This window comes from Schistocerca gregaria, chromosome X (assembly GCF_023897955.1).
Source record: "Schistocerca gregaria isolate iqSchGreg1 chromosome X, iqSchGreg1.2, whole genome shotgun sequence".
Lineage (NCBI taxonomy): Eukaryota > Metazoa > Arthropoda > Insecta > Orthoptera > Acrididae > Schistocerca > Schistocerca gregaria.
The window spans coordinates 60035714-60107802 of NC_064931.1; positions in this window are offsets into that span (position 1 = coordinate 60035714).

Genomic DNA, 72089 nt, shown 5'->3' on the forward strand with positions numbered 1-72089 from the left:
TGGTACGGTTCTCTTCACTTCTTGCACGTTTCAGCGTTGTTACATCTGTTCACTTTGCGTTGTTGTCAAGTGTACATGGCTGTGCCACTCCCCAATTGTGTCAAAAATGAACTTCGTTCTGTAATCATTTTTTACTGGTTTCAAAGTTTAAAAGGAGCTGAAATCTGTTCAAGACTTTCGGTAACATTATATTACGGCGAAGATGTTACATGTGTATTGAACAATACATAGGCAACCACACAAACGTGAAGATAAGAAAACAGCAGGACGTCCAGTCGTATCCGGACCTGATGCCAGTGCTGAGAAAGTCTTTTAACAACGTAAATGTTGTTACAACGTAAATAAGTATCAATATTTATATTGTTGAAGGCACAGTCTTCGAATAAATAGCTATATCTAGTGGCAAAAGAATAATAGTACACCACAAGAAAGAAGGAGAAAAATCATGAACATTGTGAAAAAGTTCGGAATACAAAATTATGCTCATGTTTCAGAAATAAAGGGATACTGCGTCCTTCAGATTAGATGAGAAGAAACTCAGATCACACTAAACTATCCGATTGAAGATGCTTTAGAATAAAAAAAGGAAAACGCGTCTGGGAAAAATAAATTAAGTTGCAGCAAGAAATGGCGGTTTTATTTACAAAAGAATTATTTCTGTGCTTGGTGCGGAGGATGGCCACGCAAACAAACTTGTAAGACGTCTACGAAACTAACTTTCCTATGAAAATAATTACGCAAACGTCACACTGCAGGCGTACAAGTTCTCCCTTTGGCAGGGTTTCTACACTGCCAACATAAACGGAAATCAGTGGAACTGCGCAGTTGTTTGCAACCTAAAAAGGAGTATGGTAAACTGATCTAACTATAGAATCATACGTTTAGTGTCCCTTCTGAAACAAAAATGTGTTTTCATAGTGAAAATATTGGTAAAATAAATGAGATATTTGTTTCTCTGCTCACGTATGATGAACACTTTCTTCAGTAGTATTACTTAAAAGCGGAGATTTTTTCCTTTCTTTTTTCTTTATTTCTACACTTCAGATTCTTACTGTTCGCCTTCCTAGCGCCCATAATGTTTTTCATAAAAATCTATCGTAATGTTGTTATAAATTGAATGTTTCTGCCGGGTTCAATGTTTTGAAGCATAATAATTGAATACTAAGCATAAAGACACATCGCATACAACAAACATTTATACCAGGCATCCTGCACTGATACGTAGATGTTGATGTGTCTGAGAACTTTGAAGTTCCTGACCCGACCATCGTGCTACTTTTCATACTTTAAAAGCAGCTGTTCCCCGTTTTAAGCGAAGACGTCAACCTAAAACTTTAATTTTTCAAACAAACAAAAAAGTAGCTATTGCACATTGTCAGTGTGTTTACTCTTAGATCCCAAAACGGTCTGGTTGATTTGTATTTCAAGTGCGTCTAAGAAATGTTTGAAATTCTTACTGCGTGCGGGGGATGTGGCACACCGTACGATGCAAAAGATAATTTTTATTTGTACCTCCGTCAGACAGAACCATATTTACTCCGATTTTGCCATAAATTCAAACTAGGAAAAAATTCAAATTGCTCTGAGCACTATGGGACTTAACATGTGAGGTCATCAATCCCCTAGAACTTAGAACTATTTAAATCTAACTAACCTTAGGACATCACACACATCCATCCCCGAGGCAGGATTCGAACCTGCGACAGTAGCAGTCGCGCGGTTCTAGATTGAAGCGCCTAGAACCGCTCGGCCACAATGGCCGGCTCAAACTAGGAAAAACCAGTCTTAAGGTCACCAGAAAAACTGAAGTGAAATAGTTGACAACCAGTCATTGGAAATCAATTACTTTGTCTGTTGAACGTGAAAATATAAGTATAGGGATTACACTGAAGTCCTGTTCAGTACAGTCAACAAGCTGCAAGGAAATAGGCTTGGCTTACAATCAGATTTCGTACCACTGCACCTCCTCAAGGAAACCGTGATTAGATTTTTATTCAGAAAATTCAAAAAAAGTCTCCTTTGATCTTGAAATGAGAAGAAGCCTCATAAAAGCACGAAGGGAAAACGTTACGGTGCCGGGGAATTTTAATGGGTATGTGTCTTGTAGCAACATTCATTTCTTTTAGAAAGGTTAAAATCTATTTTACCGTAAGTTTGTTTTTCCTAAGCTGAATGCCAACGTTTTTATCATAATCACTAGCCAACCTAAATGAAATTTTTGCAGAAAGTGGTCTTGATGCGTTTACATACTTACAAGCATTAATATTATCGAAAATATTATTTTTTTATCATCACATTTATGTATTGATAATGAAAGAAAATTTAGGGCTGAAATTTGAAATAAACACTGAAAACAAATTGTTAATATTTCTCGTGAAATGAATGCTCAGAACCATTGAATGTGAAAATTGTGGTAAGAGTACAAAACATGGGTTTTCAAGAATACCATTAAAATCATGTTAAAAGTTCAAAACCAGAAAATCAGTGAAGCTATGGACTCCAAAGATTGGTATTGCTACATTTTTCCATAATAGACATGGTTCTAAAATTTTGTGGCTGTCGGCAAAGTAGAAGAAAAGTTAAATTCTTGGATGAAGCCAACCCTTAAGCTCCGCGCTGCATAAACTGTATGTTCGTATCAAAGTAGTACATTGTTCGCACTTGTCCTGCATTACCAGTTGGCCGTGCTGCGCTAAGTAACGACGTCTGAATGTCCCATTTTACAACGAACGCTGTTAACCCAGGCGGCGTACGAGCGTGAATGCTTTTGCTCGTCAAGCCGCATCCTCAACAGGCCTGCTGTAGTTGCGAGGTGCCGGGGCTAGCAGTGTGTTTAGCACTAAATACAGCTTGAATATGCATATACAAATGGTCCCCTAAGCCACTTCTCCTAACACTGAATTTGGTTGTTGAACATGGATTAAAAAAGAAACGCGAACTGATTGTAATCGACTCTGCAAGTGGAGTAGAGAAGAGTTTAGCACCCGCAATAATTTAATTTGAGAAAAATTAATTTGACAGTGGGAAGTTAAATCAATGTCGTGACAGAAGAAATGGTTGCTCTACCTAACTACAGAATGAAAGTTCTGTTCAAGATAACAATTGGATTTATTCTGAGTAAATTCAAAATGAAAAACTCATGAAACATTCACAATACGTCACTTTGATACACAGATAATTGCTGCGAAAGTGAAGTTGTCCATAAAACAGCTTGTGACATTTATGACCAAGTGGTATGTGGAGCCAATTACTTGCAACTCATATCTTAAGAAAACACCCAGCAAACTCGACATTAACTGCGCTGCAACAGTAGTGAGAACTCAGACAATAAAAACCCACGAAAGACCCAAGATAGAAAGAACGGAAACAGGCGCACTCTGCTGAGCTATGACTATCCCATACCAAAATTCCCTAATCTGCCGGTGCTGTGGAGATACATTACCAGGCTGTCTTCTTTACCGCAAGAACACGATCAGGCGTACCGGCGGCGATGGCTGGTTCCGTCGACGTTCCGTCGTAGTGATGATAATGTAGCGAGTATAGCCAGATACTAATTATCCTGGCCTGGTTGTTCCAGACTAAAGACTTCCTAGGAGTTCAAATGCTCCTCTGAGGGAGATGGGGAAAGCTCGCCACACAAGCACTGACGGAACAGTGATTGATTGTAACAAGCGAAGTCACACAATAACTCCGGTACAGTCAACTTTAGTCAAAACTGCTCAAGACGGACGACATAGGAAGTTTGTACGCAGAACGCTCAATTGCCAACTATATTCAGAAAGCTACCTTGAAGCCGAAACTTCAATAACTTCGTCAAACAGGTACTATTAAACCAAGTATATTAGACAGCCAACGGAAGGTAGCCTGTCTAGAGTAGCGAGTGCTCAGTCTTGTAACCCACTCACACCGAAGACGAGACTAGACTCCCACACAGAGCACCCATACAAGCCGAACCCAGTACATTTCCACCCCCACCACAGTGGCCGTGGTTAAACGTACCAATCAGCAGCTTGATAACCAAGGGATAATTCCACCCTATTGCCGAAGCACTTCTACTACACCAATGGAGATACTTGGAGCGCCAATTTTGCTACGTCACGGAGCTTTTCCCTGAGCAAGCCAATCATAGGTAAACTTTTACAGAAAACGCCAGAATTTACCTGCGAGAACTGCCTGGGAACTCATGTCGTTCCCATGCCTCACTCGTAGCTCACCAGAAGTTGTGTTTACGAATTTCCGCAAAGAAATCGAATATCTCTCCCTCAGAACCCACCGTGGGCGTGTCGTCCCGCTCCTTGGACAATGTCAGCGTCGAGGCAGCATCCACCCCATTCAGGCAGTCCCTCACACCAGCCGGCATAGCCCTTTCCTGACCAACAGAACCCTCCTGTCTTTCCGGACCACTCAGGCGACGAGAGATGCCACATGGGAAGGAATAGCAACTCTTCACCGCATGCAATTAGAGAGGAAAACTTTCATATCTTCCAAGTTCTGAATACTAGCATTGTAATGACCATTCTTGGGTAAACCTCCCCGAATCGAATTACTGAAAGATGATTGCTGTAAACATGATAGGGGGCAGGCCGCTGTGTGCATCAGAAACGCATGCCACTTCTCATAGCCCCTACGCCATTTCAGATTGTAATTGGTAAGTGTTTGGCTCACTTAAGAGCAATGTAGCGAGTCAGTCGCCCAAGAACCATCTTCCAAACTGACCCCACATGCCGCACACTATAAAAATTACTGCAACAGATGATGCAGCTCATAGTGCCAGGACTGATTATGAAGTAGCCAACTTCACCTTCTTATTTTGGAAATGGAACATTCACATCACCGATTCACATACACATTCATTCACACTCTAAATTTGGCCTGGTCATGTGAGCCAAATATGGAGTAGTTTTTCTTTTTTTTTTTGTTTTGTTTTTAACAGTCAGTGTTGAATTGCTCTGCAATTAAATGCCAAAGATGTTACAACAATCTCAATGATCAAACTAACCTAAACTTATTCACACATCATAATATTCAAGTTAATAATCTCTTTGTGAACATTCAGAATATAATTACAACCCCTGATTCATTCTGCCCCCCTGCAGCCCCCATTACAACATGTTACCTAAACTGATGGTCCATTCACATTGATTGTGGTGGTATCTGATTCACTTTATGGGGACTTCAGGCACACTGTTTGCATACACCCAGAGAATGATAGTGTAGCTGTACATCGATATTAGTGTCACATATGTGTAAACAAGAAATGCAGAATTAAAAAACATGGTATAAGGAACAATGTCAAATAAGAGTCATATTTAACAAAGTGATCCCAAGTACACTGTTTATGTTCATGGGTAGCATACTGTCATGTATAATAAACATACATAGATGAAAGATAAATTTATGTATTGCACGGATAAGTACACATCCGATGTCAATATGTAGTTGACCTCTGTGTAACACAATTGTTTGTTAATATTCCATGAGTGATCTTAGTATTTTGTGTGCTCTAGTCTAAAAATTACATAAGAATTACAATGAAAAACACAAAGACATACAAGGTATAACATACATTACAAAAAAAAAAAAAAAAACACTAGAGAAAGAAATTTAAGAAAGATGTTCATGGGGTATCAAGTTGTGCTTGCACACAGCACATTGTTCACAACTGTGGTGAGAATGAGACATTTAATCACATTGTTAGAAATAGACGAAGCACGTTACACTTCACAATTTCACTGGTTTCTCTGAAGGGGTTGGTCTATTGTGTCATATGAATTGATGCTCGTGGTTCCATGTCTTATGCATCAGAGGGAGGCTTTTGGGATGGGGCCACTGTATTGATGTCACACAGTGTTAAGTGTCTGGTGTTGTTCCTACGTTGTTGCCACAGCAATAGGGTTTGCTGTAGCATCTGCAGTACACTGTTGAGATTGCAGCAAGACCCACACATATGATAATGGCAGTACAGTAGGAAGGCATAGTGATAGGTTTTCCTCAGGTCGATTAATTGTCTCTGAGGTCTATCAGTTTGAATGAAACACTAAGCAGGATCTCAGCTGTCCATGGACAGTACTTTACGTTTTCAAATATTGAAGTTCGACAAGGCATCATGGCATGGAGAGTGATTCCACAAGTGTTTGAGGTCATCCATACAGGATCGATCTACGAACAACAGATCGGTCCATTTGTGGACGATTGCTACGACTGCTCTCTCAGTGATAGGAGAAGATAGAAATGTGACAAATCATTTATTAGAGTTTGTGCCACGATATTGCTTTGTGTATGCAGGTCGGCCAAAGCAGGTGAGTTGTAAAAACTCAAACAGGCAAGCATATTGTGTCCCTTCCTGTCCTGAAGCACATGAGGAGCAGGTTTTGTCACCGTGCGTGATCTCTTCATGTACCCACGATAACGTGGTCTGCTTCAGGAATTCCCTTCAGACGGCTGCGGCGTCCAAAGAGCTCGCTGGATGTTGTGTGCTGGTCGCGTGTCAGCGTCAACTGCCTGCCTCACTTTCGCTTGTGGCCCCGCGAGGGTTGATCAGCACCTAATCCTTCAGGTATAAGGCCCGGTGGCTAACAGTTCGCAGCACCGGACACTCACTCCCTCGTCTGCAGGCGCGCTACACCTTCTTACAGGCAGCCAATGAGCTTTTCTTTTTGCTCCCTTTGGCCTCTGCGTCCCCACGACACCCGTCATCTGCACATTTCTAACCAAAGAATCTAATGCCTAACTTTCTCCCATAACCTTCTGTGTTACAATAAATTTACATAACGAAACAATGACGGTCTGTTATTTCAGATACTCTTATTTTAATTTTAGGTATAAGTCTATGGCCATTATTATAACAAAAATATGGGTGTATCTAATCTAGACTTGAAAGTAGTGTATTTATCCTATTATTTGTGTGGACCTGCACTAACATTTTATTACTTACATGGATTGACAGCAGACATGCTCAAGAATTAACTAGCCTTTGCTACCGATTTAGAACCTAAGTCTTTTAATAGATTTCGTAATTATGCAGGTTGAAGTTCACTGAGCTATACAGAACATGCAACTATTCTACGCTCGCCAGTCGTCCTCCATCTTGGTTCTGTGGCTTGGTGACCTGAAAAATACAATTCCAATTGGCGTGCCCCATACATTACTGCTTGTGGTAGTAAACTCACACACTGTTAAGTGTCTGGTTATTGCTTAATCCTAAAGTTAAGCTTATCCTGGTACATGGTACATTTATTACTACATACAGCTCCCTTTACTCAATTCCTGTTACGCTGAGATGTCTCGCTGCTCGCCGCTATTGACGACGACAGTAATGCCAATTTCAATGTTTTCCATTCAGATTCTACCGCCTCATCCCACTCCCAAGGAATCTACTTGCCTGTAACCTGGTGCAACTTAGGACTGCTCCGAGTTTTGACATGTATGAAGCGGTTGTAAAAATTTATGATCTCTAAAAAGCCCTTAACTGTTTCTTTGTCGTATGAATGGGAAACTTTTAAATCGCTTCGATCTTTTGGGGATTTGGTGCAGTGCCGTCATACATGATTATATGTCCCAGGAATTTGACAGAGGACGTCCCAGAATACGATTTTTTTGATATCGATAGTCACTCCGTATTTCTTGAATGTCGCTAGGAGTTCACCGAGGACCGCGTTGTGTTCTCCCCAAGATTCCTCCGCTATCAGCAAATCGTCCACGTAGCTGGTGACATGACGTTTCAAATTATCGCTTAGTATGCTGTCCAGATCTCGAAAGAATGCGGAAGACAAAATGGTCAAACTAAATTTTAAACGACAAAACCGATAACATCTTCCAAGAGCTAAAGAGGCTGTGCAGTGTCTCCAATTTGTGTGGAGCTCAACTTGTCAGAAACTCTATTTTAGATTCACTGCTGAGAAGATTGATATTCCATGGAAGTTTTGTAAGAATTCCTCTAATCTTTCCGGTCTGTCTGTTACGGGTTCTATTATGGTATTAATCTGTCGCGAGTCCAAGACTAAACGAATATCTGAATGGTCAGCATGACGGATTGTCAATCCTCTGGACCCGGGTTCGATTCGCGGCTGGGTCGGGGAATTTTCTCCTCCCAGGTACTGGGTGTTGGGCTGTCCTCATCATCATCCTATCATCCTCATCGACTGCGGGTCGCCGAAGTGGCGTCAACTTGAAAGACCGCACTCGGCGAACAGCCTGCCCGACGGGGGCCCTAGCCATACGATCAAATACATAAAACGGTTTAATATAGGCTGAGACTGTAGGCTCTGTTATTCCTTCACTCAGCATTCGCGTAATTTCAGCTTCTACTTTGTGTCGATATGCCATGGGGATTGGGTAGGAAGGCACACGAAACTGGTAGTGCGGACGTACACGGAATTCATATTCAAATTTCTTTATTGATCCTGTCTTGGGAATGAAGACTTCCGCATGTTCTACTAGTAATTCATGAAATTCTTTGTTAGGGTCGGACGTTATATTCATCATTGCTTCAACGTTTACTCATATTTTCTCCTTTATTTCTCCCATTAAGATTTCATTCTCATCCGTGTCCTCTCCCCTACCCGCAGTGTCGACTTCTCCTTCCTTCTTGTCGTTCTGACATCCATAGTTTATCCATACACAGTTAGACGGTAGTTGAGCTGGTATCAGCTGGTCGTTGAACTTGATGTGGACAGTATTCCCTTTCCTCAAAACCACTTCACCTCGTCCTAGATCAACTATCGCTTCTTGCTCATTTAGGAAGTCCGTTCCTATTATCATGTTGATCGCCAGATTTGGCACGATCCAGAAGTTAGTTGTGTCCTTGGCAGGAGAATTCCAGTCTTGTTTGTTGGGTGACCTCTGTACACTTACCTGCTAATGCCCCTTTTATTTTGGTTTTCTTAATTGATACAACAGGCCAGTCCACTGAGACCACCTCATGTACGGCGCCTCAGATATTGCCGTTACGTGGCTGACGATGCCTCTGAGCCGGATGCAGTCGTCCATTCTGTTCCAAAGGAAGCTTCTCGGCCCGCAAGGTCTGGGCATTCACAGAGGATGTGTTTGGTGGTAGTTGGGAGCTCCAATGTTAGGGGCGTGGTGTGGCCCCTTAGCGACATGGCTGCCAAGGAGGGGAAGGAAGCCAGTGTGCACTTCGTGTGCATTCGGGAGGAATCATTCCGGATGTGGAAAGGGTGCCATGAAGAGTACAGGGTGCAGCCAACTGCAGGTGGTAGCTCATGTCGGTACCAATGACGTGTGTCGCTTCGGATCGGAGCAGATTCTGTCTGGTTTCGGGTGGCTAGAGGAAATGGTAAAGACTGCCAGTCTTGCTTCCAAGATTAAGGCGGAGCTCACCATATGCAGCATCGTCGATAGAAATGATTGTGGTCCTTTGGTGCAGAGCCGAGTGGACGGTCTGAATCAGAGGCTCAGGCGGTTCTGTGACCGTGTAGGCTGCAGATTCCTTGACTTGCGCCATCGGGTGGTGGATTTCCGGGTTCCACATAATAGGTCAGGAGTCCACTACACACGGGAGCCGGCTACACGCGTAGCGGGGGCTGTGTGGAAGGGACTGGGCGTTTTTTTTAGGTTAGAGGGTCTCAGAGAACCACAGAAGGGACGTCGATCTAAAAGTGGGCAGGTAAAACACAGGAAGGTTATTGTAGAATGGATTGGTATTGTAGTTGTAAATTGTCGTAGCTGTGTTGTGAAAGAACCAGAGCTCCAAAGCCTAATAGAAAGCACTGAAGCTCAAATAATTGTAGATACAGAGAGCTGTCTAAAGCCGGAAATAAGTTCAGGCGAAATTTTTTCAAACGATCTAACAGTGTTCAGAAAGGATAGATTAAATACAGTTGGTGGTGGAGTATTTATTGCTGTCAGAGATTGTTTGCCTTGTAGCAACACTGAAGTAGATAGTTCGTGAGAAATAGTATGGGTAGAGGTTATTATCTGACAATCGGAGTAAACTATTAATTGGATCGTTTTACCGACCCCCTGACTCAGAAGATATAGTTGCTGAACAGTTCAAAGAAAACATGAGTCTCACTTAAAATAAGTACCCCGCTCATACAATTATAGTCGGTGGTGACTTTAATCTACCCTCGATATGCTGGAAAAATTATACGTTTAAAGCCGGCGGCAGGCTTAAAACGACGTCCGAAATTGTACTGAATGCTTTCTCAGAAAGTTGTTTTGAACAATTAGTTCATGAGCCCACTCGAAGCGTAAATGGTTTCGAAAGCATATTTGACCTTTTAGCAACAAATAATCCTGGACAAATAGTGAGTATTGTTACGAATACAGGGATAAGCTACCACAAGGCAGTTGCTGCTTGGCTGAATACCGTAACACCTACAACCATCAAAAAGAAACGCAAAGTACATCTATTTAAAAAAAGCTGATAAAAATGCTCTTAACGCCTTTTTAAGAGACAGTCTTCACTCCTTCTGAACTGATCACGTAAGTGTAGAAAAGTTGTGGAATGCTTTCAAAGAGGTAGTACCGACAGCAATTTAGAGATATACACGACATAAATTAATAAGTGATGGTAATGATCCCCCATGGTACACAAAACGGGTCACATCGTTGTTGCAGAAGCAATGAAAAAGCATGCCAAATTTAAAAGAACGCAAAATCCCGAAGATTGACAAAGTTTTACAGAAGTTCAAAATATGAAGCCTACTTCAATGCGAGATCCGTACCTAAAGACTGAAAAATTGCACAAGACACACCAATACCCAGAAAGGGAAGTAGGAGTAATCCTATGAATTACAGGCATATATCACTAACATCGATTTGCAGTACGGTTTTGGAACATATACTGCATTCGAAAATTATGAAGTACCTAGAAGAAAATGATTTATTGACACATAGGCAGCACGGTTTCAGAAAATATCGTTCTTGTGAAACACAAGTAGCTCCTTATACTCATGAAGTAATAAATTCTATCGACAGGAGATGTCATTCTGATTCCATATTTTTAGATTTCCAGAAGGCTTTCGACACCGTTCCTCACAAGTGTCTTCTAACCAAATTGCGTGCCTACGGAATACAGCCTCAGTTGTGCGACTGGATTCGTGATTTCCTGTCAGAAGGTCACAGTTCGTAGTAATAAACAGAAAGTAATCCAATATAACAGAAGTAATATCCGGCGTTTCCGAAGGAAGTGTTATAGTCCCTCTATCGTTCCTGATCTATATGAACGACAAAGGAGACAATCTGAGTAGCCGTCTTAGATTGTTTGCACATGATGCTGTCATTTGCCGTCTTGTAAAGTCATCCGACGATCAAAACGACTTGCAAAATGATTTAGATAAAATATCTGTATGGAACGAAAAGTAGCAATTGACCCTGAAGAAGATAAAGTGTGATGTTATTCACATGATTACTAAAAGAAATCAGCTAAATTTCGATTACATGATAAGTCACACAAATCTGAAAGCTGTAAATTGAACTAAATACTTAGGGATTACAGTTACAAATAACCTAAATTGGAACGATCACATATATAATATTGTGGGTAGAGCAAACCAGAGACTGCAATTCATTGGCAGAACACTTAGGAGGTGCAACAGGTCTACTAAACAGATTGTAAATAGGCTGTTTAGGTTTTTTTAATGGTAACGCCGCCGCCACGTAGCGCTCTGAAAATCACTGGCTGTGCCGTGTGCAGTCTGTGGCTGGTTGGCACTGTTGTAATACTCGCCATTGTAGCGTTGGGCAGTTGGCTGTTAGCAGCGCGTAACGTTGCGCAGTTGGAGGTGAGCTGCCAGCAGTGGTGGATTTGGGGAGAGAGATGGCGGAATTTTGAAATTTGTAAGAATGGATGTCATGAACTGATATATATATTATGACTATTAAGGTAAATACATTGTTTGTTCTCTAAAAAAAAAAAAAAAAAAACAGGGGGGTACACGCTTACTTTGTGTACCATGTGTATGGCGAGCACAAGGAGCCCTAGCTAATATGGTATTTGCTTACACAGCTTTACACATCGGTACCATATTTCTCTAACACAGAATTACAGAGCTATCTGATCATTTAACTGAGAGACAAACATTTTTTTACTACATCAGTGACAGATGTTTACGTAATTACACCGTTGGATTACTTCACACTTATGAAATTGTATTTTGTCTGTACTTTGCGAAATGTTCTTATTTTTTCGGAACCATTATGATACTTTGAGAGTTTTGAATGATGTATTTGGCATGGGATCATGATTTTTAAAGTACGTTTGATGTTGATGAAGCTTTTGACATGAGCAGAGAATTTTTTTTAGCTTTTGAAATTATTGGAGGAAGCTACGACGATTTTGAGAATTGACTGAGGTGTTATGATGTTATTATTACCGTGACAATGTGTATTATGCTGTTGAGGTATGTTTATCATCAATAAGCTGATGGTATATGAGGAAATTGATTATGCTACATATTTATACTGATGAAATATTGAAGAAGTGTCGACGAATATATATATGTGTAATAAGGTAAGGAATAATGAGTAGTGGTTAGGGACTCTGGTTTGTGAAAAAGGATGTTGGAAACCGAGAATCGTACTTTAAGATTTATGAAATGTATGGAAATGCGTGAATGTATTACAATGCCGACGAAAATTTTTTGGACACTATTATATTTATAGGACTTTGTTTCTACAGATTTGTAACGCAAATTCTTGACCTGTGAAATTTTTTGCATAAGAATGCCACTGTAGCGGAAACTAGTGTCGTACATATTTCGGTAAGAAAGTTAAGTGACCACCTGCACGTAATGCGTCGTGGGCACAAAGCTGCGCGACAGCCACCTGGAAACAAGCCATTAATGTGTGCCTTTCTGAGGCACAAGAAAAAAAAAGTGCCATTATCCTCGCTATTGACATTTCTTTGTAGAAAGCGTCGCAAATACGACACGCTCAAACTTGAAAACATATGATTACGCTTTGGAGTTCTTAATTTATGATATTTACTGAAATTAAATGATGAGAAACATTTTATATCTATTGTCTTTCTAGCTGAGAGATTGCTCATTTTGTTTAATATCCAGTTTCTATCTGCACTGCAGCATTGGTTAAAATAAAATTTAATAGATGTACTAATATCACTATTTTCTGTCTACAGACCCAGTAAAGAATCATTTTATGATGTACTTTCTTGGAAAAGAGAGCACAAATACACATTTCCCTTCACAGGAATTGCAAAAATAATTTTTTTACGATTTGGTAACTTATCTGCTAGCGTATGTTCTCGTGATGCATTACTCTAGTGTTAAGATGTGACATAGGTATTAAACATTTTTACTGTAATATTTTTTTCTGCTTCAGCTTTGTCATGTTTAGGTATAAGTTATTACATTTATTGCGGCTTGCTTTGCTTACTTGCACTTTTTTGTCATTGCTGTTTGTGTTAATTGTTTTGTGCTGCTGCATTGCCTCGTCCCTTTGGTTTAGCATCTGAGCTCAGTAGTAAGTTAGCTTAAGAGGGGGTAGACTATATAAGAAACTAACTATGAGGAATTGGAAGAAATGCATTGAGAAGTTATAAGAAAATGATTTGGCCAAAAAAGTAGTGTACAGTGGAGCAAAACTATTTTTGAAAGAGGATGTGAACAAAATACAGAAAGCACGCTTGGATAGGATATTTTTGGTGGAAACAAATGTTGAGATAAGACGAAAGATCTACAGAATGACGTTTTGGGTTGGACTGCAGTACCAAATATCACACTGAAAACAAACCCTGTCCTGTATTTTGTGTTATTACGCTATGTGAATCTGTGTTTGTCCTGTCTTTATGTGTTTAGGTAATAAGATTTCCGTTGTAGAATTTTTCTGATTATATGTTATTTTCTTTGTAAAGATGTTTAGAAATTATTTATTCTGTTCTGTTTTAATGCTCATGTGTGAAGTTTACGTATCAAAAGTTATTCTGATCTTTACGTATGTACTTATGTCATAATTTTTGTAACACTGATGTATTTGTTATTTCGATTCTTTTGTAAAGCCCGTTTTACTACAAATGTTATCTGTATTGTTATGTTCTTTAATGATGTATTTTGTACCTTTGTTATTGTATTCTTATGTTAAAAAATTGTAATTGACACCAGTTGATGAAATTAAGTAATTTGTAAGTTACATTTTACTACACACGTTTCTGTTGGTCATAGTATATGGACAATATGTGAGAAGTAGGGACTGTTAGTGTTTGCACATGTGTTGAATATTTCAGTAAGGGACTGGTTAACAGCATTGCTCATTCTAAGGACATTTCTAAAACAATTTTGGTGAGTGCACAAGTGGTGGTTATGAACTTGCTATATTATCCGCAAGACTCTTCAATGGTGATCGTGCGCCTGCACCGTCGCAACAGTTGGCTGCTAGCCATCTCTAAAAGGACTGAAGTGGGTCTGCACCTTCGATGGCCCACCAATACCATTATTTCTACATGGAATGCAGTGGGTCTGTACCTCTGGTGGCCCACCAATACCATAATCTCTACCAGGACTACAATGGGTCTACTCTGTGACGACCTACCTACCAATATTCTTTAAAACTTCGACTGACTCCGCTGTGGGTTTTACTCTGTTGTGGCCCATTACCTGTCAGCATGTCAAGAGTCAGCACTGTCTTTCCGTTGGAAGGACAACACTACTTCTTCAAGACTGCATGGAAATCCACTACTTCTGTGTGCATTTTCTTTTACTACTCAGACTTTGAGAAAAACACTGCAATTTTACTGTGATGAACGATCAGGACTGTCTTTATGGACTGTGAGAAAATTTTTGCTTTTGACCAACATTGTATCGATAAGTGTGTGCATTTCATTTCTTTGTTATTGTAAGTATGAAAAAAATTTCAAATCTGTATTGGCCACTGCCCAAAACAATTTGTAAATTTTTTTGTGATGAGCATGGGGGCTATGTAAATAGGCTGTTTAGTTTTTTTTATTGGTAACGCCGCCGCCACGTAACGCTCTGTATGAAAATCACTGGCTGTGCCGTGTGCAGTCTGTGGCTGGTTGACATTGTTGTAATACTCGCCATTGTAGCGTTGGGCAGTTGGCTGTTAGCAGCGCATAGCGTTGTGCAGTTGGAGGTGAGCCGCCAGCAGTGGTGGACGTGGGGAGAGAGATGGCGCAGTTTTGAAATTTGTAAGACTGGATGTCATGAACTGCTATATATATATATATATATATATATATATATATATATATATATATATATATATATATATATATATATATATATATTAAGGTAAATACATTGTTCTCTATTAAAATCTTTCATTTGCTAACTATGCCTATCAGTAGTTAGTGCCTTCCGTAGTTTGAATCTTTTATTTAGCTGGCAGTAGTGGTGCTCGCTGTATTGCAGTAGTTCGAGTAACCAAGGTTTTTGTGAGGTAAGTGATTTGTGAAACGTATAGGTTAATGTAAGTCAGGGTCATTCTTTTTTAGGGATTACTGAAAGTCAGATTGTGTTGCGCTAAAATTATTGTGTGTTAGTTTAAGCACAGACTTGTACAATTTTTCTAAGGGGACGTTTCAAGATTGCTTACACCACGCTTGCCCGCCCTATTCTGGAGTATTGCTGTGCATTGTGGGATCCACATCAGGTGGGACTGTCAGATGACATCGAAAAAGCACAAAGAAGGGCAGCTCGTTTTGTATTATCGCGAAATAGGGTAGATAGTGTCATAGACATGATACATGAATTGGAGTGGCAATCATTAAAACAAATGCGATTTTCGTTGCGACGGGATCTTGTCATGAAATTTCAATCACCAGTTTTCTCCTCTGATTGCGAAACATTCTGTTGGCGCCCACCTACATAGGGAGAAATGATCATCATGATAAAATAAGAGAAATCAGGAACCGCAAAGAACAATTTAAGTGCTCGTTTTCCCGTGTGTCCTTCGAGAGTGGAATGGTAGAGAGACAACTTGAAGGTGGTTCATTGAACCCTCTGCCAGGCACTTTATTGTGAATAGCAGAGTAATCACATAGCTGTAGATGCAGATACGTAGCTTCCACTATCTATAATCGCATTCATACTCTTTTCAGCTATTGATACTGTGATCATAGGCTGCTGATCCTGTCGAGGAGTTTTTTTATGTTCTTCGAGCAGGATTTCTGATAAATCTTCATAATTTATCATCCCTAGTTGGCCAAGTCCGAGATTACGGCTTCAATCCCTTGTTACACTCCCCCTCCTCAGACGTGCATTAGGACTTGCAGGTCTAATTTTAATCCCCTGGCTTCCCTGTTGTCCTTGGTTTCTCTCTCTTCAATTACGGTCGATTTGTCGTTTATCCGGCTCTTCGGATGCATCGACCCTCCATTGTCTTTGAACTTCTGGAATTTTAGTATCGACAGGAAGTGATTGTGACCAAAATCCTGTCATATCCTCGCACTGGTGTTGTCACTCGTTTCCGATTCTCGTACGTCTGCTGAGTGTACTGATCTATCTTTCTGATAACTGTGATGTGCTACCTCGGTATCACAGTGCAAGTGGCATTCAGCATTCACTCTCCTAAGTGGGCTGCAATTATTGGAATTATTACTCGCTGTTTCTGCGTATGTGTTGTTCGTTCTACACTCTGTCACTGGGCTAGAGCACGGCGGGTTTTCCCTCCGGGACACAATTCTATGTACTCCACAATTTGTATCCGAATGCGCAGTGCTCGTGTGCCTGTTTCGCTCTAGTTTTGCTATCCGACTCTCTACTTCTTCCATCCGTTACGTGGTGTTCGTAAGCGCGATATTACCTTGAGTTTTTAAGAACACTAGGGATTTTGAGTGGGCTTGTGTTGTACGTCGCATTTTCATTGCCCCTATTGTGGCCGTTTTGGTTAGGCCTGCTACATTTTTTTTGCAACCATAGACATTTCTTTTATTTCTCCACATTTTCTCTTTATTGTTAGTAATTTCTCGCGAATTTCCTCTATGTGCGAAATTACTGCCTGAGTGTTTCTCTGCACCCCTTCTTTGATTAATGAAGCTAGGTCTTCGTTATTCTTCTTATGCTGTTTGCAGCCTTCTTCCTATCCTTCTTATGCTGTCTGTCATCTTCTTCCTTCTCTTTCTTACGCTGTTCGCCAGCTTCTTCTTTCATTTAGTAGGAAGCTCAATATTTTGTTACTGTAATCTTTTTAATCCTGGTCACCAATGGGTGATGTAACTCTGGACACATGGACGCTAGAGCTCTGACGTGGCCGAGCTGGCCTCTGTCTGCTCTCGTTTGTTAGACTATAAACTTCTGCTACCGTCTCGATCTGTGTGCCTGTCTCTTTCTCATCCTCTACCTCACTATCATCATCACGGCCACGACGTTGCTCTAAGATCGCGCCCAAATCGCATACTTCATCAACGATTCTACCGCCCTGTTATGCTGGACATGTGCCCATCACATCTACGAACCTATCGCCGTTATTAACCAGCCCCTTATCGATTATGCATCCTCTTTTGATTTATCTTTGCTCCTAATAGTCATGCCATTCTTTTTGTGATCATTCATGAAAACAAATTTATCAAAAATAAAGGCAACTATTCTGCAGTATCCTCATACCTACTACTACTAATGATGTCTAATAAGCATAATAAGAAAAATCTACTCCCTATATGTATGCTTGACATGTAGACATAAAACTTCAGCAACGCTGTTCCAACACTGTAATCACATGCATGGTATATTGTGGTACAGAAACCTCACACAAAGCTGACAAAGTGTGATATGGTACAGAAACCACATCATAGAAGCATAAATAACAATGAACAGACAAAAAAATATATACACTGAAAACAAAACAGTAATCATGTGCCGCTACTTGAAACTAATCGCGGAACTACCAACAAAAGAACTTGGGTATTACTCATTAAAAAAATTAAGTAGAAAAAATTTTCATTGTTCCTACTGAGAATACAGCTTGCTTATCAGCAATTCACAGGAAAGATCCTAGCTGGGTCGCCATTTTATGCGAGGTGCTGGGGATAGCAGTGCGTTTAGCACTAAATTCAGCTACAATTTGCATATGAAAATGATATCCCTAATACACACTTTCCTATCTCTGACTTTTTGCTGTTACACATGGAATAAAAAAGAAACGCAAACTGATTGTACTCAATCCTGCAAGTGGAATAGAGAAGAATTTGCCATCAGCAATAATTTAATTTGATAAAAATTAATTGGACAGTGAGAAGTTTAATTACTGTTGTGACAGATGAAAGGGTTGCTCCACCTAACTACAGAATGAAAGTTATGTTCAAGATAACAATTGAATTTATTCTGAAAAAATTCAAAATGAAAAACTCATGAAATATTTACAATATGTCAATTCGATAAACAGATAATTGCTGTGAAGGTGAAGTTGTCCAAAGAAAGTAGCTTGTGACATTTATGACCAAGTGGTATGTGGAGCCAATTACTTGCAACTCATATCTTTAGGAAAACACCCAGCAAACCCGACATTAATTGCGCTGCAACAATAGTGAGATCTCAGACAATGAAAACCCAAGACAGAAGGAGTGGAAAATGGCGCACTCTGCTAAACTATGACTATCACGCAGCAAAATTACCTAATCTGCCGGTGCTGTGGACATGCATTACCAGGTTGTCTTCTTTACTGCAAGAACATGATCAGGTGTATTGGCAGCGATGGCTGGTTGCTTCGACATCCCGTCGCGGTGATGATAATGTCGCGAGTGTAGCCAGACACTAATTATCCTGGCATGGTTGTTCCAGACTAAAGACTTCCTAGCAATTCCAATTCGCTTCTGAGGGAAATGGAAAAAGGTCGCCACACAATCATTGACGGTAGTGTGATTGAGTTTAACAAGTAAAGTCACACAGTAACTCTGATACAGTCAACTTAAGCCAAAAATGCTCAAGACGGACTACATAGTCCGTTTGTACGCATAATGCTCAATTGCAAACTATATTCAGAGAGCTACGCTGAAGCCGAAAATTCAACAACTTCGTCAAACAGGTACTATTATACAAAAGTATATTTGACAGCCAATGGAAGGCAGACTGTCAAGAGCAGCGAATATTCAGTCTTGTAACCTACTCAGACTGAATATGAGACTAGACTCCCTAACAGAGCACCTATAAAAGCCGTACCCATTACATTACCACCCCCACCACAGTGGCCGTGTTTAAACGTGACAATCAGCAACTTGATAACCAATAGAAAATTCCACTCTATAGCCGAAGCACTTCTACTACAGCAATGGAGATACTTGGTGGCAATTTATGCCCCGATTTTGCTCTGTCACGGAACTTTTCCCTGAGCAGAAAACACCTGGGAACTCATGTCGTTCCCACGCCTCACTCGTAGCGCTCCAGAAGGTGTGTTTATCGAATTTCCGCAAAGAAACAGAATACCTCACTCCTTGCGCTCCCTTAGAACCCACCGCTCTTAGGACAATGTCGGCGTCGAGGCAGCATCCACCCTATTCAGGCAGTCTCTCACACCAGTCGGCATAACCCTTTCTTGACTAGCAGAACCTTACTGTCTTTCCAGACCACCCAGGCGACGAGAGATGCCACGTGGGAAGGAATAGCAACTCTTCACCGCATGCAATTAGAGAGGACAACATTCGTATCTTCCGAATTCTCAATACTAGCATTGTAATGACCATTCTTGGCTATACCTCCCCGAATCGAATTACTGAGAGTAAGATGATTGCTGTAAACGTGAGAGGGGGCAGGCCGCTGTGTGCACCGGATAGTCATGCCACCTCTCATAGTCATGCGTTACTACAAACTATTTTTAACATACGTTCAAAGGTTGCAAAACTGCGACCAATCACTTTTTATGATAATTTATTCAGTCTTTACCCGTTTAATTGCTTGTCAATTGCTGGGGTTTCTGCTGCAAAGATTTTGTATTCAGTGTCCGTTCATACAGAGTTTGATTCTGAGAACCTCTCAAGGCGAATGCTGCGATTATTCCCTATAAAAGTCTTGGCCTTCGAGATAGTCTTATCAGTCTTCATTAGAGAATATATTACCAATTTCAAAAGACACTCAGCCTTTTTGTGCGGTTTCCAGGGAACACTACGGGAAGGTTGTCTATTTCCGTCCCCCTTTAAATTTCTTTGCAATATTTACATGATTCCCAGTGCTTACATTAAACTACCTTTCAATACTCACAAATTTTGCAATGATGCTTACGTTTTAGTCGTTATTGTAACTTCTGTGCGTCGGCCACACAACTTAGAAATGATTTTAAGTTCCCATTCATTTGGAGTTTCTTTCAAGCCTTTTCAATCGTTTCGTCAGTCTTTATTACTGACTTTTTGCTTCTTTTCCCATCAAAGTTAAAAACTGGTCGGTCAAACTAGTGTCTGTGTTACTCTGCATATTCTCAAGGACTTTTCACTAATGAGTAAGCATTTGGATGAACGTTTGGTATTAATGTGTTTATTCTTCGGTTCCATCCTTTTGAGATGTTATTAGCACGATGGCACTTTCCACTGCAACTTCAAATCTCTCTTGGCATGTGTTCGTTATCGAGTCACTTGCCCACTAAATAGTCGCAGAAGCCCTGAAGTTTTTGGATTTCAGGCGTGCTCTCCTGACTACACAGTCAACCATCATCCAACAGTACCAGGGGAAGACGTACTACAGCAGAACACATTGTTATGTGACAGCGTACTTGATCGTTTTCGTTATAGACTGAAACGAGACCGCAACACTGATCTAGTTTCCAGAAACATTGATTAAAATGATAACTGCAAACAAGTAACATCTTTTGCAGGAAACAAACTGTCAGCTGCTTGGACGATGGCAGTTTCGAAGTCCATGATCAGAGGTACAGGGTTCCACCCTGGCACGTTAGTTTTAACTAAAAAAAAAGAAAGTTCATATGTTCCTTACCTTTTATTTGGTAGCAAAATGTAAACAAAAGGAATGGTTTTTGTTTCCTCCCAAGAACTAATAAGGTCGGCGTGGAGAATAAACAGCTGTCCCAACTGAAACACATTTTTCCCACTTCGCTGGCAAACACCAGTATTCCGTCATTCGGTCCCCTGGTATCAACTGCAAGCAAAAAATTACTCTCATGATTCATTAGCAAATTATTTTCTTGAAAGAATATTCCTCCAGGATAGTTCCTGTATATTTTCGTCTAATGCGATGAAACGATTGTTTCGCGCTGGTTGGTAATGATGTTACTAAGCTGTAGCCCCGATTGAAGAGCTGCCCTACTTCTTCAACGTAAACTGATGAAACTGTAGCGTCTGTCTTTTTCCATTTTTGAGCTTGTTTCCACTGCCAACATTTTTTCGCACTTTATTTGCTGCTTCATTTGGAATACAAACGTGGATACCTTCCCCCAAAACTGTGTTCTTTCTGTGGATAATCTTCCTTTGTATTTATTGTTTTGAAAGTTTACACTTCTTGTTTGTTTGTATAGCTCACTATATACCAATGATCGCTGTAAATCAGTAAAGGCTTTCCTTTGGTGGTCTCAGTGAACTCCATTATCTCAACATTGCAACACGGAACAGTACTTGCTAGTCAAGGGTTAGCTGCAGCACTAGACTCTGGCACACTAAGAACTGGTGTGGGAATAGGGAACTTTGTACTTTGTGGAGAAAACAGGCTTTGGCCTTCCCCAGAATAGGTCCCAGACAGTGATGGATAGGCTGGCGAATCCTACTTTTAGAACACCCTGTCCAGTACCTACAGTGTCCGCAGCTCCCTGCAAATGTCAACACATCCCTGTCTGTACAAGTGTCACTCTGTGTATGTGTTTGTTAAAAACTCTGTAAAGCATGTGCAGGATCGGTCCCTAGACACAAGTGCAATATTGCGAGCGCATGTCAGCTACTGCTGGACCGACATGCTAATGAAGAAGATGAAACCTATCTGAACGACAGAATAAAGCGTATACAGTGGAAACATAATGAATTTCCAGGCGAAAGAAAAGATGCTCGCAGCTTCTTGGGACGCACATAGGCTAAATCCAGAGCCTTACCTGAGAAGGGTTTCAACAATAAGCAGTCAACGTTGGAGTGATATGATCTTTAACGAGTTGAAGCTTGCAATTCGATACAAACGCCGAAGTCTATTGGCAAATTGCGCTCGCTTTTTAAAGGACGACGCTTGTCCACATATCGCCTCTCATTCCGTACAAACGCTCCTCTAAATGCATGTAGAGTGTCTGAACATCCTACATACTGTCCCGATCTTGCTTGTCGGATTTCTATTTGTCTCGTCGAATTAAAGGTTGTTTAAGAGCTCGTCGATCAATCTCCGATGAAGAACTGAAAGAAGCCGTGCACACGTGGATTTCTGCTCAACTGAAAAACTTTTTCTTACTGGTATTGCTTGGGCAACGATCGTCCAAGTGCATTCAAAATCAGTCCGCAGCTCGTAGTCTAGTGGCTAGCGTTCCTGCCTCTGGATCAAGGGGTTCTGAGACCGATTCCCGGCCGGGTTGCGGAATTTCTCTGCCAGGAGACTGGGTGTTTGTCTTGTTTTCATCGTTTCATCACCATCATCATTCGTGACAGTGGCTACATTGGACTGTGTAAAAAAATGGGACTTCGTACAAATTGCGACTTTTTATGGGCGCTGATGACCACGCAGTTGAGCGCCCAACATCCAAACATCATCATCACCATCGTCAAAAATCAGGGAGATTGATAAATGATGTCATTCCAAATTGTGTACTGTTATGACAACTAGAAGTATGTTCAAATACTTTTTGACGTCCATTGCTTGGCATCCTAGAGAAATCTTGTTCGTCGATTTTACGGAACGTGGAAGGACAACCAGTCTTGAAGACCACTGCAAGACAGTTTCATTGCCACAGCAATCGAATCTCTCCATGCCATGAGTGCCTTTGATTGTCATATCAGTTCAGCATTGTAGAGGACTACTGCAGAAGTTTTGAGACACGCTATTTTGTAGCACTTAGCTGTAATGGGATCCATTTTATTACAGTACTGCTGCTGGACTCTTGCCAATCTTGTCATTTGTTATGAACGCAACAGACTGAATTTCTATCAACACTCCATGAACTGGTTGTCTGCACCGCCACCAGAACTAAGCCAACCTTTTGATTTTCTGTAAAACCACCACATGGTTATTCAATGTACAGTGTACTGTATCGTTGTCAGTTCGATGTAAGTACTTTCGGTAAAATTTAACTGTACTCTGCAGTTTGTGATAAATCCAGCAGTTTACGTTTCAGTGTACAGCTTATCATTTTTGTCAATTCAACAAAAATGGTTCAAATGGCTCTGAGCACTATGAGACTTTCCATCTGAGGTCAGTCCTCTAGAACTTACAACTACTTAAACCTAACTAACCTAAGGACACAACACACATCCATGCCCGAGGCAGGATTCGAACCTGCGACCGTAGCGTTCGCGCGGTTCCAGACTGTAGCGCCTAGAACCGCTCGGCCACACCAGCCGGCTGCCAAGTCAACATATTGGCACACTCTAACAGACTGAAATAAACAGAGTAGATATTCTAAGTAATACTAAAATCATCCCACTCGAGTCCAAAATCAGGAATGCTAAAATAAAAAAGGTCTCATACATAGTGGAAAAAGGGTCATTCAAAACAAGTGATGTGATCCCTTGAATAACGGTGGATCTTCCTTTTACGACAATATTCTAGCATACTTTGCTCAGAAAACACAAGAATTATTGCCTTAGTTAAAATCGGACGTTTTGGACATCCTTCCCAGAACTGGCACATCTTGATGTACATAAAAAAGTGACTCTGCAACCAGCTCACTGCCTTCGACCAGGAACTTCATGATGCTGCCACGGGCAGGGTACTACCTCAGGCGGTAAAAAGTCATTCAGAGGGAATGTGTCATCACGTTAGCATACACAATAAATGGTTAAATTTGGATTTTGATTATGTAGAAGAGTAATACGAAGATTTAGTTTTAAGATTTTTTAATGAATTTCCTTTTAACAATTTCAGTACTTTCTTATCGGGTAGCAGGTCACTTTCTAGATAACCTTCAAACCAGTATCAGGATGTTTAATTAATGATCGCTCCAGTAGTTTCACAATGCTCTTATACAATTAAGTTCTTACGATGTGCGTTATTTGTTCTCATATCAGTTGATGTTCACACAAACCAACATCATTTTGAAATCCATTTAAGAGAGGGCGCAGTGTTTCTAGGAGCGACATTTTAGCAATCGGGTTTTATTATTTCTCTCTGTCAGCTAGTTTAACAGTTTAATCCGTTTGTTCTTAATTGATAGTAGCAATTATTGCTCACGATCAAAGCAAATATTAAGCTTAGTTGTTTCAGATTGTCGGCTGCAATTAAACTTTTTTTAATGTCAGCATGTGTTGCCTAGTGTCGAAATCAAACTGATTTCCGTCACAAATTTCAAAGGCTGCCAATCAATGCCCTGACGTTTGCAGCTTTCACATTTCTTTTTGGAATTTGAGGACGATTTTTGTGTGGAGATTTAGCAACGAGTGGAAATAACTGTACTGTTCCGGTGATAAAATTTTCATCCTTCAGGAAATTGTTCGCTGTTATGAAACTTCTACAATACGCTTTTGACCGTCTGGTGTATTATCTCTCTTTCTGCAGTTGGTGTCCCCGTATTGCTTACCTCAAGATCTTAGCCATTCAGCGAATGCGACTTCCACATCATACTCATTCTGTAGTCTTACCTTTACAGAGTCGGAGAAACCTTCGAAACGAAGCGTCTCATTGTTGCAATGGGCAATCAAAGGAAAACGGACAGATGGAGAAAAGTAAGTTAACTGGTTTTATTTCAAAAGTAATCGCTTTATTTGTTACATTAATCTCACTCTGAGACAAGCCGGTACATGCCTCCGTTAAAAAATGTTTGCGGTTGCCTACGCAACCATGGCTGTACCCATGCATGCACAACTTTGTCCGAAGCAAATCGATGGCCACGAATGTCTTTTTTTAGGGCCCCAAAAATATAGATAACCCACGACCATAGATCTGGGGCTACTGGAGGATGTGTGAGGGCTTCGCATCGAAAGTTTAGCAAACGTACTCGAAACAACCTTGACAAACGTGTAGGCGGGAAATATGTCTATGTTGTTTCGATAATGCTGCTGAACTTTCGCTGGGAAACCCTCACACACCCTCCAAGCAGTCCTTTTCTCTCCCAGTAGAAGTTACTCATTTCTGAAACCACGAAAAAAGAAATTCGTGGTCGTTGATTTGCTTCAGACGAATAGGTGCACGCATGAGTACAATCACGTTTACGTAGGCAACCGCGAACACTTTTCCCTGTAGGCTTTGACGTCTTACCTCACATGGGATAAATCTATTAACAGCTATGGCGATTAATTTTGCAATGATAAACAGTATACTTAGTTTTTTCCATCTGTCTCGTTTTTGTGTGATTACCCCTTATAGGCTTACATGCAGGGATCCCTTATCTTCTGCGAAAAGTGTGTCGAACGGAACACGTGCATTCTGTCATTTTAAATTAACAGAAGACGAAGAGCTATCACTCTGATTCAGGCGTACTGGACATTTCGTAACGTTCACACGGCAGGTGACAAGGCGGTATGGACAAGGTCGTAGGTGCGTTACCGCCACCACACGATGTCAGTTTGAAAGACGCAAAGTTCTTGTTAGCTTGTGCTCTTCCTTTTTTTCCGTTTTTATAACTCACCCGAAATGTCGCAGGGGGAGCGGGCCGATTGAGATCATGAAAATAACCTGTGATCGGTTACTGAAGCTCTAACTTTATTTGCTCCGATGAAATTGGGTGTGGGCTCTCGTCTCGATTCTGTTTTTTTTTTTTTCTGCTGAATCTTTGTGGCCGCTCTCTCAGAGCACCGCGTGTTCCCAGAAGGCGGCCGGTCGGTGACAAAAGCGGGGTGCCGATAGCGGCGACCACTGGCGAACGGTCGGCGGTATGCCTTTGTAGCAGCCAGTGGCCCGGCTGAAGTCTGGAGCGAATGGCTGGTGCCTTGCAAAATAGTTTTGCTGCTGACAAGGGAAACTCCCCGTCGCACCACCCTCAGATTTAGTGGTACGAGGGCCCAGAGGACAGTCCGTCAAAAACTGAACACGTTAAGCATCAAAACAGGCAGAAGGTGTTCTGAAGTGTGAAAAAAAAAGCAAAATACGTGTAGAATCAGTGAACGGCCCAGGCACAAGGAGCGTAACATAGAGGAGTGTGTCAGAGCTACGGCGTCGTCGTTAATTGGTCACAGTGTTGCACTGCTTGGTTGGGCGGCCGAGTTCAAAGCTCCCTCTTGCCAATATCTATATTCAGATTTGTGTCTGTGTCGTGGTGTAACGTCCGTTTGCAACAGCGAGGTGTAAGGAAGTACCCTATAATGAGAGCTAATTTTGCACAACCACTCTATTAGCAGCTGAAAGGAAGTGGCTTTCGAATGGGAACCGCAACCGGTTGATGACAAGGTTGCAAGTAAACCGAATCATCCACCGGAAAGCACGTCAGGTGTGTCATACACGGCATTAATGACAGTACGTGTTTCATAAGATGGAAATATCTTACCGACGCACCTAATTTGTATCTCTGGTGAGTGAGTTAGACATGCCTCCTTGCCCGGTTTAGGTGTACGTATGAATGTGAATGTGATCACTCCAAAGGAAAAAATGAAAATATTAAAGTTTTCAACATAAGCTGCAACAAATGAACGCATCAACTTCATATACAGTTTCTCTGCGCTCTGTTAAAACACGCGTTTTTAACATTTTTTAAGTTGCGTTCCGTTCAGGTAGTTTTGACTCTTGAATTCCTTTGTTCTAACATAGTTTACACCCGATCTTTTTTCTGTTGTTTTCATTTCTGTGAGACGTCTATGTGGTATCTCGCCTGCTCTCACTAGTTTCACATTTACTTCCGACGGTAATCTATTCTTACAGCATGAGTCATATTGTATAACCAATGTATAATATGACAAGTACGAAGACTACTACATTTTAGTGACCGGGTGGACAGTTCACAGTGTTATGGAAAAAATAAAAGTAAAGGGCCTAAGGAAGTTTTGAACACGGTTCATCGGCTTTGCAGTTCAGCACCGTGACAAATTAACCTGTTTATTTTGTTCGGTATTGTTAGTAGCATTTGGTCTGGGCGGACGTCACAAGACATCAGTTCAAGTTGATCGTTGATTCCTTTACTCAGTTTTTTTATTACAGAGGGCAAGCAGCCCTCTGACCAAACACGCTGAACTACCGTGCCGGCAAACCATTAAGCGGTGGCTGTTACACTTCGCTGGATGATGCACTTTTTAACCTTGGACCGTGCACAGTTTTTATTTTGATTTTTTTTTCGCAGTTCAGTACACCTTCTTCCTGTTTTCATGCTCGATATGTGTTCTGTGCCGCGCGGGATTAGCCGAGCGGCCTCAGGCGTTGCAGTCATGGACTGTGCGGCTAGTCCTGGCGGAGGTTCGCGTCCTCCCACGGACATGGATGTGTGTGTTTGTCCTTAGGATAATTTAGGTTAAGTAGTATGTACGCTTAGGGACTGATGACCTTAGCAGTTAAGTCCCGTAAGATTTCACACTCATTTGAACATATGTGTTCTGTTTTTGACGGGCTGTCCACTGGGCCATCGTGCCACTAAATCTGAGGGGGGGTTTTCCTTGTGAGTACGGTGTACTGGTCGCCGTCACGGTGCAAAGCTTGTGCATTGTGAGGCTGGCGTTCACAGACACTGTGGGGTGTCCGACAGATAGGCGAAACATGCAGATGCTATTTCGTAGTTCTCAGGTGCAGTTTCTCATATCTCTGTCATCCCTAGGGTGGCTAAGAAGGAGCGAGATTATTGGAGGATTGGAGATGGTTAATGCTGTCGACATAGAGTGCATCTCAAATTTGGGAACAAGTGGCTACGTTGGAGCTGGATTTTGCGTGGTGGTTTTGGAGGGGTTGTACACGGCGTACAGTATGGAAACGACTGGCGTACGATCCCGCGCATAGCCACGATTGGAAGTGCAGGAAACGGGGCCGGAGCGAACTAATTTTCCGACGTTAGTGCGCTGAGCATAGTTTTGGAGGAGTTTCATCTGGTCCGCCAGGGAGAGTGTTTCATTGTGGAGTAGAAGACCAAATTCTAGGTCGACATAGGAGTGATTACTGTCACGGTAGACCAGTCAGAGTTCCGCAAATCCCATTCGTAATCGTTGGTCGGAATAAGTTATCTTCCGAATCCGTGAGTTGTCGAGAAATTGTCCTCTACTGCAGCTCGCAACATAGGTCGGAAATCCTGTTTGCAGTCTGCAGAGCAACCCAGTGCTGATAGTTGTCTGCCTACGATTAGACTTCACAGTTCGGTCAAGCATTGGCAGCAATAGAAAAGCTGGGACTTGTTTGTTCATGCTGACGCTCTCAGCTACGTGCGCGATGTAATTGTGGCCACACCAGGAATTTTTGCATGTGTGAAGCTCTAGATTAGTAATCTTGCTAGATCACTGTTCCACAGCGAAGCAGAATTTTTAGTCTTTTAGTCTATGTGAAATTTCAGTCTCTAGGAAGCTTTAGAGGCTCTTGCAGAATAATAGATGCCGACAGGATAGGCTGATATCCAAGAGCTTGTATAGAGAATGCCGAATAGAATTTAGAATATGATGAAAGTTACAGAAGGAATATGCACGTTAAGCCACAAAAAGAAAAAGAAAAAAAAAAACACGCAACACGAAGAAAGTATCCGAATGGAGTGAAAATCGGTATATGTGGTGGACATGTACAGACAAAGAAATGAATACAATTGCAGAAAAAGAGAATGGTTTAACAAGTGAAAGAGCTTCACAAATTGAGCAAGTCAGTAACGTGTTGGTCGACCTACGTCATTTATGCAAGCAGTTATTCGACTTGGAGTTGGTTGATGGAGTTGTTGGATGTCCTCTTCAGAGATAGCGCGCCAAATTGCGTCCAACTGGCGCGTCATATCGCCAAAATCCCGAGCTCGTTGGCGAGCCCTGCCCACAATGATCCAAACAATCTGATCTGGCGACCTTGCTGGCCACGGTAGGGTTTGGCAAGCACGAAGACAAACAGTAGAAACTCTCACCGTGTGGGGGCAGCCATTGTTTTGCTGAAATGTAAGCCCAGGATGGCTTGCCATGGGAAACAAAACGGAGCGTAGAACATCGTCGACGTCCCGTAGTGCTGTAAAGGTGCCGCGGATAACAACCAGAGGAGTCCTTCAATCAAAACAAATGGCATCCCAAACCATCGCTCCTGGTTGTCAGACCGTATGGCGGGTGACATTCAAGTGGCTTTACCGCCGCTGTCTGGGGCGTCTCCAGACATGTCTTGGCTCTGGAATCACATAGAATGGAGTATAGTTGTTTTCAGTGAAGAGTCCCGTTTCGATATGAGCCCCGATGTCCAGCCAACACGGGTCTGGAGTAGTCATAGAAATATGGCCTGACAACCAGAAGTCATGGTCTGTGGGTGCCATTTCTTTTCATAGTAGGATGCCTTTGTTTGTCATCCGTGGCACCCCTACAGCACAGAGGTAAATCGAAGATAATCTATGCCCCATTTCGTTTTCGTGCTTGCCAAGCCCTACCTTGCCCAGCAAGGCGCCAGGTGAGAAAGGTTTGGAGCATTAAGTGCAGGGCTCTCCAACCAGCTCAGGATTTTGACGATGTAAGACAGAATTTGGCACGATAGCCCTCAGGAGGACATCTGACAACTCTGTCAATCCTTGAGAAGCCGAACAACTGCCCACATATGGACCTGAGGTGGACCACTTGCTCAATTTGTAAAGCTCTTTCTCTTGAATAAATCACCCAATATTTTTGAAAATGTAATCATTTGCTTCTACATGTACATTACATCTATCGATTTCTGGCCCATTTGGATAATTCCTTCGTGGTGCATAGTTTTTTTATACATACATGCTGTAGTCCTTGATATCTGATGGAAACCATCCTGGATGACTAAGTCTTCCCACGCTCTTTTTACCACTGTTTCGACAATTCGGTTCCTGTTGAGGAAACGAGGAGCATATAATGATGTTTTTATGTGTACATTGTTTGTTGTTGGTTATGAGGAACAGCGTACTTACAAGAACATTCTATAGATTCACTTGAACACTGGACATTTTATCAGTTGATTGCCCAAGGCGAAGGTCTGTGAGAAGATAACGACCTAATTTGTAGCGGCGACACGAGTCTCCTACCGGACGTCCCCTAGCTTCGTTAGACGAGCCGTCTAATTAATATCTAGGCGGCTAACGAGCGCGCTATCACGCGCGCAGGCTTCTAGGTCGACAGTTACATCCGCAGACCTGCAGCATGTAGGTGTCCTTTTGTTCGCCGCCTACACGTAGCAGAGGTGTTCTCTAATTGGTCACCAGTTAATGAGCTCTTCCACGTCCGTCCTCCACTAATACCGAGAACTGTCTGAAATCCGATATCAGGAATGGCGGAACGGGATTCGTTAGGCGATTCTAGGAAATGTCAGATAGTGATCTAATATTTCGGGGAGCCGGTACTTTCCCCTACCCTCCTTACAACTCTCGAGATACTTACATGTTATCATGGGTGCTGCTCTGGTGCATGGCCGTTTTCTTTCTCTTCCTCCTAGACGGTAAGGAAAGGTAATTTTTTTCATATCGTCGTATCTGACAATGCGCCCATATAATCTAATTACTAACCACTAATGCCTGTTCTCTCAGTTTATTCATATTCACCGTTAATCCTATTTGTTCCCATACACAATAATTTTTAACAACGCTTAGCCTTGTGACACAAACGGACCAGTGGATCTTTTTCATCTCCGTTTGATATAGAATTTTTTTCCATGTTTTTAGCTGCAGTGTATTTTGCGCATTCATGGCCTACTGCTGTAATGATGAATTTACAAATTTTGCCCTTGAGGTGGTTGAGTGCTCGTGCGACATTAATGACGTCACTACAACTATGCAACATTAACACTTGCTCAAGCATATTGGAGCGTCTCGACAGATTTTTCGATTTTTATGATCGTTGAGAGATCAGGAAGCGATAAAATCATCATTGTCATATACTTACTTTACCTTCCGTATCCGAGTTGCTGCACAACGTCGGACAAAACGAGGTCCAGCACAATATTAGATGGTATTCTATGACTTTTTTCACCTCAGTGTAACTGCTGCACTTGTATGATTTCCTCTGTGGTGTGCAAGTTAAAATTTTGCACAGAGTCCAATCATAAAGATGCGCGCTGGGCCTCAGGTCGGCTTCCTAGCGGTACTGTTCATTTGATGAAGCTGTTCCTTGACTGAGACGACTTGGAACTCTTTGCTGTTTATACAGGGGGTTATAATTAATCTTTCGTTGCCTGAATCATTGTAGACGATAAACTATTCACCATATTGGTCTCAAACACTTTAGGGACGACGCTGAGACTATGGGTAAGTAAGCAGTTCTTAATGGGCCACTTTGATTGACGGGTGCCTCCTACCTCATTAACGCCTCCAAGGTCAAAGTGAAGGTCAACCCCCACCCATTCCACCTTCTCAAATCTCGCCCCAATCATCACCTCCTGCTCTGACCCCAGTTTACCCCATCCCCACCCCAAGCCCCCACTTGTGTTGACCAAAAGTGTGGCTTAAAACTAGTAGGTGTTGCCTTGTTGATTGTCGGATCAACACCACCACTTGCTCTAGGCCTACTATTGGTGAGGTAAGGGAATTACTCTCTGCACACTGGTCGAGCACACTGAGCCTCACTCATGTTCTGTACGTCGTTGTGAGAGTACGAACTGCAACTGCTTACAAAAATTGAACTAAAATTATACTGATTCTATGATTAATGGCGGTAAAGCTGGCCTCAACACATGACTTTTGACTTCACATAAGATGATATATTATATAGCTAGCAAGCATGTATTACATTAAAAACACTGCCACAAGGTCAGAATAGTTATTCCCTATGATAAAACAAGCTATCCAGGAAGAATAATAAGAAAAAGATGAGATGAGACGTTCTTACTGACGCAGTTAAACTAGGTCAACTGGTATATCACAGTCCAAAAATGGAAGATACGCATAGTGGGGAGGTACAAACAGAATAATAAGGCGTTATTATCACCTAATCACTATGGCTAATAATTATAGATGATCTCCATGTTCAATAATTACGAAATATGACATATAAAAGAACCACGAATTTACACAGTTAACTGAAAAGAAATGCCTGCCACAGAACACAGATCCCAAAATGGAACATTGCTGTACTGCTAGAAATTGTAGCAAATGCTTCAATGTGCATACATAAGAAGTGTGACTGGCACAGGCTGGTCGCGCACCACATGCCTGGAATCATGACACAAGTATCCCAGCGGCTGCTGCGAGGGTCCAAATACACACGTCTGCAGCGAGAAGCCAAATGCAGTCTTTCCGTCAGCTGTGAATGCACTGTGCCCCCACAACGAACCTCTGGGACCCACCCTCCCGCACACTCTGATTCTCATGCAAAGACTTGACAGATGTAACTACACCATAGTCTCCATGTGATAAAAAAGAAACCCCTAAGATGTCACGTAAAATATCTGCCGTAGGAATGCAATACTGATAGCATAAAAAGCACGTACATATGATCTTCAACATAATTTAACGTCACCAAAAGTCAAAATCTCCACTACTTTTCTGTAACGTTATCTCCCACAGATCTGTAAGTGTCTGCATTACTCCATCACGAAGCCACTGATGTCACCGGACACCATCCAATGGTCGTAGGCAATATACCGACAAACACCTGCTGCACTGCTACGGCCCAGAGCATGCCGCCCCATCTCACCACTGCCTCATATCAGTTCTCCTTCTGCTGGTAGCCAGCATTCCTCGCACTGACCCATTCGATAAGCGATAAGTGTGGACTCGTCTGCCACCCCCCGCGTAAATATATCTCATACAGATCGCTCACCTCCCATTAAAGACTCAGTTACCATATATATAAGACAGGATGAATCAGACGTCACTCAACTGTGCAACCCAACAACGGATCCTAATTAGAGCTCTACAGTAGCTAATAGCCACTGGTTACATGTTACTGGCGTCGTTCATCAAGTCGCTCTGCATTGTCAGATATCAAATGAAGGACGGAAGGATAAAATCATTGATGATGCGTTTAACAATAATAAATACAGCAACTGATGTTTGCAACTAATGCTGGCCTATGGGGACAGAGACCGGGTGTGAGCATCTGGAGCACACTGCACGTGTCTCTGCTGTGAGACGCCGAATGCGGCATGGTCGCGCAGGTTCTTCGGACTGCAGAGATACCGTTCCGTTACCCACTCCTCCACAATTGCACACAGTGTCCAGCATCCCTAACAGCGGCTGTGATTTCTACACTAAGGTTTTCTGCAAAAGCTGCCAACCCACTGTTAGAATGCCATGACATATGTGACACTGAAATCCAATACTGTCAGCATAGCTCATCAACACAATACGACTATGTAGAGCTTGAAAGGTAACCCTGTGGAGACTATGTAAATAATTGAGAATGAAGTAAAATGTACTATCAACATTTATTTTAATAAACCAAACATAAATTATGCTAAACAAGTTATCGTTGGAATACCGTAAACAACTACCAGGTGGTTGAAGAGTACAATAGGCAAGGATACTGGGTGGCAGAAGTAGAGTCAAGTACTCTGGCCCTAAAACTGTGGATAACGCAATGTGAATTGATATGACGCTGAGCAGACTTTGATTGAAAAAATCTTCTGTAGTTTCACTACAGAGGCGCAGCTGGGAGCAAATGGCAATTGAGATCTGTACGTCCTGACAATTCTGGAGTGGCAGTACGTTACCCTGTTGGCTTCGTGCGGCGATGTAACTTGCAGCTGACGAGATGGGTGCGGCGGAGACGGCACCTGTGAATCGATCGCTGCCATAAAAAAATGCAAAAATGTTACGGTCTAGCGATCAGGCAGACGAATCGCAATATACTCTCTACCAGAGCCCTGAAATCACGGAAGATTTCAGTGTGTGACATACCCGTTAGCTGGTCGTACTAAGGACCAATTTAGCTCACTTAAACGACAGAGCAGACAAGGATACCAAACGTCAAGACCAATAAACCAGAAACGAGTAAGTGCGCCCTTGGCAAACGAGTAGTCTGAGACTTAGAAGTCACATTGTCGGTACTGTAAGAACATCACCACGGGCTCCCAGTCTTAACTACTCACAAGTGAAGTCAGTCTCGGCCAAGAACCGAACGCAGATGCCAGATCTCGATCAGAACTGCCCTTACCAGACCAAAGTCCAGCACCTGAGTGCTTCACACCTCTTCAGAAAAAAAATCCGTTATCCCGCAAAGTGCAAGAACGACACTGCCTACACGCCATCTTGAGTCAATCACAGGGGTGTAGAGGCGCTAAATCTCCCCTCCCACACGACAGCACGAACTCATGTCGAACGAGGGCAAGAGTAACGAAATCTACGTCTCTAAAAAAAAAAAAAGTTTTCGCTGGGGGGGGGGGGGGGGGGGAGAAGATGATTATCTCCGACGTCGTGTCGCTTCCCATGGCAACAAGTGTACAGATACAATATTAAAGGCTCAAATGGCTCTGAGCACTATGGGACTCAACATCTTAGGTCATAAGTCCCCTAGAACTTAGAACTACTTAAACCTAACCAACCTAAGGACATCATACACACCCATGCCCGAAGCAGGATTCGAACCTGTGACCGTAGCAGCCCCGCGGTTCCGGACTGCAGCGCCAGAACCGCACGGCCACCGTGGCCGGCCAATATTAAAGATTAAAGATCTTTATCTAAATTGCCTGAGCCTGGGAGCTTGTTAGTCGTAGCTATGAGGTGTAATGAAGATCCTATCACTGAACGTTTCGCAGACGCCGGATTTCTCTTATACAAACATCAAGAAAAGTTTTGCAGCACCTCGGTTCCGAGAGCTCCGGAACCTGTACAGAAAATTGGAACAGAGATCAACATAAACATCATTTCCGCCCTTTTTATTGCTCATGAAAACCACACATTGCATGTTGTACCACCATATAGCGTGACCTTCACAGGTGGTAGTCCCAGTAGCACGTCCTCTTGCATTGACGCATGCCTGTATTCGTCGTGGCATACTATCCACAAGTTCATCAACGCACTGTTGGTCCACATTGTCACACTCCTCAACGGCGATTCAGAGTTCTTGATCGGTACGTTGTCCGTAAACAACCCTTTTTAAATGCGTGTTTGATAGGGTTAATGTCTAGAGAACATGCTGTCCACTCTAGTCGAGCGATGTCGTTATCCTGAAGGGAATCAGTCACAAGATGTATACGATGGGGGCGTGAATTGTCGTCCATGAAGACTAATGCCCGCCAAAATACTGCCGATATATTTGCACTATCGGTCGGCGGATGGCATTCACGTATCGCACAGCCGTTACGGTGCCTTCCATGGCTTACATCGGCCCCACATAATGCCACCCCAAAACAGCAGGGAAACTCCACCTTGCTGCACTCGCTGGACAGTGTGTCAAAGGTGTTCAGCCTGACTGGGCTGCCTCCAAACACATCTCCTACCGATAAAGTAATTGTGAAAATGATCTACGGAACATGACATAACTAAACTATTAACTTCTATGTCCTTGGGATGTTTAACCATAGCCTTCCATCTTTCCTTCCTTAAAATAAATTCATCGTATTTGAGCTTGTCGTGTGATCACTAAAGCATGGTATACCATGAGATTACGACTCACGGAACGATACCAAGAGGAGTGTGTGTAATTTTCCGTGTGCCTCTGGAATACATTTTGCAGTTAAATATATTATGTGACCTATAAAGTGCGGTTCAGTTTCACTCCTTGTCACAGCATTAAGCTTTAAGTGTAGCACTCTGCCATCATAATACAGTTGGTAACTTTTTTGCACTGTAGAATTTACAGTGTGTTCTAAAAAACATCCAGAGTCAATCGCATGCTTCTGATGCAAAATGGAAAAATTTAACTTAGAGAACACAACCACTGCAAGGGATGCCAGAAGCTGGGTGCAGCAACAGATTGGTGTTGGGGATGGGGTGAGGATAAGGTGCACTCACGGTTCAACAAAGGCATATTGCTATGCAGCATTCGGCACCTCACATCAGACGCATATGCAGCACGTTCCAGGTGCTTGCAAGTGGTTGCTGTCCCCATCGGCTAGCAGCAGTTGTGATCAACAGTCGTTGTATATGATGTTACTAGAGTAATCGTCACTGATCCTATCCTTCCTTCCTTCATACAATATCAGACGGTGCAGAACAAGAAATACCAGCAACATGTAACCAACGACTGTGAGCGATGTGTCGTTTTCTCTGTTTATGTGTTCCTTGACAAACATACGTCTTGCACTGAGTGCCTATAATTGGGAGACAGTGTTGCCTTTCATAATTGAGTGCTGTTGTATTCCTTCTATCTAATATATCTGACAGAGTCTGTAGTGGGAGGTGGGTGACATATATAAAAAAATTATTTAATTTGGCGATCTGTATGAGTTATATTTACGTGCTGGGGCAGCAAACGACCCCTCACCTGCCAAAGGGGCCCGTGAAGAATGCCAGCTGTGGTGGGGTGGTTGGCTGTCAACAGAAGATGGACTGATATAAGGATGATGGTGGGGTAGTGCGGTGCACTCTGGGCCATAGCAGTGCAGCCGGTCTTTGTCAGCGTACTGCCAATGACTATTGAGCGGTGCCCAGAGACAGCAGTGCCTTGGTGATGGAGTAATGCAGACACCTACAGATCCGTAATTAGTGCGAGGGTGTAAACTTCATGGAAAAATCGTTAAAGTTGAGATTTTGACCTTCATGGAAAGTAAATTATGGTGATGATCATATAGAACCTGAGAACTCTGTACATATATTATTGGGTGTTTTCTTTATGCTGCATTTCAACGACATACAATTAGTGTGAGAGCTTGAGGGGTCGCTATTTTGTCACATGGAAGATGCACTGGAGTTACATCTGTCAGGATTTGCCTGCAGTATCTCAGCATCTGCGAGGGTTTGGGCAAGAGGTCGGTGGTGGGGAACTACGCGCCTCCCAGCAGATGGCAATACCACAGATGTCATCTCACATTCTTGCTGGAGACATTTGTCTACCGACACTTGCAGTAGCCACTCAATGGTTCCTGGCGCGCTGCTGTCATGATTCCAGTCAGCCTGTGACAGTCACATTTCCTATGGATGCACAGCAACCATGCTTCCTCCTTGCTAACAGCAGCGATGCTTGCTCCTTGCTAAATAAAGATGCTTTTGCTACAACTGCTAGTGGCACAGCGATGTGTCGTTTTGCGATGTGTGTTCTGAATCAAGCATTTCTTTTCAGTTAACTGTTTATGTATGTCATTTTTAATGTATCATATTTCATTAATTGTTGCATATGGAGATCAGCAGTAATTATTTGCCATAGTGATTAGGTGGTGGTAATGCTGTTAAGAATGTACCTTCCCACTAAGGCAAACTCCCATTTTTTGGACTGTGGTATACCAACTGGCCTAATTAATTGCACCAGTAACAACGTCTCAGTTCACATTTCTCTTATTATGCCGTCTGGATGGCATGTCTGATTGCATGGAATACCTGTTCTCAGCTTGTGGCAGTGTACTTAATGTCACACATGCTTGTTGATGATTGTTTTACTATGTCCATAGTGTGATATGTTATTTCAGTCACAAGTCGTGTGTCAAGCCCAGCTTTCCCACCATTAACCACAGAACCAGTTAATTTTGGACCAGTTTGTGTATGTGTTGGCTGCTAGTCCTCTCACTACAGTAGACAGAACAGGAATGATGCTTAGTCTGTCCAGCATCATGCAAAGTGTGATGACTTTCCTAACGAATAGAAAGCCTAGAGGAAATAGTGACAGAGGTCTGACGATCGACAAGGCCCTAGAATTGGCCAGAAGAAGTAAGTGTTGGAGTAAGGATAAGGTAAGGAGGGGTCAAAGTAGAGGATGGAGGAAGGAGGGGAGGTGGGGAGAAGGAGAAATAGAACAGTAGGTTTCCTTGACTTTGATCTTGACTATGGGGGATGGCAGAGATGGGGTGACCCTGTCGTTGACATTAGAAAGGTGTGTCAACTCGTCCAGGAAGAAGTTTGGCCCAATACTTTGGAAAGCTACAGTCTTTGCGATAGCATGAGCTTGTGAGGTGACGGCCTAATTGGCTTTCCTCTAACATTCGGTTCCTCAGAGTTGTTAATTGCATTCGAGTTTATGAGATTTTGTTTCCATATTACCTCCAATTTTGTTTTCAATCAATAAGTGAGAGACTACGATGTTCAGAGGCAATGTTTCTTCAGTAGTTTATTTTCATAACTTTTTCTTACATTTAAGATACTTACAGTAAATGTGTACCACGTGTAAGCTTCCTGGACAAGCATATTGGTTCCCTAGACTCTGTTGTGTATCACGAATTAGAAAAAGTTCCTATGTCCAGTAGGAGGCTGTCAAAGCGACATCACCAAGCTATGCAACTGAGCACCGTGCAGTCGCTTTCAGATGCTGTGTGAGTGACCACCAAAGGTTGTTGGAGACAGGAGGAGGTCTTTGTTCTGTATGGACAGTGCCACACAGGCAGTCCAGCACTTCTCAGAGACAGAAGAGCGAATAATACTAAGGAGCGGATATACAACACTAACATTAGCTACATTTTCGGTAGTCGAACAAAGAGGGACGAGCTAATGCTTGTTTTGGAGTCTGGCACATGACTGAAGAATATGAGCATCTGAATTTTCAGGGCCGAACAGCATTTTCGCAGGACTCAGGAGATCAGATAAGCGACAGAAAATGATATACTTGGTGTTTGTCTATATTTTTGTGGGAGAATAAGTTTCATACTGGCGTGTCACTAAAAGCGTAGTTCTGGGCACCCTCCTACCTTCAAGAGCCAATGGCCTTGTCACAGTGTTAACACTGGTTCCCATCAGATCATCAAAAGTAAGCTCTGTCGGGCTAGGCTAGCACTTGGATGGGTCGCTGTCCGGGTCTGCCAAGTGCTGTTGGAAGGCGGGATGCACTCAGCCCTTGTGAGGCAAATTGAGGAGCTACTTGACTAAGAAGTAACGGCACCGGTCACGTAGACAGAACAGCCGGGAGAGAGGTGTACTGACCACATGCCCTCCGTATCTGCATCCAGTGACGCCTAAGGGCTGAAGATGACACGGCTGCCGATCGGTACCGTTGGCCCTTCGAGGCCTGCTCGGACAGTCTTTGTGTTTTTTGTTCTGCCTTAGGTGGAAGCAAATCTGACAAACTTTTCCCTCCTCGACTCACGGACGGTAGGCTATATTTTTCTGATTGTAAGCTGTGAGCTCCTACCTCTCCCCCCTCCCCCCCCCCCCCCCCCCCCCCCCCGCCAAGCTGCCCCTTCACGTGATATGCATGAGGCGTTGGCATGTGCTGCATCAGTGCTGAGTAGTGCGTACAGATGGGTGTAGCTAGAAGTCTGCAATTATGTATCAAGCTACTGAAGATATGGACTGAACACATTGAATATTGTATAAGCCTAGTATTTGTTACTTTTAATCGTCTCATGTAGCACATACCAACCAGTAAAATCATTTTCACGAGTATGATGAAGTTCGAAAGTCAAAGAGTAAATAGCTTTTTCAAAGAGCGAATATTTTTTCCTGATTCTTCCAATATAGTTCGAATAAATAAGTACCTTGTACTACTCACTTTCAAAAATAGCCTATGTTCTCTTGGATATTTGGGAATCCAGCCGGATGTTCGGGTCGTTCTCGCACGACATTTCAACAACGTGCCTCGCTGTCTTCTTCAGGTGCTACCTGAAACTGGTCCTTGGGTCGATCGAGTCTAGTATTTAAGCCTGGGAGGAGCTAGGCGTTCCCTAATCGGTCCGCGCCGAGTCGAGTGTTCCATCTGTGGTCCGCACCAGCCAGACTCGGCTTCAACGGACCCCTCCAGTCGCCCACCGCTCCAGGGGAAGAGGGTGTATCTGAAGAAGATGCTCGAATGACCAGTCGCGGATGTTCCGACTGCCGTCGGCGCCCGTTTTGAACACTGCCGCGCAGCGTCACCACCCGCTGGCCACAGCTGCTCGCTACTTCCACTTCTGAAGGCTGATGACAGCTATTTACGAAGGATTTACCGGTGGGCATTGCCTTCATCTTAAGGTTTGGGTGGAAATTTGTTGTCTTTATTTTTGTGTGGTGTGCGGGAAGGGCGTGGGCGGTTTTAGGATCTTAATTTATTTTGTTTTCTCCTACTTCATTGCATTATTTTCCTGAGGTTGCAGTGCCTCATCTATCTAGCATTGCAACTGGTCGTCGATGTCGTTCTCGGGGGCGAGGTGGTGCTCCCAGGTCTCTGATGAGGTGATTGATGGACGTCTGCGTCTTCTCGTAGAACCATCGTGCAATCGTCTTGTTCGTTGTAGAACGTCCAGTTCGTCGGCAGCGTCGTGTAGGTACTGATGCGGAAACTGGCTGTGTACATGGTATACTCGTCTTAGGATTTTATTTTGGAGTGACTGCAGGCGTTGAATGTGGGTTTTCGCGGCGATTCCCCAGACTTCGCATGCGTAGTCGAATAGAGGGCGAAGATACATTCTGTATATTAGGAGGCCATTTGAAATGGAAAGTTCCGATTTTTCATTGAGTATAGGATACAAAGCTCCTAGTCGCTGGTGGATTTTCTTGCGTAGGTCGACGATGTGTTGATGCCAGGTGAGCTTCTTATCCACGATAACGCCGAGGTATTTCACAGATGACATCCAAGGGAGTTGCGTTCCATAGAGTCTCAGCTGTCTTTGTGGCATGGTCCTCTTCCACGTGAATATGATGGTCTGCATCTTAGTTGGGTTGAAGCCTATTCTCCAGCGAGCAGCCCAGTCTTCTAATCGGTTTAGTGCACTCTGTAGTCGTGGGACGAGTACTTCCCGCCATCGGCTGCTGGTATACAGCATCGTGTCATCAGCGTAAATTGCCTTCTCTACTCTGGGCACCGTAGGCATGTCCGATGTGTATAAAATGTAGAGAACCGGTCCAAGGACCGATCCCTGAGGAACTCCTGCATTGATGTTCCGAGCTCGAGAGATGGTGTTGTCTAGTCGCACCACAAACGTTCTATCCTTGAGGTAGGAGGCGGCTAGTCTCACAAACGCTCTGGGGAGTCCAAAGGTGTGTAGTTTCCAGAGAAGGCCACTGTGCCAAACACTGTCGAAGGCCTTAGTAACGTCGAGCAGGACTGCGCCACAGAATTCGCGTCTGTTGAATGAGTCTTTAATGTATTCTACTGCTCGAAGAATCTGCTGAGTCGTAGAATGCCCACTTCGAAATCCAAATTGCTCCGGAGGCAGGAGGTCAAGCTGCGTAATCAGTCGGTGGAGGCGTTGAAGAAGAAAGCGTTCAAACAGCTTGCTTACATGAGGAAGCAGGCTGATCGGTCTATAATTCGTAGGGTGTTTTCTGTTCTTCCCTGGTTTTGGCACTGCAACGATGATTGAGTGTTTCCAAGCGGCAGGAAAGGTGGCTGACGTGAGAATCCAGTTGAATAAGGCTGCGAGATGATCAATCACGGACCATGGAAGCTGTTTCAGGACTCTGCCAGTGATGTCGTCTGACCCAGGTGCTTTGTTATTTGGTAGCGTCCGGATGCCAGCTTGAACTTCTTCAGGGGTGACTGGAGTGATGGGCTCTTCTTCTTCAACATCTTCCTGTAGAATGGTGACAACATCTCTTTCAATGGCGGCAGTGCGTTGCAGGTCGACTCGGTCTTGTAGTGGCTGGAAGTTGGTCTCAAAGATGTTCGCCAACATGTCGGCTTTCTCTTCCGGGCGATAGGCAGTCCGATTGTCAGTCGTCAGAGGTGGCGTTCTCGTCTTCCGGTTAGTGAAATAACTGACAGTTTGCCATCCAAGAGGATCAGGTGTGAAGCTGCGAAGTCTGTCTGCCCACCGCTGGTTGCGATGTGCTGCAATACCAGCTTGAATTTCTCGCCGAAGCTGGTTAATGCGGCGTTTGAGGGCTGCATTGCGCGTAAGACGCCACTCGCGGCAGAGTCGGTTCCTTGTCCTGATGGAGTCGAGTATGTCGTGAGGTAAGCTGACCGTCACATGATGAGGTGTCCGTGGTAGTGGTGTAGCTTCATGAAGTGCGTCAGTGATGATGTCGGTGAATCGGTCGAATGATGCTTCGTTGATGACTTCGTCCTCGTCGATGACTGTGATTGCGAAGTCCACATGGCCGCGAAAACGTTCCCAGTCGGTGCGGCGCAGATTAAGACGTCCAGGCAGATGGTCCGCCGCCACTCTGAGACAGAAGAGGACGGGAAGATGGTCGGAATTAAGTGCATGAATCACCTCAGCGTCCATGAACTGAGGTATCCCCTTTGTGATGGCAATGTCGATGACATCAGGCGTGCCTCTCGATGGATAGCAGGTGGGTTCTTCAGGGCCACACGCATGGGCATTGGCTTCTTCTAGCGCCTGAAGAAGAATCCGGCCGCTCCAGTTGGTGACAGTCGAGTTCCAGGCAGCGTGCTTACAGTTCAGGTCGCCGGCGATGAACAGCTTCCCCGGAACGTGTAGAAGCGAGCGCGCATCTTCAAGGCTGAGTATCCGCCGCGGGCTGCGATAAACAGCAATGAAGGTGACAGGTCCCGTCTGTGTCTCGATGAGTACTGCTGTCGTCTCGATGTGATGGGTGACTGGTGATTGAACTTCATGATGGCGGATGGTGTTTCGGATGAAAATGGCGGTGCCCCCTCCATGAGTCTGTCGGTCCGTCCTATAGCAGCGATAGTTTGCGATGTTGCTGCGAATGCCTGTCTTCAGAAATGTCTCGTTGACGAGGCAGATGTCGATGTTTTGGTCGTAGAGAAACTGCTGTAGCTCAGCGACGTCTTGTGTAAGATTGTTGGCATTGTAGGCAACAATGCGTAGCTCGTCCAATCGAGGTGCACTAGCCATGGTGTGGTGTGGCAGTAGCTTCGATGGCTGCCCTGACGGCTCTTGTGACCGCCGAGTCGACTGCGGCGGCGATGGTTGCGGGCAGCTGCGTCAGCTGCTTTGTGACGTCAGCTAGGGTGGTGACGATGGTGGTGAGTAATTTGATGAGGTCGGCGTCGTTCTGCGGAGCCGTGTGGGGCTGCTGTCGAGGTCTCTGGGATGCAGGTTGTCTTGGTTGGCCGGCAGGGTGAGCTGTCGGTGCAGCAGGGGCAGCTTCCGACTGTCGCGAGGAGGTTGCTGCAGCGTAGCCCATTGTGATTCGCGCCTGGGCCATGTTACGGGCGCCTAACGAAGGCCAGGTGCGTCCGTCTGCTGGAGGTGGCGGTGATGGCTGCGGTGGTGGTGGACGTCGATTCGGTACCGCGGAAGCGGCCCGAAGCGGCGGAAGTCCTCGTCGTTTCCGGCTGTCCTCCTTGTGCTTGGGACAGGACCGGAAGTTGGCCGTGTGAGGGCCCCCACAGAGCCCACAAGTAGGTGATTTTCCTTCTTCGAGCGTGCATGTGCGGCTGTCATGTGCGCCCCCACATTTCACGCACACTGGTGGCATTGTGCATAAACGAGCGACATGACCGAAGCCCTGACAACGGAAGCACTGGATGGTGCCACGTGTTTTACGTAGTTTCTCAATTGTCACTGTGAGGTGGTAAAATCTTGTAACATTGAAGATCTCACGATGTTGTGGATTGTCCTGTAAGATGACGACCCGGTGGCCTGTAAGTTGGTTTGTTCTAGGCATATGGTAGTAGTCAACCTTGGTTGCAACGTACCCCATTTCCTCAAGTTCTTCTTTTACATCGTCGTGAGATAGCCTTTTAGGTATACCCTTTATAAGAGCCTTGATGGTTGGCGGCCTATCCGCCTGGAAGGTATAATTCGGGATGCCTTGTTTGCCTAGTGTATCCATAACCATAATGTAATCCTCTGTGGATGAAAAGTTGAGCTTTAGGAGGTCTTCCCCGATCTGCTTTACTGCAAAGGACTGTTTGCAGTTTTCTCTGAGCCAGTTTCTCAGTTTCTTGTAGTCCTGTTTAAATTGCAGGACGATCGGCGGCACTTTTTTGGATGCTGCAGTAGGCTGCGGTTGGGCTGCTGTGATTTGTTCATCAGCGATGTCTTCATGGTGTTGCTCCAACTCTTGGAGACGCTGCTGTTCAGCGCGGTCGTGCTGGCAACCCGCCAGGGAAGCGATAGCCTCATTTAGTGTTGCACCCTTTCCTTGCATGGTTGATAGCGGTTCGAGACTTCGAGCTCACGGGCAACAATGAGTGGCTTAGGCCTCGCTTGTTTCTTAGCAGGAGGCTGCGTGAATCCGTCAGTGCGTGGTTCGTCCCTGGCAAACAGCTTCTCAGAAGGGCGTCCACGAGATCTTCTGTCCCGCTCCTCTTCGCGATGACGCGCAATACGCTCGTCCACGGCGTTGTCTGCGTCGATGTCATATCCAAAATCCATAGCGGCATCCTGAGTCTGCTCCGCAGTAAGGGTACTATTACTTCCCCCCACTGCGGGTCTAGTCGTCATAAGTGCATCGGCTGATGGCGGGGCGGCCGCCGGGGCAAGCCCCGTCGGTCCGCGGCCGGCCGACGCATGCGCAGTCGCTTCGCACGAGCGCGTAGCCCCTCCGTCCATCACGGGCGACATCTCAGTCGCGACTACACCTGCTCGCTGCATAGCTAGCACTGCAGAACTGTGCTGAGGAGACACCCAAGAATACAATCTACATGTGAAGACGCATTGCATCGGCGTGCATGGGAGGCAAAGCAATAACTGCTGCGTACATCGGAGGACAAGTTATCTCCGTGCAGATCCACGCTCGGGCGCGGACCTCAGACGGAACACACGACGTGGCGCGGACCGATTAGGGAACGCCCAGCTCCTCCCAGGCACAAATACTGGACTAGATCGAACCAAGGACCAGTCTCAGGTAGCACCTGAAAAAGACAGCGAGGCACGCTGTTGAAATATCGTGGGAGAACGACGCGAACATCCGGCTGGATTCACGAATATCCAAGATGTCAACAGATCGCCGGGAAAGCATGAAGAATTACAGCCTATGTTCTATCTCAGGTTTCATGCTATCTACAGACCAAATTCCATCGAAATTGATACTTGCGTGCATCTTTCACCTATCTCTCTAGCAAATTTCGCCATGTAATTTCGTTCACGCTTCTCAGTGTTTATGACGTCATTGGCAAGTACATTCCATCGTATATGTGAACTCTGTCTGCAAAATGTGTCGCAAATACATTCAATAGCAAAGAGGAAATAAATTAAAACTTCATGCCTGATGCAACAGTTTTACTGCATGAACAGCGAAAATGCAGTAAGTGATGAACTTCTTTTGTTTCGTCATTTTTTACCGGTTTTAAGCAAGACAAAGTTTTGCAAAGGTCTGAAATTAGATGTAAAGTTTGTTGCAAGCCACTACGTCCTCTCACTCTCAAACACTGGGTGAATAAGGTCTGGGTATTCGCGGGTCGTGGCCTACACTTCTTCACCTCCACTCCTTTGATAGGTAGGTCGTACTTACCCTCACAGTTATTCTTTCCAGACAGTAAGTGATATGTGTAATACGTTTGCTACAAATCGGTCCATTGGTTTCAGAGGAGATGTGGAATTACACACTTGCGTCAATTTTTATAATATGTGTTATTCCTGATCCGATTTGGTTGAAATAAAGCCTATACGGTGTTCCCTGCTACGTTCAAATTACCTCTCAAAACACCGTGAACATTCAACTACATTATTATATTTTGAATGTTAGCGTGTTCAAAGAGACACATACGGTGGTTTTAGATAACACTTTTGATTACAATATCTTTGTCTCCGCAATCTGATTTTGATAAAATAATGTCTATACGGTATCCCAAGCCATGCTCAAGTTCCTGCGAAAACTTCAAGAAAATTCGTGCGGTAGTTTTGAAGAGAGAAAGAAAACTGGCGTTCTACGGATCTGAGCGTGGAATGTCAGATCCCTTAATCGGGCAGGTAGATTAGAAAATTTAAAAAGGGAAATGGATAGGTTAAAGTTAGATATAGTGGGAATTAGCGAAGTTCGGTGGCTGGAGGAACAAGACTTCTGGTTAGGTGACTACAGGGTTATAAACACAAAATCAAATAGGGGTAATGCTGGAGTAGGTTTAATAATGAATAGGAAAATAGGAATGCTGGTAGGCTACTACAAACAGCATAGTGAACGCATTATTGTGGCCGAGATAGATACAAAGCCCACACCTACTACAGTAGTACAAGTTTATATGCCAACTAGCTCTGCAGATGACGAAGAAAGTGAAGAAATGTATGATCAAATAAAAGAAATTATTCAGATAGTGAAGGGAGATGAAAATTTAATAATCATGGGTAACTGGAATTCGGTAGTAGGAAAAGGGAGAGAAGGAAACATAGAGGTGAATATGGACTGGGGCAAAGAAATGAAAGAGGAAGCTGCCTGGTAGAATTTTGCACAGAGCACAACTTAATCATAGGTAACACTTGGTTCAAGACTCATAAAAGAAGGCTGTATACATGGAAGATGCCTGGAGATACTAAAAGATATCAGACAGATTATATAATGGTAAGACAGAGATTTAGGAACCAGGTTTTAAATTGTAAGACATTTCCAGGGGCAGGTTGGACTCTGACCACAATCTATTGGTTATGACCTGTAGATTAAAACTGAAGAAACTGCAAAAAGGTGGGAATTTTAAGGAGATGGGACATGGATAAACTAAAAGAACCAGAGGCTGTACAGAGTTTCAGGGAGAGCATAAGGGAGCAATTGACAGGAATGGGGGAAAGAAATACAGCAGAAGAAGAATGGGTAGCTTTGAGGGATGAAGTAGTGAAGGCAGCAGAGGATAAAATAGGTAAAAAGACGAAGACTAGTAGAAACCCTTGGGTGACAGAAGAAATATTGAATTTGATTGATGAAAGGAGAAAATATAAAAATGCAGCAAATGAAGCAGGCAAAAAGGAATACAGACGTCTCAAAAATGAGATCGACAGGAAGTGCAAAATGGCTAAGCAGGGATGGCTAGAGGACAAATGTAAGGATGTAGAGGCTTATCTCACTAGGGGTAAGGTAGATACTGCCTACAGGAAAATTAAAGAGATCTTTGGAGATAAGAGAACCACTTGTATGTGCATCAAGAACTCAGATGGAAACCCAGTTCTAAGCAAAGAAGGGAAAGCAGAAAGGTGGAAGGAGTATATAGGGGGTCTATACAAGGGCGATGTACTTGAGGACAATATTATGGAAATGGAAGAGGATGTAGATGAAGACGAAATGGGAGATACGATACTGCATGTAGAGTTTGACAGAGCACTGAAAGACCTGAATCGAAACAAGGCCCCCGGAGTAGACAACATTCAATTGTAACTACTGACGGCCATGGGAGAGCCAGTCCTGACAAAACTCTACCATCTGGTGAGCAAGATGTATGAGACAGGCGAAATACCCTCAGACTTCAAGAAGAATATAATAATTCCAAGAAAGCAGGTGTTGACAGATGTGAAAATTACCGAACTATCAGTTTAATAAGTCACAGCTGCAAAATACTAACACGAATTCTTTACAGACGAAGGGAAAAACTAGTAGAAGCTGACCTCGGGGGAGATCAGTTTGGATTCCGTAGAAATGTTGGAACACGTGAGGCAATACTGACCCTACAACTTATCTTAGAAGCTAGATTAAGGAAGGGCAAACCTACGTTTCTAGCATTTGTAGACTTAGAGAAAGCTTTTGACAATGTTGACTGGAATACTCTCTTTCAAATTCTGAAGGTGGCACGGGTAAAATATAGGGAGTGCAAGGCTATTTACAATTTCTACAGAAACCAGATGCCAGTTATAAGAGTCGAGGGACATGAAAGGGAAGCAAAGGTTGGGAAGGGAGTGAGACAGGGTTGTAGTCTATCCCCAATGTTACTCAATGTGTATATTGAACAAGCAGTAAAGGAAACAAAAGAAAAATTTGGAGGTATTAAACTCCATGGAGAAGAAACAAAAACTTCGAGGTTCGCCGATGACATTGTAATTCTGTCAGAGACAGCAAAGGACTGGGAAGAGCAGTTGAACGGAATGGACAGTGTCTTGAAAGGAGGGTATAAGATGAACATCAACAAAAGCAAAACGAGAATAATGGAATGTAGTCGAATTAAGTCGGGTGATGCTGAGGGAATTAGATTAGGAAGTGAGACACTTAAAGTAGTAAAGGAGTTTTGCTATTTGAGGAGCAAAATAACTGATGATGGTCTAAATAGAGAGGATATAAAATGTAGACTGGCAATGGCAAGGAAAGCGTTTCTGAAGAAGAGCAATTTGTTAACATCGAGTATAGATTTAAGTGTCAGGAAGTCATTTCTGAAAGTATTTGTATAGAGTGTAGCTATGTATGGAAGTGAAACATGGACGATAAGTAGTTTGGACAAGAAGAGAATAGAGGCTTTCAAAATTTGGTGCTACAGAAGAATGCTGAAGATTAGATGGGTAGATCACATAACTAATGAGGAAGTATTAGCCGGCCGCGGTGGCCGTGTGGTTCTGGCGCTGCAGTCCGGAACCGCGAAGCTGCTACGGTAGCAGGTTCGAATCCTGCCTCGGGCATGGGTGTGTATGATGTCCTTAGGTTAGTTAGGTTTAAGTAGTTCTAAGTTCTAGGGGACTTATGACCTATGATGTTGAGTCCCATAGTGCTCAGAGCCATTTGAACCATTTTTTTTTTTTTTTTTTTTTTTTTTTTTTTTTTTTTTTTTTGGAGGAAGTATTGAATAGGATTGGGGAGAAGAGAAGTTTGTGGCACAACTTGACCAGAAGAAGGGATTGGTTGGTAGGACATGTTCTGAGGCATCAAGGGATCACCAATTTAGTATTGGAGGGCAGCGTGGAGGGTAAAAATCGTAGAGGGAGACCAATAGATGACTACACTAAGCAGATTCAGAAGGATGTGGGTTGCAGTGGGTTCTGGGAGGTGAAGAAGCTTGCACAGGATAGTGGTGGCATGGAGAGCTGCATCAAACCAATCTCAGGACTGAAGACCACAACAACAACAGTTTTGAGGAAACGTATTGAGACAGACTAACAGACAGACACGACAGTTTTTAGTTATTAGTACACGTGTATTTTCCGCACGTCCTTACAAATGTTTCCACGAAGTTCCATTGTCCTACGATCACTCGTTTTTCGTGGCGGCCCTCTCAAGTAGCGAAAATGTAATTATAATCACCCTGGGCATAAGAACCGCGCGCTGTTTGCTTTTTTTACTTCTCTGTTTTATCGGCTGCATTGCGTACGACATCTAGAGGTACTACGGGTGCAAGTGGATTTATTTTGTTGACTGGTGTATGCCTAAAACATCCTGTGACAATCCTGGCAGTCTCATTTAAGCAACGTCTAGTCGTTTAGGGTACAAGGTGCCTGCCATACCTGGTGCTGCATATTACCCTCCTCCATAATAGAATCCACTGCTCATGATCGAAGAACTTTTGGCTGTGCTCGCTAGGTTGATCCAGTAAGTTTACATATAATATTGTTTCTAGCACATAATTTTCCTTTAAAATCAGTTCAGTAATTTTTAAATGGCATCGTACAGTCTAGGCTGGCTCCTAAGTATTTTCTGAGTTGGTGCAATGGTCTAGTCTAACACCTCTACATACAATTTACAGTTGAACTGTCTTCTGGTTTCCTCCATAATTTGGGAATTAGGAATGTTTCAAACAAAGTGTTTATCATCCTCACTAGCCATTCATTATTTTTTGGACCAAACAGCTTTATTTGTTCAGCTCGTTTCTTGTCAGGGCCTGCTGCATTGTTTTCTTCCGCTTATCACATTGGTCTTCGAACCCCTTTAGGTGACAATGATGTTTCTAGAGACCCATCCCCTCCTCCTATGCTTCGCTTGAGATTCAGTCTAATCGGCTTCTGTCTTGCCTAGTAGTTTGATTCGGAGTAACGATTGTGCCCAACGGCGGATTCGTAGTATCTTTGTTACGATTTTTCACCAGTTTCCACGCTCTCTCACTGTTCTGTTTCATAACCAGATGGGGCAGGGGTGCTCAGCCTTTTTGGCTTCAAATCTACTACATGCATTATAATTCATTTAGACATCTATTTACTTAAAAATTGATAAAATTCCGTTACATTGTGGGGTAGCGCCCAGCCTACACATTCTTTACAAACATAGCATGCAGTTTCTGAGATTTTCACAGGGAGACAGCAAACGCCAATGTTACAGGTTTCCGGATTGGTCCCCTTAAACAAAACGTCATTCTCCCGTTTTAGAAGAGCAATGCTGATTGGCAGACGATATTCCTGACGCCTTGAGCTGAAGGAGTAATGTAAGAGACTGAAAGATATATCCCTTCATGTGCCAGCCGGAGTGGCCATGCGGTTCTAGGCGCTACAGTATGGAACTGAGCGACCGCTACGGTACCAGGTTCGAATCCTGCCTCGGGCATGGATGTGTGTGACGTCCTTAGGTTAGTTAGGTTTATGTAGTTCTAAGTTTAGGGGACTGATGACCTCAGAAGTTAACTCACATAGTGCTCAGAGCCATTTTCATCGCTTCATGTCTGGCGTGGAAAAGGTCGTTCCGTTGTCACTCTTGGAGCAGGAACACGTAACGAGAGTGTGTGCGCCCATACGTATACTCAAAGAGCGAGGAACAAGTCTCTCCTCAGTACTTCACTGGGAGACCACCTCTGTCAGGAGCGAATCGGAGTGACTCTATATTGAGTCCTTGTGCGGTGTGAACGGACAGAGTTATAGTTAAACGCCAGCGAGCGAATTTTTCAGTGGCATCACGGTGGACTGGTTATGTGACCGGTGTACCACGCCTATAGTTAGACTAGGGGCGAGTAGGAGTCCTTGACTTCATCGAGGTGTATGGAGAGTTTGGTTAGCGGAGGTCAATCCAGATAGAACGAGAGTTATCTTATTTGTCAGCAGCGAGCTGCGCAGACAGCAGCCATCGCAAAACTCTTGCGAGCCCCATATTTCCTCCACAACAGTACACTTCACTGCATTTCACACGCGACAGCCTCAACTGTACCTAGCAACATCCTAACGGATAATTATTCAAGTTGAGTAGGCGTGGCTCTCAGCCACTCTGCCAAGTCAATAACAATCTTAAACTTTGTATAGAAATTTCATTAACAAATCCTTCACATTTCGAAAAGAACCCAGAAATAACTTGTTCAGTTCATAACTAATAGTGCCATTGTGATTCCTCAGAATTTTTTTTTAAAAAAATAATAGTTTTCGTTAGTTTCATGTTATTCTTACACTAACTAGTACTACTCCAGTACCCAAGTATCCCACTAGTTACGTAAGAAATTTTGTGAATTTTTGTGTCATTTCCTTACAGCGAACGATTCCAGAAGATATTTATTGCTGAAAGTTTTTCAGGCTTTTCTCTTCAGAACGTTAGGAGCGTATGTCTGACTTTTGTAGTAGTGTGGGTGTGGAAATTGCATCTTGCAGGAGCCACAGGGTAAAGGGTACATCTCAGGTTAATCCGTTGCGCAGAATGACAGAATAGCAAGCACACGTCACTCACAGAACACAAATGAAAATAGACACCATCATAAATGTTGAAACATACTTGGCTTTGTGTGTCATTGGTGAGTTTATTATAATCTGGTAAATAATTTGTCTGAGCCAACCTTACATTATCTGAGAGATGAAGGTCAGTCAGTTTACTTCTGCACTTAAATTTCACTATTTTCATCTCTGCAGACCTTGCATGAAACAGAGAAGTTGTTCCAAAGAACGTTAAAGCATTCGACACCGCTTTCATAATCTTAGGGTAGGTTTTTAAATTCACTATTCCATAAGATTTCATCATTGATTCTGACTTTAAGGAAATATTGTTTTGAAATCTAATTACTTTCTCTTCAAGTTCAGTTGCACTACAAGAGTATAGAACACCCATTCTACTTGAAATATCTTCCACATCCACTTTTTGGAAAGTTTGAGCTATGAAAACCAGAACAAGTTCCATTGCCGTGAAGTCTGTATTTGCCGGCCGCTGTGGCCGGTCTAGGCGTTTCAGTCCGGAACCACACTGCTGCTACGGTCGCAGTTTCGAATCCTGCCTCGGGCAGGGATGTGTGTGATGTTCTCAGGTTAGTTAGGTTTAAGTAGTTCTAAGTCTACGGGACTAACGACCTCAGATGTTAAGTCCCATAGTGCTTAGAGCCATTTGAACCATTTGAAGTTTGTATTTCTGTCTTCAAACTCCGTCTTCAGTGCTGTCATTTTTGCCGTATACATTTTTGCAGCTTCATGTTCCAGTGATGGTTTATTGATCTGACAGGTCTGACTATATTTGAAGAAAATGTTTCACATTTAATTTCTCCAGATGTGCTATGCAAAGGTAAAGTTTTTGCATGGAGAACCTTACAGAAGACATAAGAGTTATAACAGTTTGGTTTTTTTCTTGAAGTTCTTTCTGTAACGCATTTAGTTTAGCTGTCATATTAGTTACAAATGCCAGACCCAACAGCAAGCTCAAATCATAAAATTGTGAGTACTCTTCCCCTCTACCAGACACAAAAGATCTTATCGCTGGTAGGAAGTTCCCTAAATCTATTATGAACCATACCTCTCTCCAGTCGTCTAACTTCAGTGTGCAATAGCAGGTGTCCATACCAGCCATCCAGTTCTTCTAATAGCATTCTAAGTTATCTGATATGTCGTCAGTGTGAGAGAACTAAATTCATGATTTTTGTGACAATACTCATAACATGTTCCATTTTCAAAATACGTCTTAAAAGGACTTGATGATGCACGATACTGTGATACTTAGAGAAAGGCGGGATATATTCGTCGTTCACGCACAATGTAGTAAATCCCTTGTGTTTGCCCACCACGCAAGACGCTGCATCAGTCGAGTTTCACAATTGGAGAATCATATTCATAAATGAAGGACTTAAATGCAATGTAAAAATCTGCTACTCGTGCAGTGTCTTTCAACGTCAAAATTGCAAGTAAGTCTTCATTTACACTGAAATCCGAAATTATAAGCATAAAAAAATCAAGACTTAAGGTCAATCGACTCCATCAACTGACTCCACTAACTGCAATGAGATACACAATCAGGATTCAAATGTGTTATCAGCTGACCTTTTATATTTTTCGCCATAAATTTCACTTTTCTTGTTAGAGTAGGTCATGTGAGAGGCATGTCTCAGATGGTTGATATTATCTTCGACTTGTTTTTAAATGTGGAAAGGTCTCACTAGTTACCAGATTACACTCCTTAACAACTGTGGTATCATCAAAATTGTTTTGCATGTTTCATCAGTACTTCAAATACACGAAATGACGGTATGTTTGATGAAAGACATTTTTGTACAGGCTTGACAAAAAGACAACTACTGTTATTGTAATTTACTTTTAGGATGAGAAAGTTTCTTCCTCCTCAGCTCATCACCAACGTCGGCTTCCGACCCGGAGTATTTGTGTACTGTTCTAAAATATGAGTATTTCCCTTTTTAGGTATGGGTGAAGTAACATTACATGTCACACATATACACCTATCTGCATGCATTGTTACATAGAATTGTTCTTCTACCTCACCATGGAACTGGTATGTTTTCATATGTTTAGGTGCCCTCATTTTTCAGAAACACGTTACTAACTGAGAGGTTTGTGTTGCCTACAGGAGCGAAGGCGGACCTGGTTCACCACCGCAGCAGAACCACGTACGAGAAAACACTGTTGCTTGGCGCGGGCGTTAAAGGCGGTGAAATGTAGACGGAAACGAAACAGGATACAGTGTTGTCTGATTTACCGCCTACAAATACTGTGCGAAAACCCCACTGTCAACAAACTGGTATTTTACAAAAAAGGTGATTTCAACAGAGCAAAGTTTTAGAAAGATCTACTCATGAAGCCATGGTAATCGACCGGTAGATTGCGATCGACAGGTTGAGTACCCCTGAGATAGGACAGTATAAGTAACAGTCGAATGAAAAAGAGACATGGAAAAAGAAGTCGGTAAGCGTTCGTTGTTTCAGAAGTAATCGTCAAAAGTGTTAACATATTTATGGCATTCTGAGACAAGATCGTTAATGCCTTTTGGCGTTTTGGTTACCTACAAAACCCTCATTGTTCCTACGTATGCACCTTTTCGCCCGAGGCAAATCGATGGGTACAATGTCTTTCAAAAATGTTCAAATGTATATGAATTCCTAAAGGACCAAACAGCTAAGGTCATCGGTCCTTAGACTTACACACTACTTAAACTAACTTACTCTAAGGACAACACACACACACCCATGCCCGAGGGAGGACTCGAACCTCCGGCGGGAGAGGCAGAGCAGTTCGTGACATGGGGCCTCTAACCGCACGACTACGATGTCTTTTTTTCAGGGCTCTAAAAATATGGAAATCGTATGGAGAGAGGTGGGGGCTGTGTGGAGGATATGGAAGGGCTTCCCAGCGAAACTTCTGCAGCGTACTCGAAAAAAGCTTGGCAGCATGTGGGCGGGACACAACCACGGTTCATTAGACAACCTCAAACATTTCTCCCTGAAGGCGTTGACCGTCTTGTCTCACAGTGCGATAAATGTATTAACAGTTACAGTGATTACTCCTGCAATAATGAACAGTTCACTTACTTTTCTCCATTTCACTGTTTTTCACTTTACTACCACTTACAGTTCAGCCCCTCCTTCCCTTTTATGTTTAGCTTTGGTTCAGAGTAGATCTTCTCTCGCTTCTGTTGTAACTGCTGAGAAAAATTTTCCATTGTATTTACTAAGACAGTCGTCCTAGAGCTCTTGTGAACTTCAATCGAGGCCAGATATAAATTGTGTCGAAATCCACGTGGAGCAAGCCTATTTGACTGATCCTTTACAAGTTCGGCATATTCTTTGTGGTTTATTGGGTTTGCTTCCATGTTTGCAACTTTGAGATCCAGTTCTTCTAGAAAAGCCTTCCGCTTCACTTTCTTGAAGACAAAACGGCGTTTGAAGGGTACAATTTCTATTCGGAAAACTCCAGAAACAAGATATAGGGCAACGTAGCGTCCTGGGGATGGGTTCTTCTACTATTTTTGAAGCATGATGAGCAATGTTCTCAGTAATAAAGACATTATCAGGATTATACCCTCTCTGCCATCTCCTGCTGTTAAATGAAGGTTTTTGTTTAGGGCTAAAATAGGTTACTGTCCCCTTTTTTCTGTCGGATTTTCTATTATTTCTTAAGTAGTTTCTATTATTTCTTAAGTAGTTAAAATACCTCAATAGAATCTAGATTTTTTAATGAAAATTATTTGTGTAAGATGAAATCAGTTCAAAATGGTTCAAATGGCTCCGAGCAATATGGGACTTAACATCTGAGGTCATTAGTCCCCTAGAACTTAGAACTAATTAAACCTAACTAACCTAAGGACATCACACACAAGTGGTAGTTTGTACACTGGTGTAGTAGTACACGACTGTAGCTCAGTTGTTAAATTTTCAATATCGTTTGTAACCACTATAATTTCTGACTTAATATCTATACAAAGACAGAACCACCGTATTGTTCACTAGGAAGTTCTAATGCAGTCATCATCTCTTCAATTCTTTGTCTTTGGTCATTTACCCCTTTACTTTGTGCAATGCTAAAATGGTCCTTGAACGTGTTTCGCTCGTTTGTGATAGTAAACACTCTGTCTCTATTGACAACCCTTTGATATTTAATGAAGTCATCACAATTTTTGGTCTCGAAAAGGCCAAATGTTTCAACATTTCGAGGACTCGCCCGACTGTTGAACAATCATTCGTGGAGATTCCTTCCATGTTCGGAGCTCGTCTGATCTTCGATATTTTTTAATGCTGTAAAAAAAAATTCCATTCCGATGCTTAGATATAACTCTTCTGTCATTTGCTGGATTCCGATGTCCTTCTAGATAATATTTTTCTGATTACCATTGTTTTATAGAACTTCACGCTGGGTTCTTTATGGCATTTGTCTCCTAGGTATCTCTTAATCTTTTCACATATCTTTAGAACTTTTACATTTCTTATTAATAAAAATATCAGGTCCTAAATAATGAAAGAGACTAACTCGCCCCATTACCTCAACATAACATAAGTACACTCCTGGAAATTGAAATAAGAACACCATGAATTCATTGTCCCAGGAAGGGGAAACTTTATTGACACATTCCTGGGGTCAGATACATCACATGATCACACTGACAGAACCACAGGCACATAGACACAGGCAACAGAGCATGCACAATGTCGGCACTAGTACAGTGTATATCCACCTTTCGCAGCAAAGTAGGCTGCTATTCTCCCATGGAGACGATCGTAGAGATGCTGGATGTAGTCCTGTGGAACGGCTTGCCATGCCATTTCCACCTGGCGCCTCAGTTGGACCAGCGTTCGTGCTGGAAGTGCACACCGCGTGAGACGACGCTTCATCCAGTCCCAAACATGCTCAATGGGGGACAGATCCGGAGATCTTGCTGGCCAGGGTAATTGACTTACACCTTCTAGAGCACGTTGGGTGGCACGGGATACATGCGGAAGTGCATTGTCCTGTTGGAACAGCAAGTTCCCTTGCCGGTCTAGGAATGGTAGAACGATGGGTTCGATGACGGTTTGGATGTACCGTGCACTATTCAGTGTCCCCTCAACGATCACCTGAGGTGTACGGCCAGTGTAGGAGATCGCTCCCCACACCATGATGCCGGGTGTTGGCCCTGTGTGCCTCGGTCGTATGCAGTCCTGATTGTGGCGCTCACCTGCACGGCGCCAAACACGCATACGACCATCATTGGCATCAAGGCAGAAGCGACTCTCATCGCTGAAGACGACACGTCTCCATTCGTCCCTCCATTCACGCCTGTCGCGACACCACTGGAGGCGGGCTGCACGATGTTGGGGCGTGAGCGGAAGACGGCCTAACGGTGTGCGGGACCGTAGCCCAGCTTCATGGAGACGGTTGCGAATGGTCCTCGCCGATACCCCAGGAGCAACAGTGTCCCTAATTTGCTGGGAAATGGCGGTGCGGTCCCCTACGGCACTGCGTAGGATCCTACGGTCTTGGCGTGCATCCATGCGTCGCTGCGGTCCGGTCCCTGGTCGACGGGCACGTGCACCTTCCGCCGACCACTGGCGAAAACATTGATGTACTGCGGAGACCTCACGCCCCACGTGTTGAGCAATTCGGCGGTACGTCCACCTGGCCTCCCGCATGCCCACTATACGCCCTCGCTCAAAGTCCGTCAACTGCACATACGGTTCACGTCCACGCTGTCGCGGCATGCTACCAATGTTAAAGACTGCGATGGAGCTCCGTATGCCACGGCAAACTGGCTGACACTGACGGCGGCGGTGCACAAATGCTGCGCAGGTAGCGCCATTCGACGGCCAACACCGTGGTTCCTGGTGTGTCCGCTGTGCCGTGCGTGTGATCATTGCTTGTACAGCCCTCTCGCAGTGTCCGGAGCAAGTATGGTGGGTCTGACACACCGATGTCAATGTGTTCTTTTTTCCATTTCCAGGAGTGTATATTAGCCCCTATTTTTCTCAGTAAAAACATAATTGTTTCTTTTTCACCCCGCATTTTTAAACCATGTTGTGCATACGCTTTATTTATAAAATAGATGACCTTCCACAGCCTGCCTTCATTTTCTCCAGATACTGAACATGGAAAATTACATGCATATAAATCACTATTGTGCATATTCTCATATAAACAGTTTGTTTGTTGCAATAGACTATATCAAGCTTCCGATCATATTTTGAAAGATATTTTTCATTTTTATAAAAGCTTCATAAAGCACTTACTAGATGTGCTGAATACTTCTCCTTATAATAATTAATAGCGTTTCCAAGTCTAAAGTTTCAATTCGTTTTGGAGGGGACAACTCTTTTTTTATATTACCAGTGGAATTGTTGTAATAAGTTAACAAAAGGAGGAGAAATCTTACATTTATTGCATTGAATCCTTTCTTTGAAAGTAAAAGGTGCGCTTCGTGTGTTTCTAATAATAATATATGAATATAAAACATTCCTCTATAGTATTTAGAAGCACAGTTATTATTCGGGCCAAAAATGATGCATTTTTGTGTGCATGAAAAATGAGGGACCCTTACAGTGCGAACGCAAAAGTATTTTCAGAAAGCACCCGAGTAATACCCTGTGAGCCACAGAGAGAAGATTTTTTTTTCTGCCAAAGAGAAGTAGCGGTTTACTACCCCTCAGCAGCCTCTACCACGAGAGAAAGGGTTGCGCTGTCCATGGCCACGTGATGTTTGGGGTAGCCATGACCTCCTCCAAAGTTATGAAAGGCCAGGTACTCAGGCTCGGAGCGCCTTGGAGAGGATGGAAGTTCACCGTATCTCTGCTTTTACGGCGGCCCCGTATCTCAGCTGCGGATTTAGCTGTGGACTCTGAGTGCTGTGGGACATAGCGGCGAGAGTAGGCTATCTACAGAGCCAACGCAACAGTCGGAGATGTGTGCACCACCAGAAACCTCTCCAGCCAAAGTAAAGCTAGCTGCTAGGCCTCATTTCAGCTTTCCACGTTACGCTTGTTTGTAGATGCCTTAGTACTGTCAGCTGTAAAAAATCAATGGCTGACTAAAAACACTGAAACTACTAGGGACTGTGTTCCCAGTATTTATGTACACCCTGTACTTTCATTCGTATTTGCACATGGCTTATATTTGATTGTCAATTGCTTATTCACATGGTTGTATTTTAAAACATTCAGGCAGCACCCTTAAGTTTAGCAATCCGTTTGAATCTGCGTTTTGGTACACATTCAGAAGAAAATTAATAAAATTAGAACATTCAATCAAGTATAATATTATCATAGTTTTATTATGAAACTGTATATAAAAGAATGCTCTCTAAGACGCCTATAAAAAGTTCGATTATGTTTCTTGTCATGAGAACATCTTTACATGTAAATTTAAAAAAAATGGATATACTTGAACCATCCTAATATGTAATATATTATTGTATTTCATAAACTAGCTTATGTTTTACCTAGTCTGAAAATTAAGGAGTATGAAAATTATGTACTTAATAAATGTTATGTTTATAGCAGCCAGAACTTTTGTTTCAAATGCTAAGTGCTGCCTACAAAACATACAAGGGAGCCAGGAAGCAGTCGATACGCAGATTATTCCATAAGGATTTTAAGTGATGCTGTGTGGGAAATGCAAATTGGACAGATAGACAAAGAAAATCAGGAGACAAATATTTTGCTTATAGAAGAACCATGAATCGAAAACTAAAGGGCTTCAGTGTAAAGTCCTTCAGAAGACTAATATCAGAGGAAGAAGATCATCTTATACACGAGATCCTTAATGCAGCAGAATGGAGCTTTCCTTTTTACCCTTCAGATGTGAGGTTAACAGTAAAACACGATCTCAATCACACACACAAAAAAGAAAAAGAACGAGCGAGGTAGAGCAGTGGGTAGCACACTGGACTCACCTTCGGAAGGACGAATGTTCAAACCGGCGTTCGGCTTCCTCATTTAGGCTTTCCGTGATTTCCCTAAGTCGCTTCAGTCAAATTCCTGAATGGTTTCTTCGAAAGGGCACGGCCAACTTCCTTCCACATCCTTGCTTTCCCTAATCCGATGAGACCGATGACCTCGCTGCTTGGTCCCCTCTCACAAACAACAAACCAATCAACAGAAAAAAATGGAAAATACACAGAGATGATTGGTACCGCTCATTTCGTGACAGGCACAAATGAATTCCTTCTCTGAGGATAAATAGGAAGAATAACGCAACAGAGCTCAAGTCAGCAAAGAAATGCACAAGGATTACCTTCGTAATCTTCTCATATTTTTGGGCCACAGTCACGTATTAATGTTTGAATGATATTTCTGCCATTCGTCAGTACAGTCTGCTTTGTCTTATATTACTATCATGATTTCGGCCTTAAGCCATAATCAAGTACAACAATATTAGGTATAATTAGACTTCGTTGAGTCAACTCATCGTCAAGGTCTGCTGAACTGGGTTTCCCAACGTGTAGGTAAGTAGCTACACGATGGGACACGCTGCTCAGTAGATAAATTGGAAATATGTGGTAAGGCCTCACGGGACCAAACTGCTGAGTTCATCAGCACCTAATCACACCCACTACTTAGTCAAACTTAAACTAACTTACGCTAAGGACAAAATACTCTCTCTTTCTTTCTCTCTCTCTCTCTCCCTCTCTCTCTCTCTCTCACACACACACATACACACACACATATGCGCCAATGAGGACACGAACCTCCGACGTCCGACGGGGGGAAGCTGGGTGAACCGTGACAAGACGCCCGAGACCTCGCGGCTACCTCTCGCTGCTGTTCACTAGGTCTTGAAGATCGTTTCAGTTAACAAAGTCTAATTATACCCGAAATTGTACTTGATAACGGCTTAAGACCGAAATCGTGATAGTAATACAAAATATAGAAGTCTGTACAGTCAAATGGCGGAAATATCATTCAGAGATTACTTTCGTCCTCGAGGGACTAATTGTGAACTGCGAAGAAACAGATTTACTCAACGGCTCGGGAAGAAGTAATATCTTGTCGGCAAAGGGTGTAAGAGTGAGTCCATTCGTTGATGTTTACTGGGACATTAAGTAGTACGCTTGTTGCACGTCATAAAGTTGGCAAAACGGATCATCTTAATGGTACTTCGAAGGGACAAAATATAATAACTCTCCCAGTGGGTGGTTTGATTCTTCACTGTTGGCTTATTAATTCGACTTCGTAGCAGTGCCATATTTGAAGAAAGTTCGAAGACATGTACCAAACGTTCTAATCTGTGACAATTTGGCAAGCTATTTGTCTTATCTGCCACATCTCAGTAATACTGTCTCCTATATCTCGTAATACAAAATTCATTCTTCTTGCACCCAACAGCATCTGTACAAGCCACTGGATGAAACATTCTTCGAACTTGTAAAGATTTTTGGGGGTCAGTCTCTGCAGAATTGGGAGACAAAAACAAAGGTTCACTCTGAAAAAATATTTTTCCCAGGTTGCTATGGCACGTGTTAAGAAAACTAGAACCGGTAATTAAAAAAACTAAGAGTCGGGTTTTAGAGGAATTGGCATTATTCCATCGAACCCAGCAGAAGCGCTGAAACAATTATCATTCATAACTCATTCAAAAATTGTCTGAAGGAAGTAAGAATGGTTTTTCAATGCCAAGGAGACACAGAAGGCAAATCAATGTTTTACCAAGAAAAAGTGTGAATAAAACATTTTTCCAAGCATGAAATGACTCTGATGCTGCTTCAGCAATTGCTGTAATTCAAAATAGTGTTATAACTATAAAAATTAATAAGTGAAACAATCAACCTGCTAATAATACCAATTTTTTGGACTTTGGGCACTTCGCTTTGGGGACAATAAGATACTGTGATACACTGATGGAGGGATGAACAAATATGGTTGTTGTTGTGGTCTTCAGTCCAGAGACTGATTTGATGCACCTCTCCATGCTACTCTGTCCTGTGCAAGCTTCTTCATCTCCCAGTACCTACTGCAACCTACACCCTTCCGAATCTGTTTAGTGTATTCATCTCTTGGTCTCCCTCTACGATTTTTACCCTCCACGCTGCCCTCCAATACTAAATTGGTGATCCCTTGATGCCTCAGAACATGCCCTTCTTCTAGTCAAGTCGTGCCACAAGTTTCTCTTCTCACCAGTTCTACTCAATACCTCCTCATTAGTTATGTGATCTACCCATCTAATCTTCAGCATTCTTCTGTAGCACCACATTTCGAAAGCTTCTATTGTATTCTTGTCTAAACTATTTATCGTCCACGTTTCACTTCCACACAAATATTTTCAGAAACGACTTCATGACACTTAAATCTATACTCGATGTTAACAAACTTCTCTTCTTCAGGAACACTTTCCTTACCATTGCCAGTCTACATTTTATATCCTCTCTACTTCGACCATCATCAGTTAGTTTGCTCCCCAAGTAGCAAAATTCCTTTACTACTTTAAGTGTCTCATTTCCTAATCTAATTCCGGCAGCATCACTCGACTTAATTCGACTACATTCCATTATCCTCGTTTTGCTTTTGTTGATGTTCATCTTATATCCTACTTTCAAGACAATGTCCATTCCGTTCAGCTGCTCTTCCAGGTCCTTTGCTGTCTCTGACAGCATTACAATGTCGTCGGCTACCCTCAAAGTTTTTATTTCTTCTCCATGGATTTTAATTCCTACTCCGAATCTTTCTTTTGTTTCCTTGATTGCTTGCTCTATATACAGATTGAGTAACATCGGGGATAGGCTACAACCCTGTCTAACTCCCTTCCCAACCACTGCTTCCCTTTCATGTCCTTCGACTCTTATAACTGCCATCTGGTTCCTGTACAAATTGTAAATAGCCTTTCGCTCCCTGTATTTTACTCCTGCCACCCTCAGAATTTGAAGGAGAGTATTCCAGTCAACATTGTCAAAAGCTTTCTCTAAGTCTGCAAATGCTAGAAACGTAGGTTTGTCTCTCCTTAATCTATTTTCTAAGACAAGTCGTAGGGTCAGTATTGCCTCACGTGTTCCAATATTTCTACGGAATCCAAACTGATCTCCCCCGAGGTCGGCTTCTACCAGTTTTTCCATTCGTCTGTAAAGAATTCGTGTTAGTATTTTGCAACCTTGGCCTATTAAACAGATGATAGACATATAGCTCTAGCAGTGATAACAATTACTTCCGTAAACTAATGGGGAATACAACGTAATTTGAAAGACATCCATCTGCTGAATAACTTAAAACACTAATAAAGAAATATTTAAAAAATGATAAAAATGCAGTAAGGTTGCCTACTGATGATAAGTATATAGCAAGAATTATCCCATGAAAAATAAATGAAAGGTTCTCAACGTCCGTACATTTCTTTGGTGGGAGCACTTGAAATCTTGACGTGGCTCAAGTAGTCCCAGTTTGCAGCATTCAGTCAGACTGTAAGTGGGCTATTGAAATTTGACTGTCGACTTCCCACGTATGAACTTCAGATTCTGTGAGCTTCTTAGTATAGATGCCAAGATGATTATTGAGTTGCTCGAACCAGGAGACATTGCTACTCAATGTTTCTAGATACACATGTGCTTGAATTTCTGAGAAAGTTAAGATCTTTTCCGGTAGAGTGCACGGGCACACCATACGTTCATGGTTGACACTGACCTAAAATATGAGGACTCTATTAACAGACGTGAATCTGAATGTCGGTAACGAATAAGCCATCACATCCATAAAATGTTATTTCGCTGATTACATATTCAGGAGAAAATGACTGCGATTAGGCTTGGTAATACTATTTAAATAATTTTTTTCTGTTCGGAGTAAACTGGGAGGATTTAATTTGTCTGAGAAATGTATTTGATACGAGTTACTATCAGTGTTGATTTGATGGATATACACATTCCAGGACTTGTGCCCGAAAGTAACGGACTAAAAGGATTATTGGCGATGAGCATAAACTTGTTAAATGCCAAGACAATTTCTTTGAGGCTCGCTCGATGTCACTTTCTTTTCAGGTGACGGGACCAAATCCAGACACAGAAAATTTCATATACTTACGTATCTTCCTGGATATTAATTAACCATGCACACTATTTTTAAACAACGATCCTAAAGTGTAGAAATCGTTTCAATTTTTTTTACAAAAATATGCTTAAACAACATTTGATTACTTAGTAAGTGATTTTTGCATTAAAGTGGCCAAACTAAATTTCGAATGAACATGTATTCGAAAATTAGTGAACAGTATCTACGGTTTTCGCCACGTTGATGAGTTTCGGCGTCGTAATGAACATCGGGTCACACACCTACCAACAGCTCAAGCGTACGACTGGAATCTCGATTTTACGTCTAAGACTGTACAACCAAGTTGTAATTTAGTTTCTCGCGTCCGTGTGGCCAAATGACGAACGTGTCATCAACGTATCGAAAGAAACACTTCGCGAGAAACTAGACGAGTTTTTGGAACACCTCAATGGCATCAACAGTAATATGCAGTTCACCATGGAGGGGGAAAAAGATAATGCATTGCACTTCCTCGACGTCCTCGTCCACCGTAAACTATATGGGTGCCTCGGCCACAGCGTCTACAGAAAACCCAGCCACACAGGCCTGTACCTGCACGCCACCAGCCATCATCATCCAGCACAGAAGCGCACAGTATTACAAACATTGGTACATCGTGCAAGAGTAATATCAGACGACGATAACCTGCCCCATGAACTGAGCCACTTACGCAAGGTTTTCAGGAATAACGGCTACAGCGCCCATCAAGTGAAAGCAGTGATTTCTGGGAAATATCAGAATAAGACGACCGACGAAGAGCAGGAAAAGAAACTTGCTTTGCTGCCATTCTGTGGCTCTGTGTCGGGCAAGAAAAGCCTATTGACAAGACACAAGATCAAATCAATCTTCAGGCCTCCAACGAAAATCCGTCCATTACTGAGACCAGTTAAAGACGCAGTAGGTCTCAGATCACCTGGAGTCTACGAAATACCTTGTTAATGTGGCCAGAAGTACATCGGACAAACAGTGCGCACTGCAGAACAACGCAGGAAAGAACATGGGAGGTATTGTCGCCTGCGCTATCCAGAGAAATCTGCGTTAGCTGAGCATGCGTTAGAAAACGGTCACCACATAAATTTTGACGGTACCTCTGTCGTGGCTCGCACTAACGGCTTCTGGGACAGTTCAATAAAGGAAGCTATTGAAATAAAAATTACTGCAAACACCCTGAATAGAGACGGTACCTTGCAGCTCAGCGCTGCATGGGATCCAGCGATCGCGCGGTTGAAGAGGGCACATCGAACGCCGACTCAAAACATGGCACTTTCACGGGCACCAGTGACGTCACAGCCGGCAGCTAGCGTATATAAGGGCGCAACAACAGCCCACTGGCAGTCATAACACTTGTCAATGGCCAAGGAGTGTTTGGCCGAAAGCTCGTGTAGTTTTAGGGAATTGACGCGGTTGGAAACCCGGGAACTATTTATTCAATGTTATCGCCACGAGACTCTGCATTCATACACTAATGTTATTTGTTTGAATTGTTGTATAGCATTCTGAGAACGCTGCATGCCGTAGGCACCCTATTAGCGACTTGTGGGCAAGATCACACAGATACAATGAGGCCTTGATAGGTCACTGGAGGGAGTTGGTAGCGCATCTGCACACAGAAGTCATCGAATTCCCGTAAGTTCCCTGGAAGGGGGCTGTGAGCTCTGATGTCACGTTCAATCACATCCCAGGTGTGTTCTAAATGGATCAGATCTGTCGACTTGAGGGTCCAGCACATCAATTGGAACTAGCCACTGTGTTCCTCGAACCACTCCACCACACTCCTGTCCTTGTGACATGGCGCATTATCTTGCTGAAAATGCTACTGCCGTCGGGAACCATGATCGTCAGGAAGGGGTTTACGTGGTCTGCAACCAATGTACGATACTCCTTGGCTGTCGTGATACCTTGCACGAGCTCCACTGGAACAATGGAACGAAGGGTAGATCTGGCATGAATGATTTTCACATTCAGAAAGCCTGGATAATTGATGTTTGTGATGAACTGCGACAGTCCGATTTGATAGGTTAGGTTCAGCCGTAGGGTGTAGTAGTACTTACTGCTACAATTCAAAGCAACAAATCCACTGAGAATGGAACCAATACAGTCTTCACTTCACAGCACAATTCCACTACCTCAAAGCTAGAGAATGGCTTCGTCTTTCCACTTTCCTTAAGTGGTAGGTAGGGCCGATAAATCGGAAAGTAAAAACCGGGAATTGTTACAGTGTCGGCGTGTAACGACCGCCCTGGACTTCCCTGGACTGAAAACCAGAAATTGACAACCACGTGTCACATGTTAAGGGAAAATCACTCATATTATTAAGTGGAAATGGCAACAAAATATCAAGTGAATTTAGCAGGATATTTATGCACCATTCAGGAGATAATCCGATAGTCACACAGTTGCCAAACGTATTCTGAACTGTTGCCAAGTTCCTCTTGTACTACCTACAGCAAGCATCCGTTTCACCAGTCGATGTGTTCCTTGAGCAGAAGCAGAAGTGACTACAGCTTGCATCTGAAAGACGTGGCAGCTGAGGACTAGAACAGCAAAGGTATTAATAACTTTCATTCCCATTTCTGTAACTAAGTTTAGGACTAGAGCGTAGTTACTAATAATACTCAAATATACCGAAACATCATAAATCAATAATTGCAACAATTTTTTTTCTCTCTTAAGTGTACTGACGACTGAAAAGCTAATTCACCACACTCTATTCACATTTTTGTAACTCTCCTGTGGTTATGTTGTAAATATTATGAGTAGGCAATATGACTTTCGGGCGTTATAGACTTAGAAAAGGTTTCTCTGAGAACGGTGTCATTGACACTATGCGCAAGCCAGGGGAACACAAATGAAAAGAAAACAACACAGCATTGTTTGCAAAACGTAAACATCCACAGAGACACTTCGTAGGCTATGGGAAGCGTGAAGTTACAAATCAAAGACGATCAAAAAAGTATGCTCAATAAGACGTGGACAAAATGAGTACCGGGAATGTGTGCAATGCAAGTTCGATTCCTGCATCAGCTGATAGGAAAAGACAAGCAGTTTTCATCAGAATGTCGAAAAATGAACACAAAATACCTTTAGTAATATCGAGAATAAGTCACCCATAAGCATAACTGTCATTCAGTCTATAAATAGAGAAATGACGGTAAGTAACATAAAAGCGAAGAGCGTCTGTGTCGAAGAGCTTTTGCACTTAGGATTACGCATAAGACCGAGAGAATCCAAAATAACAATAGGGTCACCGAGTTGAGTATGGTGCAATTTTTTAAACGGCGCTTCACAATCAGCACTGAAACATTCCATGATGGTTTCGAACGAACGTAGCCCCTAGGCTACAATAACGTCCATAAGGGACATATCGAGGTGTAATGTGACGGCACAGACGTGCAAACGATTCTAGTATTTGCAGAGACTTTCCACAGGATGGTGAATAATGACGCCAAACTACCACTACTTTTTATTAACACTGCTCACTGTTGCCTGATGTTAGCCCAGACTGAATTTCTGTCTGTGAAAGAACTGCTCAGCGGTGAGTGAATAACACTTACTTGTAGCCCAGAGTAATCAGATGCCAGTTAATCGCAGCAAAATGCCCGATGATAAACAAGTGTTTAGCAGTCTATCACACATGGTTCACGCCAACACCATACCCCCTCCCCTCCTCCCAACCGGCCGCGGATGTCTCTTCGGCTCCCTTTGGGCACCCTTACACAAAGCCACAGAGAAACGCTTGTCAGTGGCGCACAGCGCGCCGCGACTCTTGAAAGTTGCAGCTGCTGCTGGGAGCTGCTTTGATGCTGCTGCTGCTGCTTCTGCTACTGCTAGTCCGACTGCTGCGTCTCTCATGCAGTCAGGCGAAGAGGATGCCTTTCTTTTACTTCTCTTACTCGACAAGAAAACCAACACAAGAAATTTGAAAGGAAATTTTGGGTGCATCCATTTCTACAAGGAATAGTAGCTAAAGGTTTGTTCCATACATTGTATAACATCCTTCAACAGGACGACGGGAGGTTTTTTCTGTATTTCCGAATGTCGTGGGGATCCTTCGACGAACTTTTTCCCACGGTTTAGCCTGTTATACAGGGAACAAGTATCTACGTGCGGCCTTGCATTCCAACAGGTGAGAAGCTTGTACTCATACTAACGTAAAACACTTTATACTCGTATCCAATCAAACATTTATGTTCTTACAAATGACAGATGAATTCATTATGCAAATTATTCTAAATTTATTTCTGAAGACGTACTTGAATCTGATGTACTGGATGTCAGTCTGTTGACTTCCCATGTGCATATCTATTTGTGTGCTGTTAAGAGTAACTGAGCCGTACGGTAGTTGCACTGTCTGAAGCGTCTTGTCAAAGTCCGCGTTTTTTAAGTTCGGGCACCAAAGACAACATAAACACTGTATCTGCATCTTTCTGCTCACTTGATGTTTCACGGCTGCAGAAATTAGCTTTAAGAGTTTTGATAAGCTCCATGTTCCTGTAGGCTCATTTATGTGTTCCTTCTTTTTACTATGAGTGGGACCCACATGCTCTTCAGTACTTTCGACTTGTGATTCATGGTGCTGGGAGTCATACTCAGTATCTCCTTCAATACCATCACCTGTAGCTTTAACTGACATTTCAAGACAACGTAAATTCTCAGAAGCTGCAGAACCAGACTACTCTTTCTTCTGCTCTAGTGCAGTGGCGACTCGTAGGTATATATCCCGGGTGTTCCAAATTTTTAAATTCAGATAAATATGAGAGTGCGAAATTAATAGCATTTGCTGTATAACGGTTATGGATTTCAACATATTTATACAACTTCAGCCGCTGTCAACAACAATAATAATAATAATAATAATAATAATAACAATATGCATTATTTGTCTGAAGAAAGAAAGAATTATTTTTGGGGAATTTTATTGTTTCGTATATAATTATATACAGTTTATGGCAAGAACAAAACGATGTTTCAACTTCCACTACGCTCCATTTTGCATTTTTGCGTAAGTGGGAGTTTTCATGCTTTTTTATTTTTTATTACAAATGTACAAGATCCCTAATTCATGTATTAGTTAACGGATTTACTTCTGGGCTTAAAATGAGGCATTTTTACGTTGCACCCACAACAACTTACGCTTTACTACTTTTTTCAATGTTCGCTTGTAGTCACTCTTATTTGATTTCGTCACTTTTTCAGACAACTAATGTGGTCTGGGAGGCTCAACTTCCTTTGCAGCTAACTTTTCCTGGTAATTTTCTTTTCTTTTAGCGACTAATACAGGTTCAACAGCGTTCATGTCGACACTGCACAGGAAAGCCGATTACTGCACAGTAAACAACCAACTCCAAACACAGACTGCCGTTTGTGGAAATTATTAAATTCAAGTAATACTATCTAACAACAAGGTCACTTGACTAGTATACAGATCAGACGCTGAGAGCCATAAGGGCCAAAAGCACACCGTCTTCGACCCCCATATTTAAGTGTGTATCAAAGAAACAAGTGAGACAGCTATTCGTCAGTGTTCAGATATACATACAATGTGGGCTACAGCAGAGATAAACCTGACCCACCATAAGATCAACAGATGTCAGAAGCATGAACACATGCTACAGTCTCACAATAAAAGATGATGTGCTTTATGCTTCTCAGCGCCTCAAATGGATTACTATCCGATAAAATCCAAAACTTAATTTATTATATCTCACTCAGAATCCCACAAAATAAGTTTTTCTGTCAGTATAACTATAACATATACTGATACCCAATCTATTTTACTACATAGTGAGTGAAAATGGTTCCAATGGCTCTGAGCATTATGGGACTTAACATGTGAGGTCATCAGCCCCCGAGACTTAGAACTACTCAAACCTAACTAACCTATGGACATCACACACATCCATGCCCGTCGCATGATTCGAACCTACGACCGTAGCAGCAGCGCGGTTCCGGACTGAGCTCCTGGAACCGCTCGGCCACTGCGGCCGGCTAGTAAGTGAATTGGCATATCTGTGGAGTGTGATACCGCCAAGAGGGATTTATGCCAGGCAAACGTGGATAAGATTTTGCTGCAGTGTGCAACCACCTGGTGGCACTGGTTTAAACTTGCAGTCGACTGGTTAGAGGTAGCAGTGCACGCCATGGCCCGTGCACGCCATGGCCCGTGCACGTTGTTTATCAAATCCTCAAATCCGTATGTATTTGGTCCGTAAGGCAATTGCGTCGCGCCAGCTGCACATGCGCAAAGCTCATTAAAACGTGCACAAGTGAAGGTGTGCTAACGACCCTGATTCCAAGTTTCACCGAGTCTGGAGTAGCAATGTTGCACAGTGCGGTAGATTTCGTGCCGTGTATTTTAGAATACCCTATCTACATTTCGTTTAACAGCATTCAAAGAAAAATAAGCAATAAATCCGCAAGATTTAAAAGTAGGGGTGCTCTTGTGTTCTTACACAGAGCTGACGCTGCTCTGGTGTAAGAATCTCAGAGCCTTTCCACTTTCCTTGAAAAGTGGATGCTGAAACGAAAACGAAAACAATTATCTAGCTTCTGGTAACACTGTATTCTGATTGCCTTTAGGCAATGATATGCTTGGAAAAGTTTAGAAAATGCTTCTTGTGCGTAACAGGTGTTTGTCGTTTTCAGGTATCTTGGAGCCGAAAATACACTGACGGACCTTCACCTACAATATCGTATTGGCCTGTCAACTTTATCTGGTATAATACGGCAGGTGTGTCAGGATATATGGCAGTGCTTGGATGTGTCTACTTCCACTCTCCAACAGTAAGTTGACTTACGGAATCTGCCACAGGCTTTGAAAGGAGAGCCAATTTCTCCAACTGTGTGACAGCTATATATGGTAAACATATAGGTGTCATCAAGCCAGCTGACAATGGGTCACTTTATTACAACAACTACAAATTTTTTTTCTCCATACTGTTGCTTGTTTTATACCAAGATAATTGAGGAAGACATTAAATTTCCTCAAAGTAGGCAGTTGTATAAAGATTCTGATTAATTTCCTTACCTAATTGTTGGTGATGAGGGTCAGTATGTCGTCGTTCTTAATGCAATCATATGAAAGCTATTTCTTCTCAGTTAAAAAAAAAGAGTTTTCAACTACAGTCTCTGTAGGGATAGAAGATACACTGAGTGCACTTTCGGCTTTCTCGCTAATAAATGGAGAACATTTCATGGACCTCTGAATGTGTCTCCAGAACTTACTGACGAATTTATAAAAACAAGCTGTGCGTTTCACAAATTTGTACGTGATCAAGATGTATGCAGACTTGAGAACACTTAGCTACTTGTGGTTTTAACGACACGCCAACAAACTCAACACAACTGGAAAGGATTGTGAACAGTGTTCGTGGTAATTTTGTAGGTGATGCGCGGAGTAGCCGCACGGTATTGTAGGCCACGGTTCGCGCGGATCCTCCCCCCCCCCCCCCCCCCCCTCATCACAGGTTCGAGGCCTCCCTCGGGCACGGGTGTGTGTGTTGTCTTTGGCGTAAGTTAAGCTAGATTAAGTAGTGTGTAAGCCTAGGGACCGATGACCTCAGCAGTTTGGTCACAGGAACTTACCAAAAATTACCAAATTTCCAAATTTGCAGTTAACTTTATGAGCAAAAAAAAATGGCTCTGAGCACTATGGGACTTAACATCTATAGTCATCAGTCCCCTAGAACTTAGAACTACTTAAACCTAACTAACCGAAGGACAACACACAACACCCAGCCGTCACGAGGCAGAGTAAATCCCTGACCACGCCGGGAATCGAACCCGGAAACCCGGGCGCGGGAAGCGAGAACGCTACCGCACGACCACGAGATGCAGGCTAACCTTATGAGTACAGAGGGACAACTACAATGGCAGTTGACAAAAATAGGAGGTCACCTTAATCAAAATTCCATGTATATTAGGTATATTTTGTATGCTTCATCGTTTAGTAAAACTGAAGGTCTGGTGTACATCTAATTTGTTAATCATTTTATTGTTATGACACTCATCAATTGCCTTCTCCTTTGCAGCACTTTTGCCTCCAGAGACCGGTACAAATGTAGAAATAATTGCCTCCCAAGCTTTCATCTTCTCTAATTTATTTGAGTAGCTTCCACACTCCACGTTCCATAGTGATGGATATTTTTCAGCTTCAGAGATAAGATCTTCCGTATTCACATCCACCTCGAAGTCAGCGGGACCCACACGGCTGCACGACAAAACAACAATGAGCAGCGTGCCGATTGTTCTTACTCTGCGACTGGCAGGTTGAGCAGTCAGTGAGAAGCAATGTTCCTCCCGAGGTGGCGAGTCACCCACAAAGCGCTGCAGTGCAGCAGCGCGGTGGCGCTGCACGTGTCAAGGAGCCCCATATGTAAACCAATGCTTTGCCCGCGGAAGCGCCACCGAGGAGTGGCTCTGCGTGAACGAGTCCTTAGTTATTTTACCGGCTTTTTGTTGTTAGCTTTTCTGGGTATTCTGCTGAGGCCCTGAAGATATAAGTTACAAACGAATATTCTTCGTGCTATTTTTCCATTCTTCCAATCCCACCGTTCCAAAAATAGTGAAAATGAACGACAGAAAATCGCCCACGAACAAATAAATAATCCACATTGTAACTTACAACCAGTAA